The following is a 60,948-nucleotide window of genomic DNA, read 5'->3' on the forward strand; positions in this document are numbered from 1 at the left end:
TTCTGGCCACTTCCCCCTGTCATAGATACTGTATTTTTACTAATCTCCAAAAGCTAGCTGGAGGGAGTTTACAGATGGGAAAAAAAAAAAAAGAGCTCTTTTGTGCATTATTGCACATTTTTTGGTTTATACATATGCGTGTATAGTTTCTGAGATCTTTATTAGTCTGTTTTGGACAAAACAAGCAATTTATTCTCTTTAGAGGCCAACTTTCTAACCCAACAGGGGGTTGTTTACAAAAAGCCTATATAGCAATGATGAATTGTTCCTGTTTCAAAACATTTTAAATCCTTGCCAACTCGGTTTATTAAAGGCCGTTACTCCAGCTACGTACGCAGCTCAAGTAAGCAATAAATCGACAGAATTGCAATTTCATTTTTCCATATTTAGAAAAAGCTGCAAATGCAGGGTGTGGGATTTTCAGAGCAGTGAGTCTTGTTTTGTCGAGGCTGTTCGGGCTATAGTACTGCTTTGAAGACCTAAATTTAGGAAATACATTAGGAGGTTTGTGATTTTTTTCCTGTCGCTTCTGAAGTTCACTCAGTGTTCGATGCCAAATGCCCGTCGCCTGCAGATGACATGGCGAGCAAGTAGGTATGACTTGATCTTAGTATTCCAAAGGCGTGATGTAGGCTCTCTTAGTTTTGAATCTTGGTTTTTTTGCATTGTTGTTTTCTGTCCGGATTTGTTTCACGCAAACGTGAGGAGGAAATGAAACCACTGGAGAGAGGTTGCTCCTGAAGAAACAGAAGACACAAAAGTCTTACTATACTGCAAGATCAATTTGTATTCGGTTAGCTTAGGCGGCTCCGATGCTCGTGAGGTCTGAGTTGCTTCTCCTAATAGCCACCTTTTGTAAGGAAAACTTTGTCGCCCTTTGGAAAGAGCTTTTAAAGGGTTTCGGTGACTTTAACAATTCTTCTCTGCTGTGTTTTAGGTAAAAAAACCCACACGTTTTAGTTAAATAGAGCGAAACCGGTTGGGATTTAAGTCCTTTCCAAGTTACCGGAATGAAGTTTCTCCACCAGATCCAAAGGGTGGTTTAGAAACATGCTGCAAAGGAGTTCTCTGCTGCAATTCAGTCTCGTATGTCTACCTTTGTAAGTCTTCTTAAAAGGGCTTGAAGGAGAAATTCTTTTCTTGTGATGCTGTGCTGTGAATTAGTCCAGTGTCTGTTGATGGGCTGAATTTCAAGACCAGTTCTCTTCCACTTCTGATTTCTGTAACTGGGAAGCCAGTGAGACGAGACAATGCCTTTTGCTGAGTTTTATCCTGAATTATAGGGCTACGACACTGAACTCAAATACCTGCTTCTCTTTTTTTCTGCTAAGGGTTACTCCGCTTTGCGGGTAGGTGAGAGTCCTTTGTGATTCCCGTAGTAAAAAGTACTTCACACATTTCCAGGCTGTACAGATGTAATAATCAAAGGTGGTCAGATACGGATGGACGTCGTCTTCTGTTAGAATCTGGTGATTTTCACCCATTAGTTTTTTTTTTTTTTTTACTAAACAGCTTATCGGTGAGGAGATGTGCAAATGCAGAATAGACATAGCCGGATACCGGATTTTTAAGACTTAACATTTTGTGTCAGAAGGCAAAGTGCTTTCTGAATACCAAAGAGAAGGGGGAAAAATTTTAAAAAGACTTTGTAGCTCTGATCTGTTCTTCCTTGAAAACAAATGAGTGTCATTGACTGTAACACCTTGGTACAAGGCAAGTCGTGGGTTCCTCTGTTCGTTGCGCTGTGTTACACGTTCTCTTTTCAACCCTGTAATCTCCGCGTGACATCCTAATTTAATTCCCGCTTTTCAATCTGATTCAACTCCAGGGACAATCGAGTTCTTAGAGGATTTTGTTTGTTTGTTTGTTTTAGGCTTGGGTTTACTTGTTCATTTTCCTGTTTGTAGCTGTTTCTCGATAACATCTCTTTGCTCCATAGAAGGGAACGCAGATTAAATACAAATATCGTTTTATTTCTCCCCCCTAACTTGTTGGAAGTGTCCACTTCTTTGAAGTGCTCGTGTTCTTCACAGGAGAGGTGTAAAAAACGTAGGACATCTTAAAGCAATCTCTGTTGCTAATATGCTTAGATTGCAAATTGAGCGAGATAGATACCTAACTAAGCTAGACTAAACTTGCCTTAAACTACACTTGGGATTAAACCTAAAGCATAAATTTCTTCCAGCACGTTGTCAGAGGGTTTTGAACTCTGGAGTGCATTTTCTTTTTTTTTCTCTTTTTTTTCTTCCTCTTCTTTTTTTTTTTTTTTTTCCTTTGTTTTGTTTTCTCCCCCGAAAACCCCGCTCTTTGGTATGCATTTCTCTTTCTGCTTGACAAGGATGACAGAATCACAGGATAGTTGAGATGGGACTCTGGAGGTGATCGAGTTCAACCCCCCTGCTCAAAGCAGAGTCAGGGAGAACAGGTTGCTCAGTCCAGTCAGAATTTGAACATCTCCGAGATGGAGACTCCCCAGCTTCTCTGGGAAGCCCGTTCCAGCGTTTGACCACCCTCACCGTAAGGATTTAGTGTGCGTAGGTGGGGTTTCTTGCGTTTCGGTTTGTGCCCGCTGAGAAAGGCCTGGCTCCACCTTCTTCACCCCTTCTACCCAGTCGTTTTAGACATCGAGGATCCCCCTGAGCCTCCTCCAGGCGAACCAGTCCGATGACTCACAGCCTGTATGGCAGACGCTCTAGTCTCTTCATCACCTTCGTGGCCCTTAGAAGTTTGTTGAGGATTTCTTCCCAATAGCTACACGTGTGACCCATCGCAGCAGTTTTCTTTGTCGATGAGCAGTCTCCAAATGGAGTCACCAAGTGATTTATGTCTTGCTTTTGCACATCCTTCTCCCGTGTGGCACCGATCTTTGCACTCAGTGGAAAAGCCTTTTCCTCACCCATTTATTTTGCGAGCAGAGTGCCTTCACTACCACAGAACTAGCAAGGTTCTGCTGATTGCCAGGGACCCAGATTCTCAGAGTCTGTGCAGGGTCGTTACTCCTTGCACGGTGTGTAGAGCAGTACGTCTGATGGGAACAGTGGGAAAGGAAGGGATGAGGGTTTTTTTTTTTCCTGATCGAAAGTGGTGTTTTGGTAGAGGGGGAGAAATTCAGAATCCTTCTGTTTCCCCGCCAAGAGTGGAAGAAAAAGACGTGATGTTTTAGCCGTGTGGGAGAGTTGGCCGAGTTGTAAGAGGTTGTTTTGTTTTTCGATGCAGATGCGTAGCACAACTCCCCTGGAAATCCATGGGGCTGCCCACACGTTTAGCAGACGAAGCTCCCCGTCAGAGCTGCTTGTCGCTGTCCTTACACCACATTAGAAAAGGTGTTTGTTCCTGACGATTTGTCTGTCTTGCTACAGGTTGAGTTCGGTTGTCAGGCTCGCAGATACTATGGTCAAGTCTCTCATAGTGAGAGATTAGTAGACTAGGTTATTGAAAATGGTTCTGGGTTCACATGTATCTTGAGTCTAAAAGGTGTGAATTTAAACTTTTTAAAAAAGTAATAGCTGCCAATGCAGTAAAATATATTTTATAAGACTATGATCCCTATATGTCCCTTACGGGATAAAATTTTATTGTTTTTAAGCTATGGTTTAAAGTTTTTATACGAGGGCTTCAGTCGCTTCTTGGGTCGCTGGCTTTCCCCTCCAGCCCCGCCCGGGATGTAAGAGCACTGAGACTATTGCCGGTCTCTCTCTGAGACGAACCATGAAGCATTTTATATGCAAATAGAACGGGAGCTTTGTGCACCCTGCAGGGACGGAGAAAATGCGGATGTAGGAGCGCCTGCTGCTCCTGCGTCCACCGCAACTTCTGCACCATCAGAATCTGGAAAATAGCTAATTTTCATTCCGATCGATTAAGTTCGAGTTTTGCTGACAAGGGGAAACCCAGTTTCGGAGGGTTCTCATCTCCAAGTATGGACATAATAAACTCCATAGCATCTTGATGACAGACAAGAGGGTTTCAAGGCCGGACGGTGCCTCAGCCACATCGGAGGTCCCCAGTAAATAGAGTCGGTTCAAAGTATTTGAGGGAATGTACCATAAGAAACAAATGTGAATTTTTTTTAATGCAACAGTACTTACTGCTCTGGGTTTTTGTTAACTCAACGTGTGCTATCACAGTGATTCAGTGTCCCACAGGTCTCAACTACCAATCTGGTTGCACTAAAAAAAAAAGAAAAAAAAAGAGCCGAATCGGTTTCTGGTGCTGCCAGCCTGTGTGGCAACTGTACCTACAGTCTTCCTGAGGGTTGCTGCAGTCCCCAGAGGAGTGATTTTGTTTAACCATTCGTTCAGCTGATGCATGCTTTTGATATTCTGACCTATAGCCCTGGCTACACAAAGTTCTTGGACAGCTTCTTTGCCCTGTTCCTGCAGTGCCTTCACTCTAGGTGCTGCCCTACGGTGAAACCCCGAAGAGGGAAAAGAGTAAGCTGGAGGAAAAAATGTGAATTAAATTATTGTTGGGCTTCTTTGTGCATTTTAGTAACAGTGAAACCCCCTTAACTGTGCCAGTCTCCGGTCACCAGCCGTATATCCAGTCGTCATCTCATCCACAGTACAGCTTCTCTTGTTGATGCTGGCCACAGCTAGATTACTTGGCATGTTTATTGACTTAACAGAATTGTTTTTTGGGTTTGGTTTTGTTTTTTAATGTATACGATGTTTAAATACACTTCACATTTTATATAATACTATCTGGCTATTAGTATTTTTCAGGAACCATAGTTCTTGGTGGCTATATATATTTTTGTGACTTTTTTTGTAAACTAAGTGCCGTTTCAACGTTACAATCATTTTTAGAGTTATTGTAATCAATGTGAATATCATGTTTTTTCAAATCTGTTCTGAGCCTGTAGTGTTTGCTTTGTGATCATATGTGTAATGTATATATTCTGTATAGTTACATTGTACTGAAATACTAGCTTGTTTGATATAAGAAAAGTATGTATTGGGTACCTTTTTGCTAGCCTGGTTGTTTAATCTTTAAAAAAAAAATGTTCTAAAATACAAAAAAAAAAAAAAAAAGATCTCCAAACTTGTCCCATTATAGGTCAAAATTAAGGGGGGAGAAAAACTAGTTTTGAGTGTCTTTGGATAGAAACATGAAGCTAAGATTTTTCATTAAAATATTAATGTTTTATGGAGTATATCTTTGCTTTGTGTCGTTATTTAACTGTAACCAGAGTTTGTCTTAGAGGTCAAAAGACTAACTTGGACCTTGTGCAAGGAGGCGCGACTCTGTTGCTAGAGCTACGTTCTCTTACCGCTTTTGCTTATGATTGGCCTCAAAATAGTTGAGTATGAGGAGAACTCGCTGTTGCTGAAGCTGTCGTGGGGAGGAAGGTAGTTCAAAACAGAATAAGCGTTAATAAATGGTTGGAGGAGTTACAGGAGTACAGAGTATTAAGAATAAAGTACACATCTCTGTCTGATTTTCCGTTGTATATTACATTTCCTCGTGGTCATGTTCTCTTTTAGGCTGCATCCTGCAAAAGCGGTGGGGCCACCTTTTGAACGGGGTTTTGGTGACGGAAAGCCGGCCGAGAACGGGCCTAATCACGTTAGTCAAAGCGGAAGAGGTTTAAAAAGGGACAGTAGACAGAGTCACCGCGGTGGCAGCTGTGAGCTTCGAACTAGTCGTGAAACAGCCTAGAGCCGTGGGACTCAACATGCACCTCTGCTGTTTCGGGCAGCCCTTGCCTTGAAATGAGTTTGCCTCCCACAGCCCCACCTGCGTGACCGAGCTGGAATGCTGGCTGGATCCACACGTAGCTGAGGCCCAGGTAGGAAAATGGAAGTTGGGGCTGAAGTGGTTCTAACTCTGCCCGCCAGCCTGTGTGAGCAGCCAGCAGGCAGGCGGGGTTGCTGCGCTCGCAGTCACGTTGTGCCCGGCAGCTGACACGGGAGGGAAAAGGAAAAGGGAAAAACGCTCCGCGGTGCAGGGCGAGCAGCCGCAACGATCCGGGGGAGGGGGGGCCAGGGCATCGAGGGCTTCTAAACTCCCGCTTCTCATTTTCCTGAGGACCTTACGTAGGGACAGAAGTATTTTATTGAAAGCGTAACTGGCAGAGGGAAGGCACCTGGCGAAGGCTTTGGAGAGAATCAAGTCTGAGAGGTAAAGGCTGCGGCTCTGTTGTCTCCCGTAAAAGCAAGGAGTTGGCTGCTTTGAAGCCAGCCAGACCCCGCTAGGAGCGCGCAGTGATGCTTAGCAGACCATGACAATCCTGAAGTTCGCGTATGTATGAACGTACCCTATGATAAAGCTGCGGCAGGACCGCTATCGTGCCTCCCTTTGATGGATACCGAGGTTCGGGCCGGTGACTCGAGCGGATTTTTCCAAAGCACGACCATATGTTTTCGTACGAAACGCCTTTCAGACGCCCTTAACAAAGCCAGCATACGCTATTGAAGTTTTTCAGTGGTTTCCGTTATAGCATTTAAGCATTTTATTCCTGACAGTAATGAAGTACGATTTCTTCCGCAGAGAGGAAAGCGGCTGAGATGAGATTGAACTCGTAGCTACCGAGAATGTAGTAGAGCAGGGAACAGAGTTCTCCCAGGGCTTGCCGCACCGTTCCTACGTAGGCGATATCCCGGTGAAAACGAAGCCGCTAAGAGAAAGCTGGCTCGGATTGTGCAGAAAGCGCTTTCCGCAAGCTGTTTGTGCGTGCTGCATCCCCAGAGTGCTGAGCGTAACTCTTGTCATCACCGTTCTTAGAGCAGCGGTTGCTGTGAGGCCGTGAGCGAGCAGAGCAGGGGTAAGTGTGTACATGCTGGAGCCTCGGTTGCAGCTCAGAGACGTGCGGGTTTCAGTCATCCTCGCTTGTGGGATCGGTTAACGCTTTTTTTCAGAGGAGGCAGGCGCTCTCGGATAGCAGGTTTACACCTCCCGCTGGTAGCCCTGGTTTTCTTAGCTGCCTTTCAGAAATCCTTTCGGAGAAGGCTGCAGACGCCCAGAGTGAAAACGCCGTGTTTGAAAACCGTGCTAAAGGCTTGAGTTAATTGTCTTCGGTCGCGAGTTGCCTTTGTCTCAGTCGCAAGGTCTCCCGGTGAAGATTAGGGAGCAACTCATGGGGCATCTCTTTGTGCATCTCACTTGAGCCTTTACCTCCCGTTGTTGAAATTTGAACTCTTCTGTCCCAAATTTGAAGGTAATGACCTCAACCTAAGAGAGGGGCTTTGCTCAACTCTTATTGTGTGGCCGTGCCGCTCTCACTGACTCTTAGACACCCCCCTGTTTTGAATACAACTGATTTCTATGGGAGTATCTGTGGGAATACGTCAGCTGCACCTTCCTAAACTGTGTTCCCAGCCCTCCGTGGGCCTGCGGATATCTAGGAGTTCAGGCCCTGTGTTTTGTAATAACGCCCATCACTGAGAAGGGAACAGTTTTTTCTCACAAGGTGCTGCTCGTTCCCCTGCGCGCGCACGCACACACGCACGCGCAATCTGTTTGGGCTCATTCGGAAGGAATTTTGAACAGCGACCGTACGAAACCGTGGATTGGCCAACTCTTTCCTTGCTGCTTCCCTACAGAAACAGCTGATGTTACTGTCTGTCACTTGGTTAATTCGCGTCGGATGAGACAGGTTACTAGCTTAGACCTCCAGCAAGAACCTTGCTTCGCTCTTCCGTTAGCCCTTACAGACTTCTCTCGAGTTTGGAGTGAAAAGGAGAGGCACGGTTTCCTGCGATCCTCTAAACATCTCTAAACTCATCTCTAAACGAGCTTCTCCTCCACAGGGAGGCAGGACTTAAGGACAAGGTATTAATTGTAAGGAAGCAGACGTATTTTGTGGTCTTGAGAGGGCTTTTTTTGGGGGGGGAGGAGGGGAGTGTTGATGGTACTCCACTATATTTTTCTCTAGTCTTTTCTCCGTGTAGACTCTGACGTTTTCCAGGCTGTAATTCTAAGAAAAACCGATGTTGGCTACAAGCAGATTGCTGTTGAGTGTGAAGGAACATCAGATAACTATGGGCAGTATTCATTTACCACCGAGGCAGAGTCCTTAATTATTTGTTGGCCTAAAGCGTTTATGCCTGCAGTGCAGTACGGCTTTCAAACTACCTTGGGCCCAAGATAGCTGTGACTATGGCCCCGGCATTCGTGCCTCTAGAAGGACAGAAAACTAATGGTAAAATGGATTCGTCTGGATTCTTTGGTGGCAGGGGAGAAGTCTCCCAGGCGAGCACGCCTCTGAGTCAAAGGGGAATAACCAGAAGGGTTGGGAGAGGAGCAAGGAAACCACGATGTGTTCGTGGGCGGGTAGGGGAGGTGACTCTCAATTCCAGCGTCGTTTGTGTGTCTGGAAGCGGAGATGCCGTTTTGACACGCGCGCAAGGAGAAGTGACCCCTCAGGGTTTGGTGCTGCATCACTGAAGAGTCACAGCGGTCCACGGGCTTCGGAAGAGCGAGGTAAACTACGCTCCCGGTCCACTTCAGCATGTACACAGTCTGCCTTTCCAGAAATGCGTTTAAATCGCTCCTTGAGAGCTTACCCATTTTGTGAACTTTACTTTTGCCAGTTGCTTCTGTGACTCAGCACTGTCTATTTTATAGCCTGTGTGTTAATGGGGTGCACAGAGCTCTTTTTGGAGCGTTGACGTGCATAAACAGACCCTTACACTGTGTAAAACAAAACTGGAGAGAAAAGACACCGAAGCACAGGACTAATAGGCAACAGAGCTCCGAAAACCAAAACATCTCTCCAGGGTAGGACTTCATCTTCCCACAATTTAAACGAGAAAAATAACAAAAATCCTGACAAAACCTTTTATATAACTTCAGCGCGGCAGCGATCGGTTTCAGGGTTGACGTGACGGCAATTATAAACAGCAGTTATGCAACTGCCTCCTTGATTGAACTGAAATTAATACAGAGAAAGAAAGAGCCAAACAAAAAGAAATGGCTTGGGGTTGGCTTGTAATGTTTTAAACCCCCCCAAAAAAATTGCTCAGGTCAGCCTCTTTTTTTCAAAAGGGAGCGCAAGCCCGGGGTAAAGAATCTCCTTGAAGAGCAGGCGAAAGGAGCGGCTCTTAAAAATTCTCTTTGTGTTAGAGGCAGGATTTTGTTTCTCTTCTAAGGCTTACAGCTCTGTTTGGTTTTGGTTTTAATCTGACAGTGAGGTAATTCCGTATTGTGATTGTGCTCAAGGTCCTTTTACTTGCAAACTCTTGTTAAAAACCAGTTTGCCGCGTTGTATCGTTGGGTGTTGTGACTCCAGCGTCGCTGCTTCGCGCCATCCGAGGAGAAGGCCCACGTTGTTCCCGCCGCTCGCCATCTGGCAGGCGTTCGGGTGGTGGTGAGGGCAGCCGAAGGCAACGTGGCTGCCGCTCGTGGCGCGGGCAGCGGCCGGTGTCTGAGGGGAGGAGCGCTTCCTTAGGGTGAGCCCCGTTCGGGAGCGCTTGAATTCGTGTGGGGAAAACTCTTAGGCTGGCTGGCTGTGCTGGCCAAGCCTGAGTCCTGCCTGCATCGCAGGGCAGTCGTGCCCAGCTCATCCTCTGGGATCTGTCCGGGAGAGGCGGGATGCGGTTCCTGGTCGGTGCCGTTAGCTGCTTTGTGCGGGCGTGAGCGAACCTCCTGCAGTTGATTTGCCCTTGTGAGGTCGGTGTCTCAGACAGCGCCAGGGCGGCTCTCTTATCCAAGCAATGCTGTGGCTTTTCCGTTTCTCCGGGATTTCTCCTGTTTGTACAAGGACTAGCGCATCCGGGAAGAGGTGGGGGGCAGGAATTAAACCTGTTGTTTCTTTGCTCCTCCTCGCCTTTTTCACCCTGAGGGGTGGGAGGCGGAGGAGCCTCGAGCTTGTTGCTTCCAGCGGGAGAGAAAGGAGCAGATTTTGGAGGCTCCTACATAAGATGGGTTTGCTACTCATCCCACTGACCTGTGTGCTGGTGTGACTCATCCAGGGAATTCACCACCCTGTGGGCAACAGGTCCGGTGAGAAAAGCGTCGAGCAAACCTGCAGAGTATCGCGCGCTCGCTAGTCGTGCGCGCACGTGCTGGATTCCCTGCCAGGTTTGCCACAAGTAGGCGTTGGGCCGGCGGCTTCGTCCCCGGTAGACGCGTTGTTGAGGGAAAAAAGCCGACGTCGAAGCTGCCTACCTTAGCTGTTGGGTTTCCAAAGGCCGCTCGTTTACACTTGCCTTTCCTGGGCCAGGCACTGGGCGTTGCTTATTCCCTTTGGTGACACGAAGGGTGCGGTTTACGTAGCTCCCTCGTTGTCCTTGCTCACCTTTTGTCTGCTTGCTTCCTTCCGCCTGTTGCTGTGGATTCTGAGGGAGCAAGGGAAAAGTGAAAGCTCGCGTGGCCTTTGACATCTCTCCGAGCCACAAAGTAAAGCACTGGGAGGTTAAATTTTATGTTTTGCTTAGCCTGCCCCTCTGGAGACATAAAAAGAATTGTAGGAGCTTGATCTATAGTGCGGCTAGGCAGCGGTGATGGGTGCTTTATTAAAGTCTATAGCAATCAAGCTAACACAAACCAGAACCTTTCCCCGTAGCTTTATAACCGTTTAAAAAGTGATGGATGTTTTGCAGCAGGAGCGGGGGGAAATCAGTAGGTTAGGTCAAACTGCACAACACGATAACCAGAACAATTAATAGCGCTTAATGTGAAAGAGCAAGCTCTTGGCTCCTCAAATATTGTATGGTTTATAATCCAGCACAGATTGCCTTTAAAGTACGGCTCCCATCAAAAGAGTGGCTATAGGGCCCCTGGTACAATAAACCTGTCCCACGGCAATGGTCCTTTTTGCCGTCTGTGATGTCTTAAGTAGTTTTTTGCTGCTGGTTTTGTCCCTCTTTGTCTCGGTGCCGTAGGAGCAATGCAGCTTTGGGGGAGGGAGCTGGATTCCTTTCGAGAACTGGCAGCTGAACCGTTAGCTGAACTCTGGGGGCAACGGTGCCTTTCCCCAATCAGTTACCGTTTGTGCAAATGCAGTGAATCAGCTGCCGAGCTGGAACTGGGCACGCTCTGGTTTTGTCTTTATTGCTAGCGATGCTGCCAGAAAGCCTGCAGCTTGGATTCCCATCTCAAAGCGGGTTTGCAGGACCCGCGTTCTGAAAAAGCCTTTCTTTTGTTTGCTGTCCAACACAGAGACAAAAACATCCACCAGCACAGAACGCAGCTCGCTTGACGTACCAGGGCACATCTCGCTCTCCTTCGGCACCTTGGCTATTTTGATCCCTTAATTAACCAGAGATGTTCCATTTTCTGGGTACCTGCTCGTAGACCAGGCAGCTGCTTACCTGTTTCCTTTCCAGAAAGCCAGAGAAGGAGGAATCCAGCCTCAGCAGGAAGAGGAAAGGATCAAACCACAGCAGGAGGAATCAAAGAGAAAGAGGCAATTCCTGCTGAACAAGTGTTCTTCTTACCCGGGTCTAAAAAAATCAGCCTCCTGGATCTCCTTGCCATCTCAATCTACGCAGGGGCTAGGGGCCTAAGTCCACGCTCCATCTCCTCCTGCAGTAACTTGGGGCTTTACGCGGTGCTGTGCGGGCTGTTGCAGCTTTCTCTCACGCAGGGTGCAGCCACGTCATTTCAGGGTCTTCTCTGTGGTGAGACTGGCGCAGAAGTGTTCTAGTGCACTGAAGGACTAAGGTCTTTGTGCCCATAATAACATTTTTTTATGCAACCGCTTAAAATTCATTACTGTGAGTTTTGGGGGGGGTGTTAAAATTTTTATCAGGGGTCGCAAGTACGTCCTCTTTTCTCGTTAAAGCTAACTTTGTTCTTAAACTCCTGAAGGGAGACAGGGGGAATGAAGAAGTGGAGTTTTGCTTTTCTAAAAGTGCCTTGGAAAGAAAATTACTGGATTATTGCGATTATCCCCAAAGCAAGACTATAAAACCGCAAAATTGGAAACTAATTTTCACTGCAACTTTCTAACTGAGGAAGTAACTTTCATTCTGAGTTGGTGGTTCATTTTGAAAAGACAGATTGGGGTTTTTTTTTGAGAGAATACCCCTGGTTTTGAAACTGCCTCCTGAAAATGACTCTGTTTTTTTTTTTTCCATTATATACTTTGCTATGAAAGATTTTCTTCCTCACGTGGAAGACAGGGCAATTTCAGATCCTTAACATTTTTCACCAAGAGGACGCAGTTCCCTGCAGGACTCTGGCTTTGCCTTTTGGCAGTCTTAGGAAGCCAGCACTCCCTCCCTTGCCTTCAAGTCGTGTTTGGTAGCTTGGCTGTGGGGCGGAGGGGGTTTTGTCATGGCCTCGAAGACTAGAAAACAAACCCTTAATTCCCCGTGTGCAATCCAAAAGGAACTGTGCTGGAAGACGGCAGCCCACCGTAAAAGTGCATCAAGAAGGGCAGGTACTCGCATCCCTCTTCCAGCTAAGCCACGTGCAGTTGCGTTGCCGTAACCGTGGTGCAAAATGCTTGCCCTCCCTCTTCTATTTATAGAAAACAAAGATGATGTCATTAGAGCGGGAGAGAGGCTGGACTTAGTAAATTGCATTAGCATATTGGCTGAGTTTGGATTCCTGCCCTGGAAGAGTGTCCGTAACAAAGCAATCTGCTTAATTACCCCGAGATCCAGCCGCCTCGAGTGAGAAAAAGCAGATTTTGCGAAGTCAAACCGGTTCCGCTGTTACCTTTCCAGCCCACTGTCCTTAAACAAAGCGGTGCCATCTCTGCGTAACCTTGCAGTGAATGAACTTCAAGTCTCGAAGCCAAGTCTGAATTTAGCTCGTGTTTTTTTTTATCTCCAGAGGTGTTTCATTAGCTCAATTACAAGTGACATGTTCCACTATGCGCTGCTGACTGAAAAAACTCAGCCAACCTCAATCCCTCTCCAAATAGAATCCAATTAACCTCTTACTCCCCCTTCCTTTAATCCCCCATGCCTCATGACTTGTTCACGGCCACACCTTTTAAAGAAGACCAAAGCAAACTACCTGAGAGAGCTAGGTACTTAACAGCCGAGGCGTTTGTACTGGGGTTTGTGGTTCGGCTGGGTTTGGGCCTACGGTGTTAGTGGTCAAAAGGAGCCTGTGTGGTTTGTGACGGTGTCCTGCGGCAGTCCTCTGGTGCACAACCCACCGTTTGGGCAAGCGCCTCACCATCCCCGTCTGCGGGTGGTGGTCCTCGGCGACGTGGAGTCGCGGGCGTCAGGCGCCGACCTCGGTGGAGCGGCAGAGACCACCCAAGGGCGTAACTGCGGTTGCGAACGTGCTCGCTAACGACTCGGTTGGCTCCCGTGAACTTCTTCCCTTGCTGGTGGAGCGTTGTTTTGAAGGTGGTTAAGGTGCCTGGGTGTTACGCTGGCTTCCTGCTCGGGGCTGAGTTTTGCCCTAGATCCATTAATGTTTTGGCAGCAGTGCTTCCTCGCTGGTGTTGTCCAGACAGTTAGATGCTGCAGTCATCAGTAAGGCATATAACCCGAAATGGATGGGTTGGATCGGTGACCTGCTTTAACTCACGAGTCTTGCACAAGCCTGACCTTCTCCTCATGATCCACCCCGAGACCTCAGCAGCACAAGCCGTTTCGAAGCGTCCTGTGCGCTGGTCTGGTCGTGTGCTGAAGCCTTACTCGCAAGGCAGCGAGTCCGTCAGCTGGGGCCCGGAGCTGTGATTTGGAAACCCCGAGTGCTTGATTTGGCTACAGCCTTGCTTTGCAAATCCACACAAACATCTCATTTTCTCGGGTTTTTTTTTTGTTTGTTTGTTTTCCCATTGTATCCACAGTCCCATGTCCTGACAAACTTGTACTCCCTGTGAATTAGTGGTAGGATCATTACTGGAATTTTGTCTGCTTGCATGCTCAAATAAGCTCTCAATCTGGGTTGAGATTTGGGCTGCGGCAGTTGTAGGTTTTTGGTTTGTTAGCAAACAGGTTTTTTTTTTAAATAGCTGTGTTTTCACCTTACAAGCATTTTCCTCCAAACGTGGCTACAACAAATAAGCAGTAAAACTCAGAGAGTGGCGTAAATGGGCTGTTGAGGACAAACCAGCCCCGGGGACTGATCGGAACAGGTTACGGCAGAGGTATGGCGTTAGACCCCGTAAACTGAGGAATACAGTAAAAGACATAGAGAACAACTCAGCAAGGATGCTCTGTGTACTTCGTGGGTCTTGGATCAGCGTGCTCCAGCTCTCTGCATTCCAGCCAAAGCTAGTTTTGGAAGCGTTGCTGCGAAGGGCACCATAAAATTGCGTATCTTTGTTGGATTTCACTCTCTGTTCTTGCAGGTTCGAATAGCCTGACAGTCATGAAACGCGAAAAGCATGTTTTCTGAAAAGCTGGTGCGTGGACTGCCACGGGGGGTGCCGTATTAGTGCCCCAAAGGAGGTAGTGTGTTATGTGGGATAGACTGGAAAAACCGGCGGCTGTCCTGAGAAGGTTCGGGATGGGAGTCGGGATGAGCATGGCGTTCCGTGGGGCAACACGGGCAGCTTGTCCAGACTGCTGCGTGCCCGATTGATGTGCGTGCGCGGTGAGTGATAGAAGAGGATGAGTGCCCTGTAACGTGGGAAGGCAGCGACGAGGCTGTACTTAACGGGGAAGTCCGTACGGAGAGAACTCGTCTGGTCAGGTTTCCTGCAGACAATTTATTCTCTTCGTACAACATCTCTCTCAATCCTTTTTTTTGGCTTTTCCGCTTTTCATTCCCCTTTCCTCCCCGAAGCTGAGCATCCATCCTTCCTGGCTTTTGCCGCCTAAAGCCCCTTCTCGCCAGCGGTCCCAGCGGCCTTCGGGCAAAGCGCACGTCTCGCCGCTTCCCTCGTCAGCGACGACCTTCTCCTCCCTCCGCCGCGCCCCAGGGCGGCTCGGGACCGCTGGCTGCTAACTGAGCTGGGGCGGTTTCTCTGCTCTGGGCCCAGCTAACGTGGCTGGGGTTTACGTAGCGGTGGGCCCAATCCCAACCCTGACCTAAGCCTGCCTGGAGGCGCTTTCCCCGTCTCCTGAAGCAGGCTGAGACGTTCGCAGGTGCCTGTCCCGGTTCAAAGCGTGGGTGCACCGCGTCCCTCGGTGCTTTGGGCCGTTTGAAATCCACACTGCATTTCTGTGGCTTTAGCCTAGGCCTTCATTTTTCACGTTCGCTGCTCTTGGAGATGTTTTGTTTCTGCCCGTCCCCTGAAGAGGTCAGCTGCTTCCACAGGGAGGTTAGCCTGTAGTTTTCCATGCACCCAGACTACTCCGCGCACGAGTGAGTTTGTGCTGTGATAGTACAGCCGAGCAGGCAAAACCACAAGTAAATCAGACTGGGTTTTATTCCCGCTTTTAATAACAGTTTACTATTCTGTAAGTGCATGTAAAGCACATGCCCTATTCCCCCAGCCAAGGAGCTTGACAGCTTGTCAGCAAGAACTACCATAGGTCTAGAGTGACTGATTTATACAAGTAAAAGCACACGTGCCAAGACCTGGCAGCAGCAGCTTGCTCCTTCTTTCTTTTTTTTTATTTTTGTAACGACTTGGCAACCCTCTCTCTTCTCCTTCATCCAAACTTTTGCCTTTTATAGTCTTCGAATAACGCCTTTTTTTTTTTTTTTTTTTTTTTAAATGTACGTAGCAGTTTGCCCTCCCTTCTCTTTCAGCCCTTTGCTCTCCTTATCTGAATTGGCCACGGGACAGGAGATCTTGGCTTCACAACAAGCGGTTCTTGACCGACTACACGCGGTCACAAACCCGACAGCGCACGGACTCGTGTTTTTGTGCCTGGGAACGGGTGCGTCGGCGCTTCGCGACACTTTCCGACCTGCGCTCTGCTATTCCCACGCTCGCGTGTTGCACGAGCTTGTGCTAAAACTCACCTTCCTTCGTCGAAGCACGAGCTCACGCTGGTGCAGTCGAGTATATTAACACTTGATTCTCCCGTTCTCCGTGCGGAACGCTCGTTGGAAGGATTACACAAATTTATCTGCGTATCCAAGTGGGAATTCCTACACGCATGCCTATACGAACAAGTATAAACCGCCCTGTATAATCGTTCGGCCTCCAAGGTAGATTCAGACTTGATTCCTTACGAGGGTTTATTGATTTGCTCTACCTCACTCAAGCCCCTGTTCAGGTACAGGCTCCTACGCAGCTGCGCGGCCGCGCGGTTTCTCAGACGCAAGCATGCTTAGGCACAGACAGTCTCTCGCACATAAGCCTATAGATTTATGATTTGTTGTGAGAGTGGAAAACAGCTGCTGCAGGCTAATCAAATACAGCAGAAGATTTAATGCAAAATATTGAAAAACACTGTCTGGTAGGAGGGTGAAATTCTGAAAAACATGCCGGTCCCGTGGCGCTAGGCCAGCGCAAGAAGATTTGCACCTGGCCACGATAAATGTCAGCAACGGGTCTGGAGGAGGCTGCTTCACCCTCAGGGGGGCTGCCAGACGCAAGGGCTAAAATCCGCGTCGGGTTTGGCCCCGCGAAGAAGTCTGAGGCTGCGGTTTTTCAGGGGCACGCAAGCAGAGCTGCTTAGCGTGGAGTGGTAGGAAAGAAGAGTAGTCCAACTAGAGCACAGGCTTGGCGGCACGTTGGCAGAGCAGGCTGACGTTCTCGCTGCTGGCTCCCTTCTGCCCGTCTCTGTGGACAAATGGAAAGCCTCTTTCGCCAGGGCTGTCAGTTCAGCACCTTTCACCAGTTCTGCGAAGGCTGCAGAGGCTTGGAAATAATTAACTGCAAAGGAAAGAATTTCGTCTCAGGTTTCTGCTGACTGACGACACAGGCAATTTATGATGCCACAAGAAGCTCAGGCTGGGATTATTTCGATGTAACTCCCAACGCTGCTGCTTGGCAGCTTAGCGACTGTGTTGGAAGTGACTGAACTAGATGAATGCCTTGTGGATTTGAACTATAAACTTCCACGAGTTTTGCAGTTCGGGGGCTCGGCTTAGCTGAGTACAGCCTAGAGCTGCGGCACTTGCAACGTCCTCACCTCCCTTTCCCGGTGCTGGTAGGTGGGACTCGTCAGCACGGCTCTCCCCTTTCTCACCCGGCGGGTATGATCGCGCTCGTCCGTCTCCAAAGGTGAGGCCCCAGAGGGCCGGGCTGTTGAAAACGGCGCGGGACCGGTCTGCAAAGTGTCCCTCCCGTGAAACCCTGCCGTGGCAGCCTCAGCGGGCCCGTGCTGCCGCCGCTCGCTCTCCGGAAGATGAAGCGAGCGGTTCCCGCTTCCTTGGGCGCTCAGCAGAGAAAATGGGAGAGCTGAGCAGGGCGCTCGGATGTCGCGGCTAAAGGACAGGTGTATTTCGTTCCCGTCTGCTCTCGGTCTGCAACGGGAGATGAGAGGCTCCTGCCCCGCTGGTGGTTTCCGCTGCAAAAAGAGGTCGCTCTCTTGCCGTTGGCGGTTGTGGGCTTAGTCCCCGTTATCTACCCGCCGATGGGTATCGGTCTCCAGCGGCAGAACCAGCAAGTCAGTTCTGTGCCCCCTGCGTGAGCCAAAAGATGTTCTGAAGAACAGGGCTGCGGGGCAGCCGGGCTAACCCGCCGATGTTGCACGCGCCCGTCCGCGCAGACGTGGGCCGGCAGCTTATCCCCGGGTTGTTCCTGCTCTATCCTACCCACACGTGCTGCGAATACCTCCCTGCCTTCGCTGTGCCTTTTGAGAGCGCCAGGTGAAGAGCGCTGATCAATCTGTTCTTTGCAGCGAGACGCCAACTGCGCATCCGCATATTGGGTGAACCAGCGGCTCTCTGACTCACGGCTGTTGGGCTCCGCTCTGCCAAGGAGCCCATATTCCCTCTCTTTGTGGGTAGACAGCCTCGGGTGGCATAAAGTACACATGGAAACGCGCCGTCCGGGGATATGAGGAGCATCTGTTCCTTCCAGATGTTCGGTCCTCTTATTGTTTGGTAGATTTGAGGACAGGAACCCCCATCAGTTGTGCGAGGCACTCGCTGTTCTCAGATGTCTGGGAGAGTGTGTGGGGCGGGAGGAGAATTGGCTTTGTGTGACGCCAGCAAGGAATAGAGACAGAGGTTTCGTGCTTTTTTGGAAAAAGCTTGAAAGGCCTTTGAGCTCTGGCTAATCTCCATTGTTCGTGTGTTTTCCGGCAGCAGAATGAGAGAGGAAGAACAGAAAGAGGCAAGAGAGGAGAGCTGAGAATTCGAACTGGAAGCCTTTCGGGTGCTCAGCCGAGCTTGGCAGAATCCCTTGTGGCAAATGGAGCTGGATGCAACAGAATCCAGGCTTGAGCTTGGCTCAGATCTTAGACCCAGCAGAGCCTCCTTAGATCTGCAGGAGCTTCGTGAGTAGAGGAGCGCATTCCAGCCAGCCTCACTGAACGGGGCGCGAGCAGAGCTGTCGAATTCAGCCGTGGAACGGGGCAAAGGCTGGCGTGGCCCAGATTCGGGGCCTTTTTGCCCACGGCCGTTTTAGGTCTTTGATTTCTCTACAGACTCATTTTCTTCTGCCGCTGTAGATCGTACAAGACTGCTAGGACTACACGTGCATTGCAAGCTTTGACCCGTTAATATGGGGAAGCTGAGGCAGAAACCTGCAAAACGACACGCGCAAAGGTGCCAGTAAGCGTTTAGCAGAGCTGTGTGTTGTACCTGAAACGCTCTGAATTCCACATTAAACCTTTAATGCCCTCCTCTCCCGGCACAGCGCGTTTTAGCACCAGATGGGCCGTTTGCAGAGTGCAATTTTGGTCTGCCTGCGTCGTTATATGCTAGCTCATGGGGGGGGTGTAGTTTGAGATACAGGTTCCCATCCCAGTTCCATTTCTGATGGAGACATTTCTAAGTCCAACCAAACCCGAAGCAGACACGACTCGAGGAATAGAGGTAGCGTGCCTCTTTCCGTAGGGGTTCAACCAGGTACAGACTAGAGCAAGGCTGGATTAGGAACCTGACGCTGTCTAGAGCAGCGCCAGAAAGAGCTGTCCCTTTAGTATATCCCTCCCGCTTCTGTCCACCGAGGGAGAACACTGTGCAGCCCCCAAACTTCCCCACTCGTTACTTATTCCCTTTCCTCTGCACCAGCAGAAAGGCTTTGGTAAAAAGGAGTCGTTTTCAAGTCAAGATTTTAAATGTTTTGTTCCTGACGGTGAGTCAATGATTTTTCCAGTCCCTCCCCCACAATAAACAAGTGCAGGCTGAGTGTGGTCCAGAGGAAAATGTGAGTTACACACGTCCTGGCCACATGCTTCTCTGATAGCAATGATAACCATATGGTGGCTTTCAGACCCCAGCTCTCCAGCGAGGAGAAGCGTGAGCGAGAATCAGCGCGAGCTCCTGCGGAGTAGAGACGCCACCCGGCCTTGCCTGCAGCTGCCTGCGTGTGCCCAGCAAGCACCTTCGCAGCCGAGTAACGCTCGCGGTGCCTGGTTTTGTGCTTCAGCTTCACCTAAGCCGAGGAGGATTGGGCTGATGAGCTTGGTGGGGAAACTCCTGGAGAGCAAGAACCCTCACGGAACAAACTCTCCGCACTGAGCCCACAGCTCCTGCTGCGCTTCTCCGCTCCAGCGCTTTGCTGGGGAGAGGGGAGCGTACTGCCCGTCTCCCCTCCTTTCCGGGCGGGCGCAGAAACGGCATTTTTTTGTTCTGGGAGAGGAAATTAGAAGGGTTGGGGAAGGGCAGAGACAGGCCTTGGGCTAATTTCAAGGTTTAGGGGCAAACCAAGCGCAAATAATTTTGGCATCTCATTCCTTTAAGGTGCAAATATTACCTACCTTCCCCAGCTGGAACAGCCCGGGAATCGCTTGTCAAATTTGGAGGGCTGTCATAAAAGCAACCTTGTCCCAAAACCAGTGCAGGGACCACAGCGTGCAGCAGGCCCCCGGAGCGTGTCGTACCGCTACGCCCTCGCACGATACCGCTTGCATACCGTGCGGGCAGAGCCCTCAGCTCCCCTAAGTTACCATCGTCGTCACCATTTTTCACAGAGTAATAGGAAAGCCAAAGCCCAGATACCCCAGAAGCGATTATTCCCGTCATGCCCTAAGCACCTCGGAAGACTGGGTCGTGGAAGCAGATCCTCTCACTTTGAGGCCGGCGTCGTAGTTCCCCTTTCTCCCAGCTTGCCCTGGCCTTCGCTCACACAGCGTGCGAGGTTTGCCCGTGCGTCGTTTCCCGCTCCTCTTTCCAAAACCAGCCGGTCCTCTGTATCTCACTTACCCGTCCTTCTACTTACTTCTTCTGAGCTACCACGGGAACAAACAGGACGAGGTTCATTGATGATTTTTCACGTAAAAATCTCAGCTAGGTAACCTTCATTAAAGCTCAGCTGAATACACAGCAAACATAAGCTTTACTCAGGCAGCAGTTCACAGGAACTTGGCAGAGGCCTGCCTGCGTTTCAGAATCCTTGTCCTTTTTCTAGATGAAAGCCCTGCAGAAGGATTTGTTTTTCAGACAGAAGGCAAGCCAAGTTGGTGATTTCATCCCAAGGCAGGCTGTGTCAAGCTGGTCCTATTCAAACATGCAGGAAATCAACCCTGGAGCTCGTTCAGAAATGAGGATGGAGAGTGGGGGTAGAGAGGGGGGCCCTGAGGAGGACAAGATCTTGGATTCTGAAACCGAGCTCGAAACAAGCAGGGGAGATGCCTGCTGTCAGCGCAGTGCCGTAGGAACCTGTCCTTCACCCTTTGAAGGAGTAACTGGCCAGGTTTCAAGTAGCATTGCTAAATTTCCAGCTCTTCCGAGAAGCTCGCCCATCTCCGTCCTCGTCGAGCCCTGCGAGGGCCACGCGCCGCGTCGCTCTGATAAGAGGTCAGGTGGCTACCGCGGGCGAAGGCGAATTTTCCCAGAGTCTCCTCGTTTCAGGACGTGTTTTCCTGTTTAAAGCAATCATTGTCTAAGTAAAGCAGTTGCTTTCTGAGCGTAGATGTGGATTACTGAGGAGAGAAGGAGAGAGAGCTCGCTCTGAACACGGGAAGGGGGAGAGGGAAGTGGGAAAGAGACTCTTGTGAAGTCGTTCTTTACAAGCTGGTCTCCACTAAGACGTATCTGTGGAGCAGGTATTTAACGGCAGTGGTAGGGGGGAGGCAACGGGTGGCAGAATTCAGAACAGTTGTTCTTGGGTCTGCTACAAAATCTCCGAGATCTTTGGTCAGTCCCTTCCCAAGCGGCAAGGGGAGCGCAGCGGAGAAAAACTTGGCATCGCTTTATCCGCTGCATTTCGGCAGCTGCAAACTTGCCTGTCGGCCGGCGAAGATATCGCTCCCAGAACCTCGGTGGCTATGCAGCGTTTCGAATACAGCTCGTCACGTGGGAAATGAGCGAGAGAAACCTGCTTGGGGTGGATGTGTGAGTGTGTATAATTCTTCATCCCTCAGTAACATCTGCAGGGGCTTCTGAGCGCGGCAGGCAGAGTTTGCTGTCGCTGGTAGAAAAAGCTCAGGCCTGCCCCTTTGCACTGACTCTGCCTACAGAGGATCTTCAAGGACTCCAGTCCTTCCTTTCTAGCAATTGCTTTAATGGATCCAGATTTTAGTGGTTTGGGTTTTTTTAAACTCAAGCACTTTCTGATGTGGATAATACCAACAGAATGTTTGCAGTTGGCCTGGGAGGATGGGGAGAAACGCAGACACCACAAGCCAAGGCAGTTTCTTAACGTCGATGCTCATTAGGTACTTTTTAACATTAGTGGCTGGTGCTGGAATCTGCCCACGCAGGCTGGAGGCTGAGGAAATATTATTTGAACACATCTGCTCCAAGAGATACTGTCAGACTTGGGGAGCATCTTGTGGTAATTAGGGGAATTCATTTCCTTATTTAGTCCAGCGGCCATTTTTCCTGATTTTTTTGGTGTTTTTTTTGGTGGGATCCTTTAAAATTTTGTTTTCTGCATTTTTTTTTTCAACAAGTGAAAGGCTCCCGTGCGTTATTAAGACCCCGTGTTCGCATAGCACCTTTTTCCCTGTTGCAAAGCCCCTGGCGAAGCTGGGTAAGAAGTATTTTGGGAGTAAAGGAAGAGAAACTTGCAGCCGCAGGCTCGAAATACAACGCAGAGTTGTGGGCCCTAACTGCCTGTCCCTCGTCCTGTCCCTGCCATATCTTCTTCCTCCTCCCTCCCTGTTTCCCAACCTACATGCGTGCATCCGCTTTCCAGGTAGAAAGCCCCTGCAAGACCCCGGTGCCAGAGTTAAGGCAGACCCGTTGTCTGCTTTTTCAACTCTTCCGTCCAAAACGCTGCCCCCGTCGCTGCTGTTCGAGTGGTCCGCACCTAGCTGTAAAAGAAAGGGCTTGGACTGGATCAGCCAGATGATGCCCCGGGCCAGAAGTGTCTCCTGCCTCTCTTTTCTGCTGCTCTTGCCAAAGGCCCAGCGGTACCTGCCTTGCCCAACTCAAAACTCAATCCCCCGGCCGCTCTCGTCTCCTCACGAGAAGAGCTGCTTTACAAAACCTTTTAAAGAAGAGGACAGCTTTAAGCCCCTGTCCTTCCTGCTGAAAAAAAAAAAAAGAGCCTTTAGTACAATTTAATTAAAAGCTCATTCTGCAGAGCTCATTTGATGTCGTTTTTGAAATTCTGCGCGTTTTGTTTCCATTCTTACTCTTTCGTGCGTTTAAATCGGTACATTCCCAAATAAGGTTTTTGCGTGCTCAGCGCCGATCTCGCGCGCTCACTCCTCGAACCTTAATGCTTTTTGTAGCGTTGAGCAGTGACAGGGTTATGTTAACCTCTCTGCTTCACTGGGCGCATTTGTTCCCTCAAAATCAACACAGCAGCTGTAGGCACTGACATCTGAAACAGTCCTGGCTTTCTTTACGGCACAGAGTTTCTCTTGGGGCTGTGTGGATTGCACGGAGCGCCTTGCAAGGAACGCGAGCCAGAAGAGCAGGTGCTCAAGGACGATGAACCCTTAGCTAGGAAAACAGAGGCTCTCGGGCTGTGTTCTTGTGGGCCGGTCTTCCCATGTGAACAGGCCCTCTGAGACGGAGCCGCGTGGGAAGGCAGGAGCTTGCCAGCGGCCGAGGAGCTGCCCCGCGTCAGGTTTGAGTTGGCACGGGAAGGGTGCGTGTCCTGGTCCGTGGCCACCCGAAAGTTCCCCACAGAGCAGGCATCTCACCTGGCAGCGTTAGGGAAACGGTGCGACTTGCACGGAGCCCAACAGAGGCAGCGTGACTCCCAGTTCGGCCGGCCAACCGGTCACCTGGGAGCGACCCCGTGGGGCAGTTTGATTTGGCACGGATGAAGCCGCTCGGCTTGGGTGGACGTTGCTGGGGGGGGCGGGTATGTCTGTGGTGGGGAGAAGGTGGGTTCACTTCAGGCCAGGCTTGGTTTGGGGCCAGGTGTAGCTTGACCCAAATCTGCCAATTGGGCTAAAATTGAGCACCTGGCTGGGCTTAAGTGCTGCTTCTTGAGGGAGGGGAGCTGGCGAGCCCTGCCTTCTGCCGAGTGAGCTTCTGCAGCCCGTCCTGGGGAGCTGGAAGCTTGAAGGAGAGGAGCTCTAAGTGGGAATATGGTTTTGCAGGAGGTGAATGGAGGAAACCCTGGCTGAAACTCTTCTGCATCAGGTAAAAAAGGTAATGCAGCGTTTCCCCCCCCTCTTCTTAGTTTCTGTTTCTAGCTCAAGTAGCTGCTGGAGCTCTTCCTCAGGTAGCCAGGCGTCTAGAAACCCTTTCCTTTTGCTGAAACAAGGGTGTAAAACAACAATAAATCGCTGTCTTGAAGAACTGAAGCTGTCGTCGGAGCAACTCTCCGGTAGCTGGACGAATGTGCTGAGAGGACAACACCAGCAAAAGGTGCCCTAAGCGCTGGGAAGATGCAGCTGACGTGGAGGCAGTGAAAGGTAGGGGAAGAGCTTACTTCTGTGGGGGCTGTTTAAGACGCTTAGGAGGGCGAGGGTGCTGCTTCGTTCGGTGCCTTTTGCCTGCACCACGACCGTGTTAGGGCTGGGACCCGAATAGTTCTAATTTGATTCCTAATTTTATGCGCTGTGCACCGATCATAAAAATCAGTGATGTGGTTGCCCGGTGGAGATGAAAGCTGCTTACCTGATGTGTACGGTGAATAACAATGAGAGGTAAGCTGCGTGTTTTGGAGTCGTTGCTGCTGTTCTAGGTGGATGAAGCTCTGCCGCAAAATGGTGGACTTCCTTAAGCTTGGTCTTTTTCTTAACACCCACGTTGTTAACTTTCACATGGCTTTGCCGTTTGGGTTTGTTTGTTTGTTTTTCAAGCCAAACGCTCAGAGGTGACCGCCCAGCATCTTGTCCTTATTAGTTGTGACATGGGGAAGATGGTGACCCAGAAGTAAGAAATTCATCGGTTTCCTGTGAGTGTGCTGAGAGGAGGTACGGTTATCGGGTGGCCTCCGATTTAAGGGGCAGCCTGCGTTACGTTGCTGCGTGTCGTTCTGTGCGTGGAGTGACTAATGGAGAGCCCTCACGGGACAGGGGGAATGGAGGCGGTGGTCATGGGGCCTGTGTCTCCAGGAGTCATTTTTTGTGGTCTGATACAAAGAAATGAGTGGTTGTCATGGTTACTGGCCTCCCCTTCCTGGTCTTTCCAGATGTCTTCTCTGGAGCCTCGGGCTTGGAGCAGGATTCGGTGCTTCCCTCCTGTGGAGATCGTTCTCTGATCCAAGCACCTTGAGTTTCAAACGTGCCCGCTCTGGCGCGCTGGTGCGACGCCGCTCGTGGGTGCTTGCGGATCTCGAGAGCCTTTGGTGCTCCTGCCTCCTTACTGATCCTTACGGACGGGGAGGAAGTGAATGAAACACAAATGACCTGTGGGTACGCTTAGGGACGCAGCCCCGTGGGCGCAAGTTGCGTAGGGTGTCTGGGTGGGCCTGTGGGCTCTCGGGACACGGTACCACGCGTGGGCTTGGTACAGAAGATCTCGAAGGCATCAGTGAACCTCTATTTTCTTTCTCATTCTTGTTTTCTTTTTTCAGACCACGGCGTGTTTGGTTATGAATGACCTGAACCACGGAGGTTGGTCTTCACAAACCCTTTGGCTTGAGCCTCACTTTTTCCCCCCCGCCCCTTTTTTTTCTCTTTTTTTTCTTTTTTCTTTCAGTGCCAGCAAAGGAAGCTTGAGTAAGAGGTGAACAGGTTAGCAAGGAGTCTGTTTGAGGGGTTTATTTTCGAGCTGGGTTTGGCTGGCATTACTTCAGGGGGCGAAGCGAGCTCTGAAAAAGGGCTCGCGCAAGTCGTGCCGGGCTCCCATGCAGAAAGGGAATGGCAGGGATTGCAGCAAGCCGTGCTGTAGGAATTCTTGGAGCAGGAGGAAGGCGAAGAGCCTCAGAGGAAACATGAGGTCACTTCCCTTTTTAGCATAGCACATTTCAGAGATATTTTAGCAATTAATCAATATCTAAATCCCCAGCCCATTGTAGGGCTTGGCAATGTGTTATTTTATAGCCCTAACAAATGGGAGCCTGCCTGTGCTCATCGGTTGAATCCCTGAGCTACAATCAAGGTTACTATCACATGGCGGGTGGTAACTTGCTCCTCCCTGCCTCGTTCGAGATGAGGTCCATCACATTTACCATTTATGGAAGATATTCTTGCAGTTAACGTGACGAGGACGCAAGGAATCCACTTTTGCTTTCTTCATTTTAAACTTTCAAAGTAATAATCGTTACCAAAAATCTGGGAATGAGGGGCAGGGGAATCTCCCTGCGTAGGCAGCCAAGCGTTACAACATCGCTTTGGCTTCAGGTGCCGGCGCTGCTGCTAACCCCTGTCGTAGCCCATGCTGGAACATCTGGTCCATCTCGCGAGGGAAGGTCAGCCTGAACAGCCGGGCCACGGAGTCTGGTCCCTACTGCTGAGCTGTGGGGGCTGACCAGCTGCGTACCGAGCACAGAGCTGGGAGTCGGCGCCGCTCGAGGCGATGCCAGGGAAGGAGCTCGGCTTGCGAGGCCGCGCTGGGAGGTGCTGGCTGCAATTCGGCATCCTCCGTTCCCCTTCTACCTCCTGGATGGCTCCAGAGCCTCGGAGCAGGGTGCTGGACGTGCAGGTTGACTGGGCTCCCCCAGCCCTCCGAGCACGGTCCCGGTAGGGTGTTCCAGAGGCCTTGTGGTTAGGGCAGTGATCCCGTTCTGCTTTGCTGACTCCGTAGCTGGTGGTGTTGGCCAGTGGTTATTCCTCTGTCCGGCTTGGCCGGGTAAAAACAAGCTTGGGTCTCTCATCCTTTGGATTAACTGACCTGCCCTGAATTTTTCAGGAAGTTGTTAACTTTTTTTTTTACACACCCCACTTCATTCTCAAAAAAAACCCAAAACCAACCCAAAACCAGACCACGCTTCTCTAACTGCTGGCTGGAAGCTTATTTGGAGTAGCGGATGGAGAGCAACCCCTGGCTGTCCTGTTTACTACCCTGGGCCACGCTGGAGAGGGAATCGACTGCTTAGGGGGTTATCAGTGAACAGCATCACAGGAGTGTGAAGGCATTAGTCATTTAATTAGCATTAATAAGGCAATTATTATCTTAATAGAATGACTGATTATGACATTGAGGTTGTATTTGAGGTTTAACAGCTGCAGCAGCCTGACTGAATTGTATGTTTGTTAATCCTCAACGAGGGCGCTCTATTTCACCCAGCGGTGTTTATTTAACATGCAATAAGTGTCTTAGTGGATCTCTATTAAAGGCATATGTGGAAACCTTAGTTTGAAGCGTTCTAGAAGAGAGTGAGGCCGTTCGATTCATAAAATCCTATTTAAACACCGTGAGCTCCAAAACCCAGGCAGCGCCAAAGCAAGCTGTATCCTGTAAGCTCTCTGCCAGATGTCTCATGTGGGGTATACTCAAGGTCCAAAGAAAATAAGGTCTGAAGGGAACAGTTTGGCCATTGAATCTCCAATCCAGCCCATATAAAGGGGTTGGGTTTCCATTCAGGAAATACAAACCTCTTCTGTATGGATCCTGTTCGAAGTGTGTTTTGCTGAACAATTCTTCCCAGCAGCGGCGGTTCTCAGCAACGCCTACGCCCGTGAGCAGAAACTAGACCTGGTGGGAAGGTTTGGGAAGTACCCTAAACCTCTCTCAAGGTTTCTGAGAAAGAGGAGACAGTAAATCAGTCAGGGGTGTCTCTGGGTGTTTCGTGTGGCACCAGCTAGGGCCGAGGCTGGTGTCGGGCACCCTGGCTATTCTAATGGCGTTCTGGATCAGACACGGAATGAAGCCGTAACCAACCCGAATTTCTCTTTCTTGTGTGTCCGGTGACTTTAGGTAACTCGCTCCCGTGGTTCGTCGTCCTCTGGGCAGCCCGCTCCGGGATCATCCTCCAAGTCCATCAGCCTTTGGTGTCCCTGGAGAGCCTGACTTTGCTCTGAACCCGGCCTGTTCCTTTCTGGGTGCCTCGGTGCGGTATTTTGCAGGTAGGTGCGTGTTCATTTTGCCTGCGTTCAGGACATTTGGGTGTGAACTGGCACCCTGTAGCGGTGGTGAACTCTGCTGAGAGGTGGGATGCTTCAGTGCTGATTTGGGGACTGAGTTAATGCAGCCACGGGGCTTCCAGTTGGCTCAGGCATAGGCAGAGCACACGTGTAGGCTTGGCACAGGCCGTAGGTTGAGCTTCTCCGAGTTTGGTGGCAATTCAGCTCCAAATCCAAACGGAAGAACTCAGATGCCAACCTTCTGGGCCAGGACCAGGACCTGTGCTCAGCTTTCCTTCCACCTATCCGTGAACCCTTCCTGCTGGGCGCGGGAGGGATGGGCAGCCCTGGCAGCCTTCGCGACGTGAGCTGTGCTCGCCTCGGGTGAAACGCGGTCGTTGGAGAGGGACCAACGCTCAAGGCTCCTGGGAGCTGCTGCCAGCCCTCCGCTGGTTCCTCAGGTGAGGAGACGTCATCGCTGTGAAACTTATTTGCTGGAGCGAAGCCTTCTGCATGTCTGTGTGAGGTCATCTGCTGTAATAGCAGTGTCTTGTGTGTTTTCTCATGACAAAGGTGGTTCTGAAGTATCGTCCTGCCTTAGAGAAGGAAGCGGAGGGCTGAGAGGATTGCCTGAGGCCGTTCGACAAGGCAGCTGGAAGCTGTCTCTTCTCCAAGACAGGCTGCTCGGATCCTGTACGGACAAGACCGTCTTCACCCTCATCTGTCGCTGCTGTTGTCTCTAACTCGTGCTTTCCTTCGGTCTGGCGTTAAGGTACGGGCAAAACAGTTTTCCAGCTTGCTGAGCTCTCCCCGCTGCCCTGACCGTGTGCCTGGCCTAGGTGCCGGCAGCGAACAGCGGGGCATGCTGCTCCGAGCCTGTGAGAGCTTAGCTTGGGGTGGGAGTCTTGCTGAACACATCCTAGCTGCGGCGTGGGGCCGGACACCTTGCCCTTCTTGGCCAGCAGTCGACCTTTCCTTGCTTGTAATCCCTTCAGGGCGGCAAGCCAAGCAGGCCCCTAGGCGTGATCGAAACACGGGATAAATATTCCGAGTGGCTTGATGTATAGGAACAAGCGTGGGGGGGAGGGAATGAGTTCATCTCCTCCGTGCTCCTGGCCGCGGCAGGGCTGTTCCTAGATTCCCCCACGTGCCGCAGCGGGGTGATAAGCTGGTTGCAGGGAGAACGCTCTGTCCCTTCCCTGGAAGAAGAGATTCATCTGAACCTCCCTCCTGGGAGCAGTCCTTGGTAGGCAACTGAAAGTTTCCCTTTGCTCTCATCCCATGACTGCTAGGGAATATCCAGTCCCTTGCATTGTCCAGAATAATTCCACTGCCCAGAGGATGAGCGTGTTCAGTATCTGTAGGCTGGCAGTGTCCTTCCTTGCACCTTTTAGCTGCTTTCTCCCAAGTTGGTGCCTCCAGCCCTTAACAATTTCTCTTGTTCTCGGTGTAGCAGGTAACTGCAGCTTGCCTGCAGGAAGGTATCCCAAATGAAGCGGAGGACATCTCTGCTCCTTCCCGCTGCCCCAGCCCCGATGACCGTGGCTGCGGTCGTGTGGTGGAGCGTGCAGCCCCTCTGAAACACCTCTGGTAACAAACCAAAAATGAAGTGGATCCCCGGGACCCTGGTTTCAAAGGCTGTCGTAGTTTGGTGCCTAAACCAGCCTGCAGGCTTTCCAGCCGTATCAATCCCATTTAAAAAAAACCCAAACCAACCAACACAGACACCCACCCTGAAAAGTACAGAAGCTTAACAGTAGCAAAAGTTAGAACTACAGTTTTTCCTGTATACGGTTGCCCAAACAGGCGGGGTGAAATCGGTGTCAACTTGTGCGCAGCAAGCTGGATCGAGCAGTGTCAAAGCCGTGTGGGGAAAGAGGGCGCGATACCCTGCTGCCCTATGAGAGATGTCGTGGATTTTGGAAGCAGGGAAGCGGGTAGAAGGGTGCCCGGGAACTGTCCTGGGGGGGGAATGGTGGTGTTTTTGAGAGGGGAAGAATTCCTTTTCTGATGGGGAAGTGTTTTGAGTTTCGCTTGCTCTCCCCTGCTATCTCTTCCCAGCTCAGACAGCTCTTCTGTTCCTCACTGTGCTTGCCTGGGGCTGTTGTATACGACTGTTTAAACAGTGTTTAAACAGCCGTAAGCCTGTTTATTTACTAAGGCTATAAATTATCTTGAAATCTGAATTCATCATCGTGCAAACACCTTGTTTTAGCAGGCTGGCTGGCGCTCGGCTAGGGTGACGGTGGTGATAGACCTCCTGGCTCATCTGCCAAGTCTCTGTCAAGGGCAAGTGTCCTTGCCTGGGGGATTGCTGCCTTCCAGAGATCCAGGCAGCCTCAGAGGGTTGATCTCTCTTTGTGGGTTTATCTGCTAGCGTGTCGGGGGACGCAGGGGCCGGTGCGGGTCTCTGATGGATGAGCCGTGTGTCCGAGTTATCTTGTGCTTGCTGGGATTCGCTGGGAAACTAATGAGCTGTCTAGTCCGCTATCTTCCAGGCGCTAGCAGCGGTTGTCCCTAACAGAAAGCACGAGAGGCTGATGCTAAGCACGGAATGAGCTTTTCCCAGCTTTCCTTCCTCGCCTCAGCTAGCAACAGGTAAGTTTGTTTCTGAAGCGTGTGGCTCTTAAAGAACAACCAAACCAGCAGCACCCCATTCAGCGTTACTGGGGTTGTTTCCTTGGCTCTTAGTTTTTCTGAGGCCTCGGGCTTAGTAAGTAACTGGGAGAATTGGTCTGAAAACACAAACATCAGCACTGTGCGAAGCGTAAATTCCTGGTCAGGTAACTTGTGTCTCAGAGGTTCGAGCGTGGAGGTGGAAGCAGTCAAGATTAAAAGCCGCCCTGGAGGCTGCTGTAAACTCGTGGTCCCGTGTTGTCCTGGCTGTGGGTTTTCCTGTGGATGCTGACGACTCCTCTCTCATTAGAAGCCGCTCCTCACCTCCCACCCAGCGCAGCCCTAGCAGTCCAGGGCCCAAACGCTGTTGTGTGAGCTGTGCTGACGGGGTTGACTCGCTCTGGCCGGTTTGGTAGCAACTGTTAATCATCTGACTTACCTGTTCTGCGCTGCGTAAGCTATCGCCTCTGCCGATTCCTGGAACCACAAAAACTGGAGATGGGAAAGTTCTGAGGTCATCCAACTTCTCCGTTTTTCCCCCTATGGGGGAAGGCTTGTTCCCTCCACTAGATTTTCCTGTACTGGGTCCAGTTTTAAGTGACTCAAGCAGCGGGGTTTTCATGGTTTCTCTTGGGAGCCTGGCCGATTTCTCACCGTGAGAGATGTTTTCCCAACCCTCCACCTATCTGTTCCCCTCCTCGATTCCAGCCCCGCACTGGAAGAGCGGCCAGCGCAGAGCTACAGTGGGTTAATGCTCAACAAATTACTGGAGTGCTGGATCACTCTTTCTGGGTCACTGCGATGCATGTCCTGAATAAAAAGGCCTGTGAAAGGACAATGGTGTGGTGACACTTGTCTTGAAGGCTGAGAAGCGTTGGCAGTGTAGGTGTTAGGAGCACAGAGAGCTGCGGCCCCTTATAGGAGTTACGGGTTTGTGGAGGGCTTTCTTCTGTCGACTATAGGCATACCTGCAGCTGGTGGAAATGGGGAAGGTCACCCCTGAAATGTTGAACTACGTGGCTAACTGAGCACGTGGCGATGGCTGGTTTTATTTTAGGCTTTGTTCGCGTCTAGCACTCAGTCCAGAAGCTTGATTTTTCTGAACGAGCTGAGGAATTTCCCATGGATCGCTGTCTTTGCTTATCCTGCCTGTGCTGGCGATGCTGTGTAACCGGTAGCTTGACTGTAATGCTGAAATAATTCTTAAAATATCGTCTGCTAAACAGATTGGCCATGACATGGGGTAAAGCCATTTTCCGTGCGAGATGGGTGGGATCAGACCTTGGATACGCTGCTGGCACATGGGAGCCCGCACAGGAAGGGGGAAATAAATTGTTAAAGCGTGGCTGTGCAAGGGACAAAACTAGACACAAATCCAAGGGTCCGCCGCTGAGGTAGCTCCAGAAATATTTAGGGCAGGGTGGAAAGTTGGTAGTGGTTAGGAGGTCTGTGGCAGTGTAGTAATTCATGCGGTGGGAAGCTTTGGTGGTTGTCAAGGATCCTTGGGAAGCAGTTTCATGGCTTATCCGAAATGAGCAGTGGGGGTTCCAACCCTCGTTCCTCACCCTGGTTTGCTCTGCCGCGGCGGTTCGGGCGGTTAGTGGGTCCGTGCTCCCCTCGGGCGGCACGCTGGCCCCGCTAAACTCTGCCTGCCAAGGGAGAAAGTGCTGCTTTCTCGGGGGGAGAGAGTTTCTGCGCCCTGACGAGCGCCGTGGCCACGCTGGAGGGTGGGCAAAGCCGAAGAACGTGACTCACGGTAACGCGAAGAGCCACCGTCCGCGTGGCCTGACTCACCCGGTCCTCGCGCAGATTCAGTCTTTCCTCCAGGAATGTTTGATCACGCAGCGCGCACCGCTGAGATCACCCTTCTGGCAAGTGCCTGCTGCGGTATGAGACCCAGTCATCTGGCAGCACGCTGCTTACTGCAGTCTCCAAGGCAACCCTCCATGCTGTTCTTCTGTGGAAGCTCTGGGTGTTCGTGGAGACGCTGTCATCCTTCTTACGGTAAGTGCAGCAGATGTGAAAGGCTTTACCTGTGCCAACGAACTCCTAGGCCAGGGCGCTGCTGTTGTAAAGAGCAACGCTGCCTTGGGTACAGCCCGGAAAGGTGCCGTCTGCGCGCTCCTCCTGTCACAAAACGTCTCTCTCTCCTGCTAGTTCCCCTCTCTGGGTGCTCTCCGCGCCCCGTGCTGTGCCTGTAGCCGGCTGCGCTCGCATGGAGGGTCTGGGCTGCCACAGGGATGGCTGGAGATGGCTGCGGAGGCAAGGCCTTGGCATGTGCTGCAGAAAGAATTAATCCTGGGTTCGGGGTGGATTTCCCAGGTAGTTCTTCACGGCACTGAAGCACTAGTGCTCCTGGTGAGGCCACCACGGAGCTGCGGCTCAAGCTGCCGCGTCCCCCAGTGGCTTCCCTCGAGCAGAAGCTGCCGGTTGTGTGGCGCTGGAGGGACAGCCGCCCTCTCTGTCGTGGATGTTTAACCGGGCAGCTCTCGATCTTAGGGTCATCGGTGTGTGCCCAGAGGCTCCCATCTCCTTGGAGAAAGCCCAAGCGCCTACCTCAGCGCAGCTCAACCGCCCAACAGCTGAGGGTAAATGAGGTGAGGGGTAAGAGCTGGCTTAGCCAAAGCGTCTCGTGTTCCCTGGGGGTGACGGTGTGCTCCTGAATTACAGAAGCCGCTGTCATTCCTGTCGTCGTCCCCCCCCCTGCGAGCCCTGGGGAGGGGAAGCGCTGGATGAGGCGCGAGCTCCGGTTCCCTACGTGGGCGGCTCGCTTGTCTGCTCCATGTCGAGTCCCCTGCAGCTTTCGGGCAAGGTCTGTGCTCCCAAACCTGGGCAGACGCCCCAGCCACCACACCTCCGTCCCCGCTTGGCTCTCTCGGCCACGGGTTTCTCCCGAAGATGTCTGCCAGCTGCCCCAGACAGCCGGGATGCCGGCGGGCGCTCGGTCAGGCGCTTTCCAGGAACTCCGCGGCGGCGGCTGCCGCCGTGTCTGGAAATAGTGCCACTTGATGTTTCCCGAGGGGCGGAGGGGACAAAAAGTATTTCCCTCTCGGGATGATGCTGCAGTGCTCACAAGAAGGGAGCTGGTTCACCCAGTGCACCCAGGATCTTGGCCCGGGGAGGGAGAGAAGAGGGGAAGCTTGTTCTTCCAGGCTGCCGAGCCCCAGTTCAGCAGCACAACCTAGACTGGGGTCGCTGGGCAGCGAAACCAAGCGGGGCCGAAGCATTTGGCGCTTACAGCGAGCCTTCAGCTGCGATAAGATAAAAGTTTGAGTAACAGTGAGGTAGAAAGTCTGCCTGGTGGATTGAGATCATTGTTGTTGAAGGATGTTATGGAGACAATCCACTTTAAATCCAGCGCCACGGCCAAGATTGTGGTTCTTTTCTTTCTGTGTTTTTTTTTTTCTTTCCCCTGCTCATCTCCCCATCAGCAAGCTGGGGAATACGTGTAGGAAACAAATCAGCAGGCAGACGGTGGCGTGTGAAGCGATTCTCCCCGCTGGCACAGATGTGATTGCAAAGCAGCAGTACAAGTGGTGATTTGAAGGGCCAAGATAACTCGCTGCTGTCTTGCTTGCAAGCCCTAAAATGGTTTGGAGGAAGGAGGCGAGAACCTGATCCTAGCAGCGTGTGGGGGACGCTGGGTGTCGCACAGCTCCGTCCTTATCTAACTGTGTTCTCCGAAGCTGCTAGGCAGTGGGGACAGGCTAGCCTTGCAGCACGTGCTGGTGTGAATTGATGCTTTACTGGTGAGCAGGCGCACGTGTTTTTGTGCGGAAGGCTGTTGTCTCCCAGAGAAGACGAGCCCTAAAATGTCTCTAGATGGTTTCCCCCTCCTTCAGCTCTAGTTGGGCAACGTGCAGGCTCTCCATCCCCGGGTTTGAGTGCACGTGCTGGACGAGAAGGAAGCGAGATCTCCCCTAAACCTTGCCGTGCTCAGCTGTAGGAGTGAGCGAGCACCTGGTGTAATGGGCTGCAGGCAGCGGGGCTGGCGCGAAGGAGCAGAAGGAGATTTGCAGGTGGAAGGGCCAGCCAGGAGCGGGTGAGGGAGCCGGGCACTAATGGCGTGCATCAGCACCCGGGGCCGGCCGAGCAGAAGGCGGGGAGGCAGGGGAGCGGGGCTGGGCCAAGCAGAAGGAGAGCTGGCGGGAGATCCAGGGCCAAGAGGGCACCGTGCCGCCTGTCATGGAGTGAATACCTTGTCTGGAGCAAAGTGAAGCCTTTTAGGTGAAAAACAGTAGGATGAAGTGCTTCACACCCTGTTCTTGACCCCAAGGAGGGATTTTTTTTAAGCACCCGAGACTGCTGTGGGTGTGAAACTGCCTGGAGTAGCATCCAAAAGAGAAGGGATGTGGAGCAGGCTGGTCCCCGTAGCTCAGGGCGCAGAGGCAGGGCCCTAGCCCCGTCATCTTGCTCTGCACGTCCCTGGGAGCAGCTGGGCTGCCCCAGCCGGGCTGTTCCAAGCAATTGTGTGGGATGTTTTCCTTTGATTCATCAGCTGTAATTCCTCCCGAAAGACCTGGCGTGCTTTTCCTGGTGGTTTGCCTCCTGCAAGTCATCCGTTCCCATTTGGGACCGGCCGCTCTTGGGGTGCTGACCTCCAGGCAGCCTTGCCTGGGTTCACTTCCAGGGGATGCAGCCTTTCCTTTCCCCCCCCCCCGCTCCCTGCTTCCCACAGGTATCCCGATAGCTCCCAGCAGCATGAAATCTTCCCTGCTCCCTGTTCCCTGACCCCAGTGTTTGTGTTGGCTTCCTGGGGTGAGAGGTTGCCCCCGATAATTGCGCTGGGTTCCCCCATCTCTTTACTTTTCTCACAGTTTCTAAGACGACCGGGATGCAAATGTCAGACCCTCTTCTGTCTGGTGTGCCTGGGGACAAGCCTGACTCGCTGCTCCATCTCCAAGCTGCTGCTGGATTATACAAACCCCTCGTGTTGCTGCTTCTCGGGGGAACCGCATGCAGTTCCCACCCCTACCAGCTCCGAGGGCGAACCGGGCCGGGTTTGTGTGGCTGAAATCCTGTGGTGTCAGAAATGCACCGTGCTCCAAGTCTGAGAAGTGGCTTCTTTGAATGCGAAACACCCAGGGGACTGTTTCGTCTGACCCCTCCGAGTGCTGAGGGGGAATAGCTTGGGAACTGCTGGTGGACTGGGGGGGGGAGAGAGGCAAAAAAAAAAAAAAAAAGAAATCAAGTGGCCATCAGCGAACTTTTAAACTTGGACCTTGAACCCGAGGGATGGGACTTTCCAGGCTGATTCAGAGCTGCTTTTCCCCCTCAAGTACTTCACTGAGGCACCTTGCAGGCGAGGCCAAGCCGCTGCGAGCTGCCGAGCTCGGTTCTCCACCCGGCGCTGCCCACGCTTGTTTCCCTTCCCTGCCCACTCGTTCTTTCTGTCTCCTCTTGGCTCCCTCCCCTCTGGCCTTCGGGAGAGGGGTCTGAGGCTTCCAGACCTGCCCCTTTGCCTCTTCCCTGGACCTTCTTCTCGGTGGTGCTTTGGGAGCTCTTGTGCCTTGGCCGAGAGAGACATCTAGTGGGGTCGGAGCTCGGGGACCTGAGGGGTTTTCTTTATTTTCTTGCGGTTTTATTTATTACACTTCAATCCTTCCGAAGGGCTGGCTTCTGCAGGAGCAGGAACTGAGGTTTCGGAGTCGTCCTGCTGTGTATCGATTGAAGTGGACCCTTGGTGGACCTCTCTCGCCTGGTGCTGCGTGCTTCTTGGTTGGGAGTTTTGGTTTCCCTGTCGCTCTCTGGAGGTGCCTCTGCTCCAGCGAGGAGGTGTTTAATGTCCTGGTCTGGTGACAAGGTGCGTTGGGCCCCTGGGAGATGAGCTGGTCATCACCTGGGTGCAGGGAGCAGGCACAGCTGGACACATCGGAGGCTGGAGGCTTCGGTGGCGAACGTGATGCTGGGACCTCTCTGCAAGGAAGACAATGTGAGGAGAAAACGGGACAGCTCTCCCATGTGGTTGGCTCGGGGAGGCCCTGATATCCCCAGGGGGTGGGTTGGACTTGGCTGGCTGCGATATTTCGCCAGCAATGCCGTGCTGGGCTGGGTGCCCGGGTCCTGGAGTCGCACAGGGAGAATCCGGCGTTCCCAAATGTGCCACGAGATGGGGCGGCCGGTGTGGCAGCCCTGTCAGGGCCCTGTGAGCTTTGGCTCACAGGAGGTTGGGACGGGGGGTGTGGGACTCCAGTGTCGGTGGTTTAGGACTGTAGGGGCCTGGGGTGGTGGTGCCTCGGTCGGGCACCTCCTGGAAGTCGTCCAGAAGCCCTCAAGTTCAGGGAAATCTTTTGTGGGGCACGTGTGTGGCGGGGGCTGACTGCAAACAGGGGCACTGTGGAATCAAACCAGTGATGTTTTTCATTTGCTTTGATAGCTCCGTGCTGCAAAGTGCTGCTCGCCCTCTCCCTGCACGGACCCTGGCTCCGACAGAGCTGGCTCTGGACCACGCGTGGCTGGTGAGTCCCGCTCGGTGTCCAGCGCTACCTGCCTGCTGCCTGCAGGATTTCAGGGCCCAACTTGCCTCTGTGGCAAATTACTGGCCCGCCCAGCGTGCCCGATGTCTCGCTGCCTGTGTTGCACGGTCGTTCCTTAGCCAGCTGGGTGTTCCTCCCATCCTAGGAGAGCCTGGCTCTTGGGCTGGAGAGCAGATTTGGTGTCTCCCCCCGCTGCAGCCAGCCAGCTTTGGCACTGAGGTCCTTTACCGGACCGTTTTGCAAAGGGTTTGAGGGTGACTGTACCAGAATGAGGGTTTCTTTCCCCAATGTGATGCTGAGAACTCTCCTGCAGCAGAGCTGGGGGTGCCCTGGCAGCTGGCCTGGCCCTGGCAGCTGCTCCGGGGCCATCCATGTGCCCGTGTCCTGCCAGGAGGCATCGGGGGTCAGCGAGTGACCGCAGCAAACACGTCTCTTTAGGTAGCTGCAGCGCTGTGTAAGCACAGAAATAAAAGCGTTCCCCAACTCGGTTTCTCTGTAGAGACTGTGGAGGCCCAGAGCCTCCCCCTGCGAGCCCTCGCAGTAAAGCTTCTGGTGCGCCCTGGACGACACGCTGGCCATCACTGAAGCTCAACGGTGAGGTTGCAAAGCCAATAAAATCAAGAAACCCCTCCTGGCTGCGGGAGAAGGAAGCTGGCAGGAACAGAGCAGCTGTGTGCTGCACCACCGACCAGCCGGACGTTGGGTGGATGCTAGAAAATGTTTGAGGTGGGTTTTCCCCCTCCTGCTTTTCTTTTTCTTGCTCTTTTCCCCCTCCTGCTTTTTTTTCTTCTTGCTCTTTTCCCCCCCTGTGCCTGTTTGCCTGCCCTCAGAGGGAAGCAGCACACAGGAGCGCACAGAGAGCAGAATGAGCTCCTGCCAGTCTGCTGTGGTGGTGGGGAGGGAGCGTGATGGGCTGGGCAGGGCGGGGATTCCTACAGGTTTCTGGGTGGGAAGCTGCCTCCAGAACCGCTTAGTGGGACACTCAGCTTCAGTCCTGGATCTCCCCGGACTCTGAAAGCACTGGTTTTGTGAAGGGAGCACGGTGGAGGGGTACAGGATTGAAGTGTTGTACTTGGAGGCTGCTCAGCTCCCCAGTTACCACTGGGGCTCGGCGCTGCAGGTTTCCCAGGTCAGCAACGCTTGCGCCGAAGCTCATGAAGAACCACACCGTGTGTATTAGAAAATATCCCAGTTTATTAGAGCGTCTCCGCTTCAGAGAGATTTTTTACAAAACAGTGTATTTACAGGCAAGGAGGGGGCTGGTTGAACTGGAGTGTGCTCTTGTAGGGCAGAGACCAGCCTCCCCAGAAAAAAAAAGAAATCAAATCAGCACATTCACAAGTCACATCATTGCTTTTGGTTGGTTCTTTTCTTTCTTTACAGAAATAAGATGAGGCAAAGGGGCTGGTGTCTGGCCCAGCCCTTGCAGGGGACAAGCGCCAGGAATGCTCGTCGCAGCGAGGAAGGGGAAGGCGCCGAGTGCAGCGCGACTCCCAGCAGCAGTGCCGGCTAAACCACGGCGGCGTGTGCCGAGGCAGGTGACCCTCAGCCAAGCTTCTCTCCCTTCAGCCCTGGACTCCGTGCGACCAGAAGCTACATCAGACAGAGGATGGGAGGAGGAGACTGCGGCGTGGGACAAGACCATGGGAGGGATCCCAGAGGGGACCCCCCAAACCAAGGTAAGAACTCCTTACCCCCCCCCCACGACTGAAGACCAGAGAAAGGGGTGCGGATGGCCGTTTGAAAACAAACGCATGACTTAGAAAATATCCTGAAAGCGTGTTTTTGAACCTGTCCCAATAAAGTTTGCCTCTAAACACACCAAGTGTTTGTCTTTTTTCTTTTTTTTTTTAATTTTTTTTTTTATTAAAGTTTTATTTTTATATAAATCTTCAATGACTGTTGATGGGAAATTTCTTATCCTCCACACCTTGATTTCTAAGTTGAGAGGCTGGAACCCTAAGGGCTAACCTAACCACCCCAGCTCGGGCTGGGCAGTCCCCAAACACACACAGAGTCCCAGACGCTTGCAGCGAGGTAGAGCGAGGGTTGAAGTTCACAGTAGAGGCTGCGAGAAAACGACCACACCACGTGTCCCCAGCTGGTGCTGCACACACAAGGCCTGTGTCCACCCAGGGAGGAGCGTGTCCCTAGAGGCCCGTGTGCTGTTTGACCCACCCTCGCAGGCTGGTGAGCCGGCTGTAGACCCCGGGCTGGTTTCTCTGCGCGCAGCCATGGCCCCAGCTCACAACGCCGGCCAGAAACATCCGATTGCTGGACTCCACGCTGACCAGGGGGCCCCCGGAGTCTCCCTGCCCAGAAAGAAACACACAGTGGCATAAGCACTAACCCAGTACAGTGTCCTAAAGCACAATGATAATCACAACACTCATCGTGAACGCCAAGCATCTCAAAAAATATTCTAAGTCAGCTGTCCCGTTCCCTGCATCAAGCAAAAAATCCTCTTTCTATTCAAAACACATACTTAAGTATAACAAGAGGAGTCACAGTGCCAGAATAAAAGAGCTAAACAAGTGGGCTGTCTCCCTAACTCACCAACTGGAGTGTGGGGGCACTGTTCTCCTACCTGGTGAGATGGTTTTGAGTCTAAGTCCTGCGTTTTTGATTCTAAGTAAGTCAGTCATGCATTGGGGCTCTGCAGTTTTGGAGACTAAGTCGTGCGTCGACACAATTTGCTGCTCACGCCGGTTCCAACCTGCCCCGTCGTCCCAATCGAGGTGGACCCACGTAGATTCGTCGTGTATTAAGTGTGCAAATATCAGCGGACGTGCCAGAATACAAAGGGGCTGAGCAAACGGCCTCTCGTCCTAACTAACCGCGCCGCAACGAACCCGAGCGCCGCCGGCTCACCTGGCAGGCGTCCACGCCGCCGGTCAGGATCCCCACGCACATCATGCGCGGCGTCAGCTGGTCCGTCAGCAGCTTGTTGCACACGGTCTGGTTGATGAGCCGGATTTCGGCCTTCTGCAAGATGGAGGTGCCTTTGCCTGCGAGGAGAGAGGGGCAGCGTGAGTAAAAGCACGTGGCGTTGCCCTGCGTTCGTGCTCCAAATGACCCACTCGTGGCCAGGTAAGTCCCCGTTGCAACAACTCGCTTATTCCTAGTGCTGCTTTTCCAGCAGGAGCGAGAACTAAGGGAATCTCATTGGATTCCGAGCTAAAACACTTCAATTATGTCCAGGCAGCCCCCGTTTCCCCTCAACCTCAACCCCCACCCCCCGTGAAAAAACACCAGCGCGGCCCCAAATCCGCTCACCTCCTTCCACGGTCGCTCCCCATCCCGTCACCCACATGTCCTTGCCCACGGGGAAGTTGTGGGTGACATCGGGCAGGCAGATGGGCTGGATGACGGAGGAGAAGGTGACGGGGGTCTGCAGCTCCATCACGGCGATGTCATAGTCGTAGGTGTAGTCGTTGAAGTAGGGGTGGGAGATGATGCGCTTGATCGTCCGCGTCTGGACGTTGGCGCCGTTGCGGTTGCCTTGGTCGGTCAGGCCCAGGTAGGCCGTCCACAGGCTGGGGTCCAAGTACCTGCACGAGCCGGGGAACACAGGGCAGGGTGAGGTGGCGCAGCTGAACCAGTTTCTTGGAGAAACGCCTGTAAAAATCGGTGTTTCCCTACTCAGAGAAATCCCTGAAGACGTTACTGCCACCACGGGGCTCCCACCTACCTGATGCCCTGCAGCTGCATGAAGCAATGCGCCGCCGACACCAGCCAGCTCCCCGAGATCAGCGAGGCCCCGCAGATGTGGCCCTGGCCCTTGACGTGGAGGCTGACCTGCCACGGCCACTCGCCCACGTCCGAGTCCTGCCCGCCGACGATCCGCGACTTCCTCGTGTAGGAGCGGATCCCGCAGTCTGCGGCGGGGAAGGAGAAGGGGCCCTCGGTGACTCCCGCTCCCCTTCAACACCTCCCCTTCGCTCCTCCGGGGTACCTCCGACAGCACAAGCGCCCTGCTACCCGTGCCAGGGGTGGGCGATGCCATCACCACGGGAGCTCAAATGCCAAATTCCCTCAAATATTTACTCGCCGGGTCCATGAAGGCGCAGACAAACCCCTGTGTTGTCTGTGTAAGCCCTCTTGCACAACACAGACACGCTGCTAAAGACCACGGCTCGGCTATTTTCCGACCAAGCCGCCACGCAGGGGCTTCTCTCTGCCACGTGCGAGCGTGATCTCTAAGAGGCCCAGAACCCGCCCCGTCCCCCTTCCCCAGGGCACTCACCGCAGTTCTCCTCGTCGGATTTGTCCTCGCAGTCCTGCTCCCCGTCGCACTCCGGGTTCTGTTTGCTGATGCAGCTCCCGCTGCGGCACTTGTACGTGTGCTCCTTGCAGGGGACCGTTGGGCGGGCCACTGCGGGCAGGACAAAGGCAGAGGGGGTTAGCCCCAGTTTCGGAGGGGGGCGGGGGTGCGCGGCCGTTTAAGAGCCCTTCTCCTCTCGGGGACGTTGCCACCCCGTGATAGGATGCGAGGGCATGCCCAAGAGGCTGCGGTGGAGGGGAGGTGCCCTCCGCGGCCCACCCTCACCGCTGCTGCTGCTGCAGCTGCCCTCGTCGCTCCCGTCCCCGCAGTCGTCCTTGCCGTCGCACTGCTGCGCCCCGGGGATGCACTTCCCGCTGCTGCACTTGAAGCTGTCGGCCGAGCAGCCTGGGGGAAAGAGCGGCTCCTGAGGGAGGGCAGGGCACAAACCCCTCCGGACGCACGGCGGGGTCCGTCTCCCTTCCCCGCCCGAGACGAGCAAAGCCTCTGCAGCTACAACGCACCAACGCCTCTTTCCTGCTGTTCTCCCCCACCTGCCAGCACAGCGCTTGCCTTCCTCCCGCGCCCCCACCGCCTTCCTCAAGCCCTCGGCCCTTCCCGCCGGCGGGGCGCGTCACTTACTGCACTGCAGCTCGTCGCTGTTGTCGCCGCAGTCGTCGATGTTGTCGCAGACCCAGAACTTGGGCTTGCACCAGCCGTTCTGGCACCTGAACTGCTCTTCGGTACAGGCTGAAAAGGGAGAGCGAGGAATCAGGGGAGAGGCCCGGATCACGGCGCCGGCAGCCAGGCCGGCAGCACGCTCTGCCTCAGAAAACAGCCCAAAACAGGGGAGTAACAGCCCAAACCTCTCTCATTAACCGCAGACCCTAACAACAACGTTATCTACGGGACAGCTCCGCTAATAACCCAAGAGGAAAACTTGTTGCACCAAGAAACAACTCCCGTGTATCGCACAGGGTGTGCTCTGCGATACCTGCCCGCTTCGGTAAGGAAACGCATCCCTTCACACCACCCACCTCGGCCAAACCCACAACAGCCTGGAGGGTTAAAGAGAAAAAACGCATTCCCAGCTGGGAGGGACTGGAAAGCGAAGGAGATCCCACTGGGAGAGGGCCAGATTAGCAGGAACCCACGGCTCCTATGCTGGGAAAGGATCCCGAATCGATTCCCGCACCGAGTGCTGCCCGCTCCAGCCCGGAGGAGCGCGGCAGGCGGGGAGCCCAGCAGGCGGTGCGCAAAGCCCCGAGGACCACAGGACGGACTTACTGCAGGATCTCTCGTCGCTGCCGTCGACGCAGTCCAGCCAGCCGTCGCAGCGCATGCTCCTGTCGATGCAGCGGCCAGTGTTGCAGGTGAACTTGCCGGGGCAGGCTGAGAGGAAGGGGGAAAAAAAGGGATAAAACCCCGCGTGAGCCTTCAGCCACCCCCTCTACGTCCCTTCCCCGAGGCACACCACGCTCCCTGCGCCTGCTTACAGCCCCCCGGCGTTAAACACACCTTTCTCCTCAGAGCCGAGCAGGAGCACCGGGGGGTTAGCAGGGAGGTAAGACAGGCTGCTACCCCCCCCCACCCCGGAGCAGCGCGCTTCCCAATTTAGAGGGCAGAGTGAGCGCAGAGGGGGGACGGGCTCCAGACCTCAGGCAAACCCCCCCACCCTGCAGCCTCGGGGTTTCAACTCACGGTCGCTGGAGTCGTAGGAGAGGTACTCAGCAGAGAAGCCAGTGTCCGTGTAGGACTGGTCTGAGTGGAACCGGACCTCTATTTTGTTGGTGGTACTGGCCACCACAAACTGGGAACGCTCGCCACAGTACCTGCAGGGAAGGAGAGCGCCACGGTGAACGCCGTGCCGTAGGTCAGCCCCGAGCAAAGGCTCTCCCACCCCTGAACTCCCCAGCAGCACAACGGGCCGCTTCGCGCACCCAGGGGCAGGAGATTCCCCCCGGTGCCGGATTCCAGCACCAACTGCTGGACCTCGAGGGCCTCCGCTAATAATCCAAGAGGAAAACCTGCTGCACCGAGAACCAACTCCCGTGTATCGCACAGGTTTTCCAGACGTGCTCTGCGATACCTGCCCGCTTCCGTAAGGAAATACATCCCTTCACGCCACCCAGCTCGGCCAAACCCACGGCAGCCTGGAGGGGCAGAAGGTCTGAGCCAGCTGCAGCCACCACCAAGTCGCGACCTTGGAGCGAGTCCATCCAAATCCCAGCCTGACACAGCGACCCCTCTGCTCCCGGATCCCCCGTGCCTCTGGATCAGCGGAGCCTCCAAAGCTGCAGGATCCCGCCCCACCACAGGAATCACTGACCCTGCGGGGACTCGCCAGGGCCGCAGATGCGGGTGCTTGACTTCGAAACCCTCTCTCTTTGAGGAAGGGTCAGCTCCCTCGCCCGAAAAGGTGCGGAAACAACCCCGCCCGCTTCTCCTGCGCGGGGCCAAGTTGTCTTTTTGGCCCGGCCTGGGTAACAGCGAGCAGCCAACGTAACAGCACAGAGTGCAGTGCAATTACCCTCACAGCGGAGATGCGCTCATTCCAGCAGAGCCACGCCAGATGTTTCTGCCTTTCTGCCCGCGCGGCACGTGACGTGACGTTCCGCAGCATTTGGGGGGGGGGGGGATTCAGGCACAGCACGCCACGAACCCAGGGCTTAAGGCCCAGAACCCACCACGGGGCACGGAGCTACGAGAGCCGGGTGGACCCAAGCACCCTCCTGCCTCACGGTGTCCCAAAAAAGCACCAGCACGCGGTGGTTTAAGGAGAACGCGAGGGGCCGCACAACTCACGCAGCCCCTCCGCTCCGAGGGCCGCGGGTCTGAGAGCGCCCGGCACCTACCTCGTGCTGTTGATCTGCACGTAGTCCTTGGTGCAGGAGCTGACTGGGATGCCGGGCTCCAGCACAAAGAACATGTTGAAACGGACCTTCACGTTCTTGGTTGAGGGCACCTGCAAAAGGAAGCGGGAGTCAGCGGCGCGTTGCCTTGTGGAGGACGGAAAACGGGAATAAATTTTGGGGGGAAAAGGGTTTGGGGGGGAAGACAGAAAGTAATTGAAGAAGGAAAGAAGTCCAGCCGAACAAGAAACACCTCCCTGAAAAGCCACCGTGGCTCATTGGAACAGGGCAGAAGGTCTCCCCCGCCACCGGTTCTGCCAGCGGGCGACTGGCCCGCCCCAAAGCCCCCGTGCCCGAGCGCTTTTTGGGTAAAGCTACAGTTATTGGGGGCCACACTGAGCGTCACGCAGGGTCCAGGCCTCCGGCAGCCTCTTCTGCCTTTGGCACCAGCTCCTAAAGCCTCCCTGCAGCCAGGCCGGACTGGGAGCCTCCGGGCAGCGTGTGCCGTGAGCGCGCTCGCACGGTGTCCTGCCTAATCAGGTTCATTAGGCAGAGTAATTAAGGCCAAGAGAGGACCTCGTCTTACCTCTATGTTCCAGACACAGTCCGTGGCTGCGGGGTAGTGCGCCGGGTAATAGGGCGTCGTGAAGGTGCCGCTCTCTCCTTTCAGAGCCCCGCCGCAGCCTAGAAGACAAGCAAGGAGACGAAAACAGGTTAGGGATTCCAAGAGCTGCGGTTTTCCCGAGCCTTAGCTGGCCCCAGGCACGAAGGGAGGCAGACGCAACCGTCTCTAACGAGGTAAAGCCGAGCTCTGGAGAGAGCAGCTCTGCTCCAAGGCTCGGAGGGAACCCCGGAGATCAATTAGGTGCTCCCTGCATAGATCGATCGGCACGTCTAATCCAACGTCATTCTTATTTTGCCCTCCTCGGGGGACATCGTTACGGCAGCCGAGAGCGCCGTGGGCGAGGCAAGCTCCAAGAGCCGAGATGTGACCCGCTTCCAGGTCTCTGGAAACGCCCCTGGCAAACCGACCGCGGCCACGGCGGCACCTCCCTCTTCGGCGGCAGGGAGAGGAGGAGGGGGGTAAGCGGGCCGAGGCCTCTGCTCACCTTTCATCTTCGGGAGCTGGAAGAACTCAGCTTTAAAGCCCGGGAATCTCCCCTCCTTGTTGGTGATCAATGTGACGAGCATGACATTCTGGGAGGACAGGAAGGTCAGGTTGTAGGAAGGGGCGTAATTCCCACAGAGCCTAGTAAGCAAAGGACAAAATCCATGAGGCACAGCTACATAGAGAGCCTCAGGCAGCATAGGTCACCTCGGAGCCAGGGACAGGAGCTCAGTGACCAGCAGGACTTCTCAGTGCCACCCCGCCGCTTCAGGCCAGGACTCGGTGCCGGACGGACGCCGGCCTACGGGGGAAACTCACCTGACCAAAGCGTGAGGCTCCACGGGGCTCAGGGAGTTGTACACCTTGATGTAGTCGCTGCCCTCCGTGCACTGCTCCAGCTCCAGCGTCTTGAAGGTCAGGCTGATGACGGAGTCGGCGTCCGCCCTCAGCGCCCAGTAGCAGCGCGCGTTGTTGGGGTACGGGCTGTTGGGGAAGCCCGGCGTGGTGAAACTGGTGATCTCCCCTTCCTTGGCGTGGAGGGCAAAGATGCAGCTTTCTGCCCGGGAGAGCGGGGAAGAGTTAAGGAGGCAGAGGAGGAGGTTCTGCCCTGCCTTTCCCCCAGACGCAGAGGGCAGGGCTGGTAATTCCTCCGCAGGCCGGCCCCGGGCAGCTGCCTCTCGCAAGGAGCACCCTTGCTTATCAACCTCCATCTACCAAGTGAGGAGCTGGGGAAGGACGGCCAGGGCCACCCGCTGCTGCTAGACAACAGCAAGGCCCCTGCTGCAGCCTGGCCGACCCTAAACCAGCTCCGAGCAGCGCACAGAGGCCTGCCTTGCACGCAGAGCGCCTCTCTTCAGACCCTTCCCCACCCCGAAGGACGGGAAATCGCCACCCCAAAGGGGCCTGGGGATGCACAGAGGCTGTCGCAAGGGTGAAGAAGAATTGTACTTACTGTCCCGAGCGGAGTGAGCTACGCTGGGATCAGAAGCTGCAGGAGAAAACAGAGGTGTCGTCACCCTTTCGGCCGTGGAAAGCCCCCTGGGACCCGCATTGATCCGGCCTTGCGGGTGGGGTCTCGCCCCGCAAGCTGGCCAGGGGCAGGCTGCTCCTGCCTGGGCTCCGGGGAGCCCAGCGACCAAGCTTTTCCTCTGCAGGAGGGAGGATTCATCCCTCTCCCTCTCCAGGTGGGCTCGGAGGAGGACCCAGGGCGTTTGAGCGAAGGGGAGCGGGTCCGTGCAGCCTCCCCCCCGCCCCCGGGTCTGCGTGGCCCATCACGGCAGCGCTGGGAAACCCGCGTCCTTACCCTCACCCCCTCGGAGCGGTCCCCGCCGCTGAAGGCACCCAAGGGAAGGCCGCGACTGGCAGCTGACCCCCTCCAGCGAAATGTCCCCCCCGCTCCCGGTCCCCCGTGGAAGCCCAGGAACGCCGGAGCCAGCACTCACGGAAAGCGACGAGCGACTCCACCTTCAGCACGGGGTTTCGCGCGCGGGGGTTCCACCTCTGGACCAGGCTCTGCTTGTCCGCCATCGCCCTGTCCAGACTCTCCTCCCGGTACTTGGGGACAAGGAATTCCGACCAGTAGTAGGCAATGACGCTGCCTTCGCTGCAGGGGAAGGGCAGTGACGGCGTGAGAGCGAGGGCAGACGCAGGAGGGCTCCAGCATCAGCACAAGAAGGGGCCAGGCTACTGGACGAGCCATTTTTGGAGGACGGCCACGGGGAAGGGAGAGTCTCAACGAGAAGTTAAGCAAAGCGTGCCCAGCAAAGGGCCCTGTCAGCTCGGGAAGTCCCTTTCAAAGGTGCCAGGTATCACCCAGCGCAGTTCACAGGGCTCTGCTGCACCCCACCTTGACTTTCCCCAAGGCATCTCCCTCAGCGCGCAGCGATGAGGGCTGGCAGGAAACCACAGGCGTTCGCAGGGCGCTTTTCACTGCCCACCCTTTCCCGTGTCACTCAGGGGGACCGCGGAGGTGCCTCCATCCCCAGCAGCCCGGGAACGAGGGTGTACGGCTGCGGGGCCTCCCAGCATCGCCCTCCTCCGCTCCCAGGCAGGGCTCGGACAGCCCCTGACACTCACCTGAACGCAGTTATGACCGTCTCTTTGTGGTAAGGGCCGATATCTGCATGATTCCTGAAGATCTCCTCCACCTGAAAGGTTTAAAGAAGGGCGTTCAGCTCATCTAGAAGCGAGGAGGGGGGAAAGGCTAAAAGACGAAGAGAGCTTCAAGCCCGCTATGGAAAATCAGGGCACATACCCGGCATCCCCGGCTGCAGGAATCTGCAGGGGCTAAAGAGAGGCAGAGGGAGAGTTGAGAGTCCCAGAAGTGCCCAGACCTGCACACCACGGCCTGCTCTGACTCAGCTCACCCCGCTCTTCCCCGGAAGAAGCGCAACGAACACCCGAGTCTGAGGGAAAGGCGAGACCGGCCACGGCTTCGGCGCGGAGGGCAGACACCCTCCCGCCTCAGCTCCCAGCCCTGACTCATCTGCCAACCCCGGGATTTGCCCGGGCAGCCTCCTACGGCACAGGCCGGGTTGCAGAGGCAGGGAGACGCCGTGGCGCTGGGCCGGAGCTGTGAGGTTAAGACCTGGCTGGAAGGCAGGCTCCGGGCACCCGGCCCAGCGTGCCACAGCGAGCGGGGAGAGCCGAGAGGAACGAGAAAGCTCCGGGCAGTCTTAGGTGCAGGATCCCCGTGGCCACGGGGCAAGAGGAGAAAGTCCTGCTCGCGGGAGGAGGGATGCAAGAAACCTCTTACCGTGCTCTTCACCTTCTGGGCCAGCATGATGAACTCCGGCGAGCTGGAATTCTCGTAAGCGTCAAGGAAATCCCAGTTCAGAACCCGCAAGTGGCCGTTGTAAATCTTCTGGACGGGAGCGTTCCTGTCTGGAAGGCGACAGTCCAGCGTCAGAAAGGGCACTCAGGGCTGGGACCGCGGCACAGCGCGTCCCCAGTGACGGCATTCGGGGCAGCGGGGTGGAAATGGTGTGTGTTCCCCCCCCTCCAGCTTCCTGGAGCCTTCCCAGAGCTAAGAGAGGGCACAGGCGAGCAACACGGGATAAGGAAGCTTTTCCACGTGGATACGCTCCCAGGGTATCGCCCTACGCGCCGCCACCCGCCAGACGTCACACTCACATTTGAAATGCCAAACCAGGAGGCCGGTGACGAGGGAGACGAGCAGGAAGACGACGACCGTGACGGTGACGACCACCCGCCGCTTCGGGCCACGCTTCTCCATCTTCTTGGAGTTCATGGCAGGGAGGAACTCCACCCCTTCCTCCCGGTTGTTCATGTCCTAGGAGAGGACAGAAGGCAGGACGGTGGAAAGGCTGTTCCCAAAAGCCTGGTTTGGAGAGGCGCAACCACGAAGCGGCCTAGAGCAGAGCTACCTGTCCGCGGCAGCTCCCCAACACCGACAGCACCGGGCAGGCCTCGGTGCCGGCGGCGTGGACCAACCCTGAAGGCTTTTGCTTTGCTTTTTCTGCACACACCTAATTCCTTTTTTGGGCCTAATCAGCTCCAGTGAACTCAGGGGCGAGTCCACACGTGGCCCCGTGACCACGGCAGGTCACAAGTCCGCAACCTCCGAGATCTCTGCCTGCCGGCGGATGAAACTGCAGACAAAAATCCACCCCTCCACAGCGCTCGCTGTGGGGCAGGTGTGTCACCCGCAGCTCGTGGGGCACAGCACGCTATAAATAGCATTCCTGTAAAAGAAGAAACCGAGCTACTTCCTCCCTTGACATTTGCACAGCGCTCTCTGCGTCTCCTGGGCCAGCGCAGCGCTCCCGTACCTCTGCTCGGGATTTCCCGTCCGGCGGGACTACAAGAAATACACCAAACCAGCAAGAAGAACACACAAGACACCCCCACAGCCAGACTCTCGGGACAAGAGGCGCTGGCTGACGAAGAGCAGGTCCTAAAGGACCAAGGAACGACCCCCGCGGCGCTCCGCTCTCGCCGCCCCACGCCAGGCCGGCTGACGAAGACGAAGGTCTCCGTCGCAGGGCAAAGCCCTCGGTGTCCCCGGGGCGGGGGGGTTACTTCCTCGCACCTTTGGCTTACCCGCCCTCCACCCTCGCCCTGCTCATGGCCCTGCGCCTCCAGCCTCAGGGCGGGGAATCAGAGCGGCTGCAGACCCAGAGGTTTGCAGAGGATGCCGCGCTGCCCAGAGCATCCTCGGTGCGGGCAGACGTCAGGGCCCACGCCCACCACCCTGGCACCTCCTCTTCTCCCCAGAGCCGGCTAACCCAGCGCTGGGAGAGCGGACCATATCTTCTCCTTCCTCCTCGTGTCTCCCTTCAGTAGGAAGGGCTCCCTGCCAGCTGCAAAGCGCCCAAACCGTGAGGATGCCTCACCTTTTTTGGTCACCTCCTTCCCGTTTTCCCCTCTCCCGAGCCTTACCGGCCACCCAGCAGCTTCCCGGGCGGCGGCACGGGGCTCGGGACGACGGCAAGGACGCCGCAAGCCCAAGTGCCGAGCGGCACCAATCCGCCGCGTCCCAACGCACCCCTGCGCTGCGGAAGGGGCAGCGCCGTCCCCGCCACCGCGGCGCCGGGTCGGACGCCGCCTGTCCCCTCTCAGCCCGGGGCTGGCGCAAACACACGCTAGCGGCCCGGGTTAATTCGACGCCACTGTCACAAGCCCCTAAAAGTCAGGAAAAACCCACCAGCAACGGGGATCCTGTCGACAGAGGGACCTCTGAGCCCTCCGTGCTCTCGGGCGACGAGCTGTCCTCGCTGCACTTCCCCCGTGCTTCACGCTCTGATCCTCCCCAAGCCGCGCTTGGCAGGGAAGCCCAGCTCCCACCTGCACCGTGCCCCATCTCCTTTCGCCCTTTTCTTCACCCAATCTCCGTCCTCTCCTCCCACCCTCCACGCCTCACCAAAGCTTCTCCTCCCCGCGGTATTTGCCTGGGGCCCTTTACAAAAGAAAGGGACGTGGCAGGCACCTTACCCTGCATTTTTGAGAAGGACTCTGTCAGTTCAACGCTCCGCAAACACCTCCTAGAAGGCCACCGAGACCAGAGCAACCAGCTTTCACAGCATCCGCTCTCTGAATAATCTGAGTTTACCATTTGACAGCTCCCCACCACAGCACGGGGAAGGAAGCCTTCGCTGATTCGTGAGATCTTCCACCCAAGGCTGGGCAGCAGGAAACCAACGCGAAGCACACCGCCTCCGGGGTGCCAGGCGGCTCTGTCACCAACATCCAGCCGCCACCAGAAGAAAGGAAAGACCCGGCAGGGCCACAGAGGACCATCCCACGGGGGACGCTCCGATTCCCATTCGGCTTCCACGAGCACACAGGGAAAACTTGACAAGGTAACCAAGGAAACTTCCAAACAGAAGACACACAAAATAAAACTTAAATACGCACAGACATCCAAAAATCAAGAAAACTCTTCCATCGAAGTCCCGATCGTCTGGAGTTTGACGCACCGTCTGCGGAAGAGCCATCTGGCTCCCACCAGTTTCCAAATCATGCAAGAAATACCCCAAAACCAAGTAACGAGAAGAAACAGGCCACCAATCTCGCAAGCCTCTCCCTTCTCCCACCGCAGGGCTGCTCGCAGCGCCGAGCCTTCCCGGGACTTGCAATACGTTGCTGCTGTTAGCAGAAAGAAAAGGATTCAATTGTCTTCGAACACCTGCAGGAGCCTGCGGCCAGAAAACAACCTCAGGGGTTTAAAGGACATCTCTGTTCTCCCAGCGGCAGCTTTCCCAAACTTCCTGGGGTCAGCGAGGAAGAACCGCCTGCCCCCCAGCTCGCAGGGGGAAGACAGCGTCTCTACGCGCTCTGAGTAACAATTTGGGGGCACAAGCTGCCAAATCTGCGCCTTAACAACGCGCAACCCCGGCAGGCTGAGTTCAACCAGGTGGCATTTCTCCTCCGAGAAAGGGATCGTGCCCTTCCGGCACGAGAGGCGTAACGTTACAGGGTGGTAGCAGCAGCAACACGGCACGATGAAATCGGGTCTCCTCCGGCTAGAGCAAAGCCAAGCCTGTTTTCAAATAGCGTGCCCTTCGCCTGAGGGTACCTTTAGCCCTCTGCAACTTTCTCCAAAATTCGGTTTCCTCAAACTGCCAGAAAAAAGCGAGGCTCGGCCGCAAGCAGGAGATCCTGCTGTACGAGGAGGCCAGACTACACAGCGCCGTGGCCGGACGCAGTTTAACATCCTCTGTGTCTTTGCAGAGAGACAACTCTTTAGATGGGAGCAACCAACCCGTGTGATTAAATCAGGACGAAAACACAGCTCCCCTCCGCCTCCAACACATACAAATACCCACAAGTACACCAAAGGCAGCTAGGCAAGCAAAGTCACCGTCGGATCTTCCTCTAGACAATTTCTCTGCCCTTCTTGGGAAAAAAGGATGGAAGATCTTGAACCTGTGAGAGTTTACAGCACGCCTTTGTCAGTCCGCTCTTGCTCCAAAGCCGAGACAGCACCAAGAGAAATTAAAGGAGTGTGGGGACTCCTAGGAGGTTATTTTTGCCACTGCTCCTGTACAAGGTGCCTAAGCAGCCGCTGCTACTCGCCAGAAGTTACCCGGTGATTAGAGGCAGATACGAGACGGGATCCAAAGAGGTTTGCCTCCTGGCCCCCCGTTTTATATTCCAGATCTCGTCCTCTCGCACCCCCGTACGTTATGTACACCATTATATTCCCCAGCAGCCAACCCTGACAGCCGGGTGAAGCTGCTCTGAAGAGCTGTCGCGTGTCACAGCCTGGGTAAGCAACAGTGATCCCCGCCAACTCTCTTCTCAATGCAAGGCAAAGGATCTGAAGCATCCCCCAAGCACTACAGGAATGCTGAATCAGGTCATGCCGGGAAGATTTCAGAGGAGGTCCCGTGTCCCGACCTCTGAGTAAGAGGCTGAGCCTTCCCTGCCCCGCGCTCAGCACAAAAAGCGCCCCTTTGACCGCGGAACCAGACCTGCCTGTGCCCAAACGGCGCGGCCGAGCCCCCCGGCTCCGCTGCGCGTCCCCTTCCCTGCCGCCGCTCCTGCCTGGTGGGGGAAAAACGCCTCCCCTGCGGCGCCAGGCAGAAAGCAAAATCAAAAGCAAGGCAGGCTCGAAAGACCACAGCCAAGCCGAGGAAAAGGCGACGACAGTTTTAATCTTCCTCCATCAGCCAACAGCGCTGCGCATTTCCCTCGCAGGTACTGAACAGTCCGTCCCAACAGCGGGTGTAAACCACAGAGGATCCGAACGCACGTCCTGCGCTCACCTCGTCCATGATTCCCCGAGAAACCGCCTCCAGCCCCAAGTGACTCCAGGCCTGACGCTCTCACCCTTCTCAAGGAAACGACTCCAATAAACATTACTCTCAGCAAACCTTCCTTGATATTCTCTCCGCCTTAGTCACAGGTTCAGTTACTTCCTCTTGCTCCTCCTCGCTCAGCCCTCACCGACACTGTCGCCACGGGGCTCCCCACGGCACGACCGGAGGTTTCTGGTCACGGCGCCAGCCCTGCCAGGAAAGCCACGTGCCAACCAAGCGAAAGGCTCTGAAAGACATTCCCCCGCTTCTTCCACGCCTCGGTTTCCCCTGGAGTACCGACTCCACGAGGAAACCTGGAAAAGGAGCGCGCAGAGGCACACTTATACGGCACTTGGAGGTCTCCTGCACGCAACTGCTCTGTGCAGAGCGCTCAGAGAGAAGTCCTGTGCGTAAGCAAACCCTCCCACTCCTCCCCTGCCAGCCGGCCGCACGATATATTTTTAGGCAGCAACCGTACTCTGCCGGACTGGACAAACCAGACGCAGCAGTGACTAATTCCGTCAGCAGGAAATCCAGCAGGCACACGGGCATGGTGGGAACTGCCACAGTCAACTCCGGACTGCAGATGCCTACCAGAAAGCAGAAATATCCCTTCTGGATAGGACGTGCCACGGAGCACGGCTCACCAGCAAGAAGATTTCCGGGACGCTACCAAGCGGGGTCCATCCGGGACCACAGCATCTCCCAGAGAGGCCGATTTCTGGCTTGTTTGGCCGTTCCAGCGAGACAGCGTGGTGTGTCCCGGACACCAAAAGCCCTCGCTGCTCCCCTCCCCTCCCGAACAGGTGCTCCATCTCTCACTCAGTGTCTGTGTCCGGTTCGCTGGACCCTGGCCCACAGAAAGAAGGGGCTTTCACCTGTCCCTTAGCGCTGCTGGTTCGTTTGCTCGTCCAGCACGAGGCAGCTATGACGTTTAGCCGCTTCCCTTGACTTTTATCACACTCCAGACTCAGCCGGTCTTGCCCCAGCGCCGCTCAGGGCCAAAGCTGTACGGACCACGGAAGGTCAGAGCAGGCGCGCGACCCGGCGCAGTCTCGCTGCAAAAGACCCGCTGTCTGGCGCTGAGGTGCAGGGCCAAGAAAAGGAACCCGCAGAACGCAAAGTTGGAGGTGGCCTGGGGAGGTCCCAGACGAAGGAGAGTCATCGGACAACGTGGTTAGACTCTTGCCGGGTAATTACACCTTTCAGATCCCAACCTGTGTATCCAAGAGGCAATTCCCACCTCCCCTTCTCCGGCCACACCCGCCTCAGGTGGTGTTCAATAAAAACTAACCCAAATATCACAGGAGAAACGAGAGGAATGAAATCCATCGACTCATCAACCAGCTCAGGACACTGCCAGCGAGCCGGGCTCAGGGCTTGGGGCACCCCAGCCTTTGAGATCAACGGGGCGGGCTTGTGCGGTGCAGGAAGAGCCAAGAAAGGTGTATTTTGGAAACCGGAGGTTTCCCAGGTCGTACTGAAAGCTAACACCAGCTTTACGGTGCTGGCACAAGGGGAAACAGCCTGTTTCCCATCAGAAAATAAACCCCAAAGATCTAAAGCCGCTGACACATGGCGTGCACAGCGCGCAGCTCGCTTCACCCAAGCAGCTCGAGTACAGCCGCGCGACTCTCGAGATCAACTCCTGCACCGACTCCTGCTGGAAACCCCGATACTCCTCCAGGAAGAGATCTGATAAGAACAATCTTCTCACTTCTCATTCTTGATAAGAAACACAAGGAAACAGCACGGCTAAGAGCTGAGTTTCCGTAAGGCGTACTGCCCAAGACGGGCAGTAAAGCACTGCAGAAACTTTGCCAGCGTATTATTTTTCGTCTTCAGTTCCTTATTAAGGGCAACGACGCTATAAAATGATGACATCAGAACTAACGAGGGAATACGGAGCAGGAAATAAAGGACAGACAGTCCTCCAGACTGTCTACCTTCCAGGCACAGAGCGCAAGTGCGACAGTGAAAGAGACAAGTCACACGCACCAACTTCCAGCTCCATCCTCTACAGCTTTCAACCGTCTTGTGACCATCCTGAGTCACCCGAGAAACCAAATTCCTTTAGCTTTATTACAGAAGAAACTGAAGTTAATGTTCGCCCAGGACAGCCCAGGCTTGGCTCGCTGCCCCGCGCCAGGCTTATCAGTGCAGCTGCGTCATGCAACACAGCCGCTCAAAAAAAAGCGACCACGCTTCTAACTGTGTTTCTGTTCTGGCAGAGGCTTTTACATGTAAGGGGAGAAGAGAGAAATAAAGCTACCTTACAGACCTCCTACCTGCAGCTACGAGCCATGAAATCCCTCCCTACAACGCACTTATGTCCCAAGACCAGGAGAGAAACACGCCACAGAGGCGAATAGCTTATATAAAACACTCTCACATCCTTCCCGGTACAGAAAGTACCGTCTGAGCAACAAAAACGCCCTCCAGCAGCCTAACAAAAACAGCTGCGCTCCAGACCGCGGTGAAACGCTCCACGCTCACCGCAACATTTCGCCCACGCTCTTGACCGACCCTTACAGGGGATCCGGCCCACGACATTGGAACGTTCGGAGCCAGCAGCAGCGGGAAGACCAGCATCTCCCCCACCGGGCAAAGCCTTTGCCCGGCAAACTCGTCCCTATTAACTGCGCCCTCCTCTGCCCCGGCCTATCGCCGGGATATCGCAGGGCGTTATTGGCAAGGCTAGCCCCGGCGGCCTTTGGATGGAAATGGCATGTTCTACCCTGGGCAAGGCGAGAACCTTTGCTCTGATACCTTCCCCGCAGCCAGGCCCTCCAGAACGCTCTCGCTGCTCCCTCGGTGCTTTTACAAAACGATCTTTTGTTTGCTGAGCAAAGGTCTGGCGCGCTCTCGATCAGCCTCAGCCTTTTTCTCATCGTGCCTTCCTCATCCCTGTTTGCCTCTGGCACCGACAGCAGCAAAACTGGCCCGAGCAGCGGCTCACCCACCAGCCACTACCCGAGAGAAAAGCTCTGCGCCTTTCCAAGGAAGAGGAGCAGCTTCTCCTCGCTGCGCCCAAGACCTACCGCAGCTCCTTCACCGCAGGAGCAGACGCGGTCGTTGTGAGGCAACTCACGTTTCCTCCGCTGTCATATTTACAGGGAGCCAAGTCCAACGATAGTCAGTCCACGAGAGACAAATTCCTCAGGCTGTTCATAGCCAGGAAGGCAGGTACCGTCTTCAGGGAAGTCCCCCTGGATCAGAACAGCTTCTCTTGAAGGGGGAAAAGCGATCCAGAACCAGGGGAAAGGACCTGGCACGCCGCTGCCCCGGCGCGAAGAGACTCACTCGAGCGCTCAGCCCTGCCATAAAGACGTTCCAGCGCACAAACCGGCCTGCTGCCACGAGAGCAAGCCGGGCAGGGAAGATCAGGCTGCATGCAACGGTGTCACCCCGACCCGGCCGGGGAACAAGGAGCTCGAGCTGAACGGTATCAGTGAGAGCATCTCCTTCCCGCTCCCGGCAGTCACCGTGGCCCTGACACACGCAGGACAGCGGGGCTGGAGGCAAGGGAAACTTTTTCTTGCTCTAGGCCAGCTTTCCGACGGGTGCCAAAGCTCCTTCGCCGCTGCCAGGCAACAACCCTTCAAGCCAGCCCTCAGAGACCGACAGCAGGGAGCCCGCACGTGAGCTGGAAAGCCGTTGTGTCTGAAACCAAAAGCCCGGTTTTCAAACAGCTCTGTGGCCCAAAACAGGCTCTGGAGGCGCAAGCCAAAACCACCAGCCCCTGCCCGACCCTCGGCCAGGAAGACCTACATGAAAAGCCACGACCGCGGCTCCAGCTCACTCAAGTTTCCAAGCACTCTGATAACGCATCGGTTAATTAACGAAGCCCCAAAGCCCTCGGATAAAAGTCAGGCCTTCTGACGGCTTGAACAGGTTTAGTTAGGTCTGTTGCTAAACAACCCGGACCCACGCGCTGCCGACAGTTCACCTCCGCATAGTTTATCTTTACTCACATCCCCGGCGCTCAGCTTAAGCCGAAATCAAAACCGTCGGAGCGATGGCAGCGCTGACATGGGGGCAGTCTAACACCGGCACAGACCGGGCGGGAATTTCCACTTTCCAAATCCCAGTTTTTCTTTTTCAGCTCCGCTGGGCTCGGCGCCATCCCCCAAACAGGTTCTCCTGACCTCACCCGATGGCAGAGCCAGGGGCGGCGGGGGGGGAAGTGGGAGCTCCCCCGCTTCCCGAGAGAGATCCGGAGCCGCCCTGGTCAGTCCTGACCCACGAGGCTCACAGGAACCGAGGCAGCTCGGCGAAAGGCCGACCGCTTTCGGGAGAGCCCCTCCGCGCCCCCTCCCCCGGCACCGGGCGCCGCTCTCACCTGCGGTCGGGCGCTGTACCTCATGCCGGCACCGGTGGGGCCCCGCTCCATGGCGAGGGCGACTGCCGCGCCGGCTCAGGCCGCCATGGCGCGGTGGCTCCTCGCCTCGGCACGGCTCGGCTCGGCACGGCGCCCAGCCCCTCCTCCCCGCGCTCCCGGCAGGTGCGGCGAGGCCGGAAACACCCCACGGGCCCCGCGACGCTCCCGGTGTCCGGCTGCGGGGCTCCCGCCTCTCCCGCTTCGCGGGCGTCCGCGGGGAAACGAAGGAAAACGTCGTGCCTGAAAAGCCGTCCCCAAAAGCCCCGCGTCATCCGAAATGCCCTTCCACCACGTGCCTTGCTTTAGGAAACGAAACCAGAAACATCTGTTTTTTACCCACGCGAGCCGCCCCGCAGCCGGCAGGAGGGCTCGCCAGCGCTCAGGGACACCACAGGGTCTAGGGCACAGCTTTATGTACCCAAGGGCTTATCGCTTCTCAGGTGACGGCAGCTATCAGGCTAGGAGAGCCCGCTGCAAAAAAAGGCACCCTCCAGCATGCACAGGCGCTTCAGCCCCTCCGACAAGGTCCCAAAAACATCCGCCGCACCGAGGGGTGGCCAAAGCACAACACGCCCCACATCCCAGCCTGAAGCCCGCGCTCAGCCAGGCTCCAGCACTCTAGGAAGGAGCCGCCTCTCACCGAACAGAGGGGAGCCGATCCAAAATGACGAGCCGCACGGCAGAAATTGCACGTGTATTCAAATCGGGCGCTCAAGAGCGTCGCTCACGCAGCAGCAACAGCTCCCGGGGACTGCAGGGTCTAGTATTAAATCATGCCCCCAGAGAAGAAAAAGTGGGACCAGCAACAAAGCCCTGGGTTTTAAGTATGCTCTAAGGCAGGTCTGAAAGACAGCTTTTAACACCGAAATCTGCATTCCTGACAGTCTTACGCCTTCATTTTCTCCTTCTTGCAAAGATCACACACACACACGCCCCCTCCAATATTTCGGTTTCTCACATTCAAGAGTAAGTCAAGATTAAAACAGCTGGACCAACATTATCTTGCTTGGAAAGGTTCTTCCCTTCTCCATCTTACATGTAACAGCCTCTACCAGCATGTAATATATACCCGCCGATCTATCTGAGGCCGAACTGGCCATCCCACTGCTGATCTGGACCCTTTTCCACCAATTGCATCCAGTCCCAAAACTGATCTTTTTTTTTCCCCACACTTGAACATTTCCCAGAACTCGGTTTTTGGTGTAACAGGAACTGCCTGCTGATATTCCCACGCCCCAGGGAGATGCCGGCTGGCTTGCCTTTGTCACCCCTTGCTCTAAAATGTCTCCTGCAGAGAGCAAGTTTTGGGTCCCTTTTGTGGGTGTTTCTCTGGGGCAAAAAGAGGCGGTGTCGGGTCTCTCTGCCCCTGCTGTTTTCTCTTTAGGTAAAAAATGCAACGCACCCTCTGTGCTCTTACAGGAACACCTCTGCCACTGCCTTCCCTGCGCCCTCAGCAGCTACCACCAGAATCCCACCCACTCGCTGAGCACCGCACAGCGGGGTTTAAGGTATTTCCCTTCAAGAGCTGGCTTTGTTAGTCAGCCTGCTGAAACTACCCGGCTGGCTGAGGTCAGGAGCTGCTCCCAGCTCTCCCGCAGATGCCCAGCCCTGCCCAGAGCTCCAGTTTTACAGCCACTCCCTGCCTGGCTGACTGTTGGTGCTCCAGCCTGACTTAATACCCCCGTGAAACAGCATATTTTAGGTATAAAGCAGCTAGTCCAAGCTCAACCGCTGCTCTCGGTTTCTGCAAATTTCTCCTCTTCAGCCTATCAACTCATCTCCTCCGGGCAGGTGCCGGGCAAACACCCATGCTCTGGGGATGTGGCTAATGAGGGCAAGACGCAGACTCGCTCTTTGAGGCCTAAGGTGTCTCTTGCAAAGATCCGCAACCCTTGGTTTCACAGAGAGCTGCGAATGCCCAGGGCTTCCTGTCATTCAAGCCACTGACATTTTACAAACGAATTCATTAGCCCAACTCTGGCTCTCTGAACAAGGGGATGCAATCACTGTGGGGAAAAAAAAGGAGGCAATACACGTGCTCAACGTATAACTGGGAGGCAGCTGGTTTAGAGCCCTAAATTTCAATTTCTTCGCTGCTGAAGCAGTGATTTATTTTGTGGCTGTGCTGCCAAGTCGCCACAGGAGATGAGGGCCCCCTCTTTCCGGGCGCTGCACAGCCCCGAAACATCAAAGCAGCAATTCCCAATAAGCAGTCTGCCACGTGCTTTTGCGGTAAGACACTTCGTCGTGTCTCTCCAGTCTGGCTGAAGGACGCTGAGCCCAGCCAAGCCACCACACAGAAAGATGTAACTGAAGACAGAAAAGATCAAGCCACTTACCCACGTGCGATGGCAGCAGCCAGCGACAAAGCCTCTTGTTTCTTCCCGCTTATCTCAACAAAAGCTGCCACCTCCTCTTCCTGACGTCGTCTCTTCGTATCGGTGCGGCCACAGCAGCACTAGGAGAGCAGCGAGCCGAGGTTTAAGGCGCCTTTGGGAGGAAGGAGAGCACTTGCTTTAGGCACCGCTGAAACCGCAGACCCACGTCCGTCTTTGTCAGAACTGCATGCAGGTCCCAAGAGCTAAAGGGCCGTCAGCTCGACCCCCAGGAGAGTCCCAGCGGAGCCAGGGATTAGCGACCCCCAGGAGAGTCCCAGCGGAGCCAGGGATTAGCCGCCGCCGGAGCAGCAAACGCTGTCTGAACAGGCAGGATACTTCCGCATCAGCTCCCAGCCCTGGGAATGCCATCCATGTGAAAGAAGGGAAAACGTCGCTGCTTACATAAGGAATGAAGGCAGGCTGCCTGCAGGGGAAAAGGCTTCTGGTGGAGGCAGTTCCCAGTAACTGTAGCTCGGCACAGGAGCACCATCCGTCCACGCTGCCGCAGCAGCGATGGGCCGGATTCAAACAGTCAGGGGACAAAGGCTTTTCCTCCCCGCAGTGAGTCTCAAGGATTCTGTTCTCAGCGTGACTCCTAAACTCAAATTTCACCCGCAGTGCCCTCCCACCCAGATTCCTGCCAGACAACCCCGAAACCACCCCAGCTCTGTCTGCAGCTAAAATGTTCAATCCGGTCTGGCAACTTCCACAGCGATACAAAAAGATGGGGAGAGAGATAAACTCACAGGGTGTCCTGTTACTTTGCATTCCAAAGAGTAAATAAAAGGCTGATTCAGTGGGAGGAGAGGAAAACGTGTCATCTAGAAGCTCGGTGGTTTCCAGCTGAACCGGCAGCCCCCCAGAGCAAAGGTGAAGCCCGGGTACCGCTGGGCTGATGATCTGCACAGGGACAGCTCTGCCTGCTTTCGGGCCTGAGGCAAGTTGTCTTGGTGTGATTCAGCCTCTCCATCTGTAATGCAAGGAGAATAATTACGGACTTTGGAGAATGGGACTTGTAAAAGTGCAGTGAGTTGCCCTCGGCGGGCCACAAGCAGAGCCAAGAGGCGGTGCTACTTGTCAGAGAGCTCTTCAAGGATTACTGTGCAATTTGGATGGGAACTTACCCTTTGATCTCAAAGGCTTCTCTCGAGAGCTCTAGAGCGAGCCTCCTGCTTCCAAAAGGGGATCTCCATCAGCTTTGCCCTCCTGAGATCATGCAAGCTGGCCGGAACAAAGGGCACTAGTGACCAGCTCCATCCTGTGGATGACACGGCCACGAGAGCAAAGGATGTGACGGCGTGCAACAAGCTCGAAATGAGAAAGTCCACCCTCGGCCCTCCAACACGCCCCAGACAGCTCCGAGACTCGCTTTCAAAACTGAGGGGGATCGTTTCTTGCGCCTCTCTCGCTAACAGTGCCAGCCACCTGGCAGCGTCACGGCACTCCAGCGGGAATCCAAAGCACTAGGAAACACACCATAGGATGTAAGCTCCCTCCCGGGACTCTACTACGAGCTGGGTCTCTTTCTCGAGCTCTTCCGCGCCCTGTGAAAGCGGAGAACCTCTTTTTGTGAGCTCTGAATCAGCCGCAGCAGGGTTTGCCAGCCAAACTGTAAGCACTCCGGAGTGGACAGGCCTGACTGCCTGGTTTCTGGCACTGCATATTTTGAAACCTGGCTGCACGCTGGGGCACGCCCGAGATTCAGAGTCAGTTAAGGTCCTGTCCGGCCAACAAGCTGCAAATGGGTAAGCTGAAGCCGTGACTTAGCTGGGGAGGGAGATGCGGACAATGAGTTGGAATTGCCTGTTCCTCTCTGTTTTTTTTTTTTACCAACAAGTCGAGCTGACCCATGCTCAGCTGCTTTGCCTCCTCATTTTCCACAGAAAACAGGAGTTCAGACTTTGTGTTGGTGTTACCTCAGCTGTTTACAACCAACCAAAACAAAAAAGATGCAGCTTTGGCTTTTCACTTACTCTTCTTATTTCCCTCACTTGGTTGGTGCAGAGGACAAGGCACGTGGTACGTAGTGGGGTTTTTCTGCTGTTTTATCGTCCAGCCCCTGCTGTCTTTCAGATAACTGACTGCCTGATGTTCTTCCAGCTACCCCTCTGGTGGGGTACGGTGAGACTGCACGTGCTGTTAACAATGCCCCCCCCCACCCCAAAGCAGGAAAACTGGCTGCGAACTCGCCCACAGAGTTCAGTCTGTCAGAGGTGAGAAGCAATACGTGCTCTCCTAGGCGAAGCTAGTGCTGAGGCGGCGGGCTGGAAGGAACACTCTGCTGGCTAGATCAGGCTGGCAGACCTGCTCCAGCTCATTTGCCACCCCAAAAGCAGGATCTTTCTCTATAACGTTCGTCTGGAAACTCCCCTCCTCTCAAGACAATC

The 60,948-nt window shown here is 54.5% G+C and overlaps 1 protein-coding gene across 2 annotated transcripts; it reads right to left on the reverse strand.

Annotated features, from left to right (window-relative positions):
* Positions 1–38,469: 38,469 nt before the first annotated feature.
* Positions 38,470–56,195, reverse strand: ST14 (ST14 transmembrane serine protease matriptase). Of its 2 annotated transcripts, none has more exons than XM_086476851.1 (19): positions 56,145–56,195; positions 47,673–47,832; positions 47,296–47,423; positions 46,617–46,687; positions 45,983–46,143; positions 45,493–45,528; positions 44,859–45,096; positions 44,542–44,681; positions 44,019–44,116; positions 43,436–43,545; positions 42,282–42,412; positions 41,868–41,972; positions 41,223–41,330; positions 40,875–40,988; positions 40,566–40,694; positions 40,011–40,197; positions 39,596–39,870; positions 39,191–39,327; positions 38,470–38,631 (listed from the first exon to the last, which is right to left on the reverse strand). In XM_086476851.1, the coding sequence occupies exons 1-19, from the start codon at positions 56,193–56,195 to the stop codon at positions 38,470–38,472; spliced, it is 2,541 nt and encodes an 846-aa protein (XP_086332977.1). The 2 variants fall into 2 exon arrangements, with proteins under 2 accessions (XP_086332977.1, XP_086332979.1); XM_086476853.1 differs by having other exon boundaries at positions 44,859–45,092; positions 45,489–45,528.
* Positions 56,196–60,948: the final 4,753 nt, after the last annotated feature.

This window comes from Leptosomus discolor, chromosome 22 (assembly GCF_034619465.1).
Source record: "Leptosomus discolor isolate bLepDis1 chromosome 22, bLepDis1.hap2, whole genome shotgun sequence".
NCBI lineage: Eukaryota > Metazoa > Chordata > Aves > Leptosomiformes > Leptosomidae > Leptosomus > Leptosomus discolor.

Excerpts from the sequence above, each read along its gene's own strand:
- ST14 (XM_086476851.1), bottom strand. The coding sequence starts at position 56,195 with ATGGAGCGGGGCCCCACCGGTGCCGGCATGAGGTACAGCGCCCGACCG. Across the intron at positions 44,682-44,858 it reads GAGCCTCACGCTTTGGTCAG|GCTCTGTGGGAATTACGCCC; the intron begins GTGAGTTTCCCC and ends TTTGCTTACTAG. Across the intron at positions 43,546-44,018 it reads ACTGTGTCTGGAACATAGAG|GTGCCCTCAACCAAGAACGT; the intron begins GTAAGACGAGGT and ends TTCCTTTTGCAG.